This window comes from Triticum urartu, chromosome 4A, assembly GCF_056163025.1.
Source record: "Triticum urartu cultivar PI428250 chromosome 4A, HENAU_Tu73, whole genome shotgun sequence".
In the NCBI taxonomy this organism is placed as follows: domain Eukaryota; kingdom Viridiplantae; phylum Streptophyta; class Magnoliopsida; order Poales; family Poaceae; genus Triticum; species Triticum urartu.
Genome location: NC_141876.1, coordinates 534,030,430 through 534,102,518, shown reverse-complemented (window position 1 = coordinate 534,102,518; position 72,089 = coordinate 534,030,430). Strand labels below are relative to the sequence as shown.

At 50.9% G+C, this 72,089-nt stretch overlaps 1 pseudogene; it reads right to left on the bottom strand.

Annotated features, from left to right (window-relative positions):
- Positions 1-29,376: 29,376 nt before the first annotated feature.
- Positions 29,377-69,132, bottom strand: LOC147976456 (uncharacterized; annotated as a pseudogene).
- Positions 69,133-72,089: the final 2,957 nt, after the last annotated feature.

The following is a 72,089-nucleotide window of genomic DNA, read 5'->3' as shown; positions in this document are numbered from 1 at the left end:
GTGGTAGAGAAGGTTTAGTCCGCTAAAAGCGGACTGACTAAAGCCTGTGCCAGCCTCCTAACAAGATTTGAGGTAAGAAATCAATTTATAAGAAAATGTTATAGCATAGACAGTAGCCCCTGATGCTCTGTTTGGCGTTCACGAAGAAAGGCTGAACAGAGGATCAAATAATAATCACAGGAGTCTAATCAGAATATGTCTTATGTGAATAAGCAGGCTTCGCTGTTGGCCGCTGCCGCTCGCACTGCGGAGGTCTCTGCACTGAAGCGGGACCTTGAGCGGTCCGAAGAAGAGCTCGGCCTTACCAAGAGGCAGCTCAAAGAGAACAAAGGTAAGTAATACCCGTCCGTAAATTTATAAGGAATAAAAAGAATGTTGTTAAGTCACAGGATCATCATGAATTTTGCTAGGGGCCACGACCGAAGTAGCGGCCCTGAAGGAGGCGCTATCCAAGGCCGAAGACAAAGTGGCCAAGGAGCGCATCGAGCGTGAGAAGCAAGAGGCTCGAGTCGGCGAGGTGCAGCAAGAGCTCCAGGATTTCGTCAAAAAATACGAGTCCTTGGAGCTCGACTCTAAGACGCAAGGGTTTGATCTTGCGAAGGCCTTTGAGAATGCAAAAAATGCCAAGGCCAAAGCCCACAAGGCCCTCCAGGAGCTTCAGGCGGTCCAGAAGATAGCATTGGGTAAGGAATTCGTTATGCAAAGCAAACATGTGAAGGAAACATTCCTTTTACTTACCCGAGTTCGGAGCTCTCCAGGAGCGTTCGTAGATCTTCCCCGCAGTGTGTCCGATGCCGCGGAATTTTATCGGGTCGAGGAAGGGAGCTCAACGGAGAAGTTGTTCTGGTCTCAGTATACTGGGACTGAACATCCGATGCCCTTGAGAGACCAGTTGAAGCAACTGGTCGAACTTCACAAGGCGGCCGAACAGGCCATGAAGGGCCTCATAGTCCGGATGTGGCCTAGCGAGCCCCTGCCTGGCAGCTACTTCGGCCTGGTGAGGCGGCTTGTGAATGCCTGCCCACGGCTTGAAGTCGTAAAGCGGTCCGTCTACATTGAGGGTGCGCACAAGGCTTTTGCCCGAGCTAAAGTGCATTGGGCGAAGATGGACGCCAAGAAGCTGGTGAAGGAGGGGCCGTCGGAGGGCAAGGAGCATCGCCGCCCCGAAAAGTATTATGACAGCGTCCTGAAGGGTGCCCGCCTTGTGGCGGAGGAATGTTCTAAGGATGTAATATTTGAATGAATGTACTCATGTGATCCTGTAATATGGAAACGAGTTCATGTGCGCTATATAATGCTTGTCGATTTAAAATATTACCTTCTGTGCGGCCGTTTATAAAATCTGAGAGTTGGCTAGTCGTCGGCTTCTGCCCCCATGTAGCTAGTACTGAGGTGTTCGGGATAAATCTGATCACTCTTTATCATAGTTTTGGGTCCTTTGAAGGAGGTGTTCAGCACAACGAACCAGGCAATCGGACTATAAAACTTTATCGCTCTCACTTAGCCATAGAAGTCTATAATTTTAAATTTTTGCGAAGCCCCTAGTATTCGGAAGGCCGAACTTGGGGCGCTATGAACGCCTAAATCGGACAAGGCCGACTCCTCGCTTGAAGCGGAAAAAATATTTAGGGATTTGGGGCCTCTCGAACAGCGACCAGCTCTTGCTGCATCATGACAGTCAGTTTTCGGCTTTCTCTACTGAGGTGCTCGTCCGGAAGAATCGGGACACAATCGCAGTAGTTCTCCCAGTGCTACCTTAGCCGATATAGCGGAACGTAAGGCACCAAAACAAGAGCCGGGCAAACCCATCTATTGACCCAAGACAAGATTCGGAGCTGATGCATATAATGCTATAAGTTCGGGGTGCCGCACTGTCGAAAGTGTTTGGACTTTGATTGTCGTGTTATGGGGTACACTGAAGCCCCTGGCATACTGAGCGTACCAGAATGTACGGGAGCAACTTGTCGTGAATAAACAAACAAGGAAAAAAAAGGAAGATGAAGAAATGCAATAATAAGTTGACGCTGTGCATTGTTATTTAGAGGATACGTCAAAGCGTATGTGTATAAGTAGTACAATAAGCAAAAATAGGACTATCTGACATGTCCGAGCCAAGGGCGAGCTACTTGCGGGTATGTAAAACATGTATAACGATCGTTATGAGAGACCACCTGGGGATTCCCTTGTACGCCAAAGCTTCTTGCTCCCTTGGTGCTTCCCTCCCGTGATGGGTCTAATGATCTAGCTATCGGAGAGGGCCTCCAGAGAATAGGGTCCTGAAAGGAAGAAAATGATAAAGATATACTGGTCCTGAGGCAGTTGAACCGTATAGTGGGACATTCCATAGCCGTGCCTCCGCCTATACCCAGGGTATCTTTAGTGCGTAGTTATGTACGCGCGACGCAAATTTCATCGCTTGACTGGGACTAGGACGGAGGCCGAATTGCTAGGCGAGCTCTGAATGCGCCTGGTGATCCTGTTGTAGGTTATTCCGTACTCGCTTGAATTTGTCGGTGGACCTTGTCGCCGAATTGGCGGTTTGCCTCAAAAGGCTGCTTCGCACTTCTGCTGCAAGGGCCGCAGTGTGCTCCTCCGTGCGGAGCGAGCGTTCTGTGTTTCCATTAACTGTTATAACCCTGCAAGGTCCTAGCATTTTGAGCTTGAGGTATGCATAATGTGGTACCGCATTGAATCTAGTGAATGTGGTTCATCCGAGTAGTGCGTGATAGCCACTGCAGAAGGGGACGATATCAAAGATTAACTCTTTGCTTCGGAAGTTATCCGGAGAGCCGAAGACCACTTCCAGTGTGATTGAGCCCGCGCAACAGGCCTCTACACCTGGTATGACACCTTTAAAGGTGGTTTTTGTGGGTTTGATCCTCAAGGGGTCTATACCCATTTTGCGCACCGTATCCTGATAAAGCAGGTTCAGGCTACTGCCACTGTCCATAAGGACTCGAGTGAGGTGGAATCCGTCAATGATAGGATCAAGGACCAATGCGGCAGAACCGCCATGACGGATACTAGTGGGGTGGTCCCTGCGATCAAAAGTGATCGGACAAGAAGACCATGGGTTGAACTTTGGGGCGACTTGCTCCATCACGTAGACGTCCCTGAGTGCACGCTTCCGTTCCCGCTTGGGGATATGGGTTGCGTATGTCATGTTCACCGTTTTCACTTGGGGAGTGAGGGAGTCCTAGATTAGGGGGTCTCCGAACAGCCGGACTATATCCTTTGGCCGGACTGTTGGACTATGAAGATACAAGATTGAAGACTTCGTCTCGTGTCCAGATGGGACTCTACTTGGCGTGGAAGGGAAGCTAGATCATACGGATATGTATATCTCCCCCTTTGTAACCGACCTTGTGTAACCCTAGCCCCCTTCGATGTCTATATAAACCGGAGGGTTATAGTCCGTAGGACACAACAATAATATACAATCATACCATAGGCTAGCTTCTAGGGTTTAGCCTCTCTGATCTTGTGGTAGATCTACTGTACATCACTATTGGGTCAGATTCCTCCTTGCGATGAACAAGGTTAAGGACTGTCGCGAGGAAGATGCAATCCTATTTTTCTGCAATAATTGCACGGATAAGGGAATCCTTAACGCCATAAATCGCCGTGAGATAACACGCTTCGCTGACTTGGCGTCCATAGTACGAAATTACTGTGCGATGGAAAGTGCCTAGAAAACCGAAATAAACTTTTTAATCCGGCCCTGAATACAAAGCCAGTACGAAACAAAAGGGTGCATTATCACAATACACCCGGGTCAACTACCAAAAAGCAAAAACCCTCTATAGGGTATGGAACCGTACTGGAAGGATGGCTCAACGGACCCTGCAAAATTCATAGTACAGCGGATACAATACCAACGCACAGCCTTAGAGCATGTTGGATACTCCGGCAGGTGGCCAAAAGTGGTGAGGATCTACTTCTCCCAAATACCACAGAGCACCATCCCGTGGATAACAATACGGTGTTAACGGTCTTTGAGACCTTCGCGTCAAATAATAGACTCAAGCGAACACTCCGCAGCATGGCCAAAATCTGCCATGTAGCAGCAATAAACCCATGGAGTGACACGGCTATTACCTTCAATGCCAGTGACGAACCTAAATTCTGGATAGCCCGAGCACCAGCCGCACTGGTCCTCAGTCCAATCGTGGACGGCTTTCGACTCACCAAAGTACACATGCACGGCGGCGGCGGATTAAACCTCATCTATGAAGAAACTCTTCAAAAGATGGAAATAGACTGGAACCGCATTGAGCAAAGTATCACAACCTTCAGAGGAATCATCCCCAGTCGGGAAGCACGCTGTGCTGGGAAAATCACACTAGATGTGGTATTCGGCACGCCGGATAATTACAGGTCCGAAGAAATTACATTCCAAGTGGCCCCGTTCAGCAGTGGTTATCAGGCTCTTTTAGGACGGGAGGCATTCACAATCTTCCAAGTTGTACCCCATTACGGGTACATGAAGCTCAAAATCCCGGGCCCAACGGAATCATCACTCTCGCCAGCGATCCGGACACAGCACTTCGCGCCGAAAACAAAACAACCGCATTGGCCCTCGAGGCATTATCCGAAGCCCTCTCAGCCGAGGAATTAACCACGCTACGCTCCACAGTGGACAAGGGCGATGTGATACTCAACAAGAGATCCAAGTCCACCTCTTTTAAACCAGCGGATGAAATAGTCAAATTCCAAGTCCACCCAACGGACCCTACAAAAACAGCCTCCACCGGGGCACAGCTAAGCCCCGCTGTGGACGCCGCACTACGAGAGTTCCTGCGCGAGAACTAGGACATATTCGCCTGGCATCCCTCAGACATGCCAGGAATCCCACGCAGGCTGGCCGAGCATAGCCTCAATATCCTAAAGGGATTCAAGCCGGTCAAGCAAGCTCTTCGGCGTTTCTCCGAACCTAAGAGACAGGCTGAGGGAGTCCTGGATTAGGGGGTCTCTGGACAGCCGGATTATCTCCATTGGGCGGACTGTTAGACTATGAAGATACAAAATTGAAGACTTCATCTCGTGTCCGGATGGGATTCTACTTGGCGTGGAAGGCAAGCTAGGCAATATGTACATGGATATCTCCTCCTTTGTAACCGACCTTGTGTAACCCTAACCCTCTCTGGTGTCTAAATAAACCGAAGGGTTTTAGTCCGTACGACAACAATCACAACATACAATCATACCATAGGCTAGCTTCTAGGGTTTACCCTCTCTGATCTCGTGGTAGATCTACTCTTGTACTACCCATATCATCAATATTAATCAAGCGGGACGTAGGGTTTTACCTCCAACAAGAGGGCCCGAACCTGGGTAAAACATCGTGTCCCCTGCCTCCTGTTACCATCCGGCCTAGACGCACAGTTCGGGACCCCCTACCCGAGATCCGCCGGTTTTGACACCGACATTGGTGCTTTCATTGAGAGTTCCTCTGTGTCATCGCCGTTAGGCTTGATGGATCCTATTATCATCGATAGCGATGCGGTCCAGGGTGAGACTTCTCTCCCCAGACAGATCTTCGTATTCGGTGGCTTTGCACTGTGGGCTAATTCGCTTGGCCATCTGGAGTAGATTGAAAGCTACGCCCCTGACCATTAGATCAGATTTGGAAGTTCGAACTACACGGCCAACATCTGCGGAGACTTGATCTTCGACAGATTCAAGCCATAGCCAGGCGCGCCCCACTGTCACAATGGGTATGACCTAGCTCTGCCGCCGAACAGTGCCCCAGAGGCCGCGCCCACATCTGCTCCGACCCTTAGCTCGGAGAAAACTGCGCCAATTGAGGACGGGTGGCTAGACACCACCTCAAGGGCTGCAGTCTCGACGGTGATCGAGCCAAACACCAACATAAACCTCTGCGCAGCCTGTGACTCCAAGGTGCCGGACTCTTTGCCGGACTCCGAACCGTCCGCGCCCCTGCCAATCGAATCCGATTGGGCACCGATCATCAAATTCACCGCCGCGGATATCTTTCAGCACTCGCCACTCGGCGACATTTTGAATTCACCAAGGTCTCTCTCTTTGTCAGGAGAGCCCTGGCCGGATTATGGCCAACAGGATTGGGATGCGGAAGGCGAAGAAATTCGACGCCCACCCACCACCCACTTCGTAGCCACTATCGATGATTTAAACCGACATGCTCGACTTCGACTTCGAAGACATCGACGGTATGGACGATGATGTAGGAGACGAACACGAACCAGCGCCTATAGGGCACTGGAAAGCCACCTTGTCATATGACATATACATGGTGGATACACCCAACGAGGGCAATGGCGACGAGATAGCGGAGGATGACCCCTCCAAGAAGCAACCCAAGCGCCGACGTCAGCGGCGCCGCTCTAAGTCCCGCCAAAGCAAAAGTGGTGATACTGGCACAGGAGATAATAACACTCCGGAAGCGCCAAAGACAACAACAATCCCCTCCAGCAAGATTTAGAGCAGGAGGATGACGGAGCCAGCTCTCCTGAGAGAGCGGCTGGAGGAGAGGAGGAGGATGACAATTACATGCCCCCCTCCAAAGACGAGGCAAGCCTCAGCGACGATGAATTCGCCATCCCAGAGGATCCCGTCGAACAAGAGCGCTTCAAGCGCCGGCTTATGGCCACGGCAAATAGTCTGAAGAAAAAGCAGCAGCAGCTTCAAGCTGATCAAGATCTGCTAGCCGACAAATGGACTGAAGTCCTCACAGCCGAGAACTGTAAACTCGAGCGCCCCTCCAAGAGTTACCCAAGGCGCAGGTTGCTACCCCGACTGGAGGAAGAAGCGTATGATATGGCTGATCGGCCACCTCGTGGCCGTGATAGAGAGACATTGCAGCCAAAAGCTCAGCCTCCACCCCAACGCTATTCAAATAAAAAGGCATGGGGAGATACGCCAGACCTACGAGACATATTGGAGGACAAAGCAAAGTGTTCAAGATCGATCTACGGATCACGAGGGTGCACCACTCAGCGAGACGGTAAATGTCACTCCAGATACAGTAAAAGCAAATCTGGCCGGGCCGAACACAGCGGACAAGACCCATTCGAGCTGCGTCGCGATATATCCCAATACAGAGGCGCCACACACCCCTTATGGTTCACAGACGAAGTAATGGAACATCAATTCCCAGAAGGTTTCAAACCTGTAAACATTGAATCATATGACGGCACAACAGATCCCGCAGTATGGATCGAGGACTTCCTCCTCCACATCCACATGGCCCGCGGTGATGACTTACATGCCATCAAATACCTCCCACTAAAGCTCAAAGGACCAGCGCGGCATTGGCTTAATAGCTTGCCAGCGGACTCCATTAGCTGTTGGGAAGATCTGGAAGCCGCATACAGGGCACTTATGTGCGACCACCAGACGCCGATGATCTAAGCCACATTATTCAGCAGCCAGAAGAGTCGGCCAGGCAATTCTGGACTCGATTCCTCACAAAGAAAAATCAAATCGTCGACTGTCCGGATGCGGAGGCCTTAGCAGCTTTCAAGCACAACATCCGAGACGAGTGGCTAGCTCGGCACCTTGGTCAGGAAAAGCCGAAATCTATGGCAGCCCTCACGACGCTCATGACCCGCTTTTGTGCAGGAGAAGACAGCTGGTTGGCTCGCAGTAATAACATATTAAAGAACCATGGTACCTCAGATACCAAGGACGGCAATAGCAGGTCACGTCGCAACAAGCATAAGCGCCGCATTAACAGCGAAAATACTGAGGATACGGCAGTCAACGCTGGATTCAAAGGCTCTAAACCCGGTCAACGGAAAAAGCCATTTAAACAAAGTACGCCGGGTCCGTCCAGCTTGGACCGTATACTCGATCGCTTGTGTCAAATACACGGCACCCCAGACAAGCCAGCCAATCACACCAACAGGGATTGTTGGGTGTTCAAGCAGGCCAGCAAGTTAATTGCCGAAAACAAGGGCAAGGGGCCACATAGCGATGATGAGGAAGAACCCCGGCAGCCGCACACTAGAGGACAAAAGAGGTTTCCCCCGCAAGTGCGGATGGTGAACATGATATACGCAACCCACATCCGCAAGAGGGAGCGGAAGCGTGCGCTCAGGGACGTATATGCGTTGGAGCCAGTCGCCCCAAAGTTCAACCCTTGGTCCTCCGGTCTGATCACCTTTGATCGCAGGGACCACCCCACTAGTATCTGTCGTGGTGGATTCGCCGCACTGGTCCTAGACCCAATCATCGACGGATTTCACCTCACTCGAGTCCTTATGGACGGCGACAGCAGCCTGAACCTGCTTTATCAGGACACAGTGCGCAAAATGGGTATAGACCCCTCAAGGATCAAACCCACAAAAATGACCTTTAAGGGCGTCATTCCAGGCATAGAGGCCCATTGCATAGGCTCAATTACACTGGAAGTGGTCTTCGGATCCCCGGATAACTTCCAAAGCAAAGAGTTAATCCTTGATATAGTCCCGTTCCATAGTGGTTATCACGCGCTGCTCGGACGAACCGCATTTGCTAGATTCAATGCGGTACCGCATTATGCATACCTCAAGCTCAAGATGCCAGGACCTCGCGGAGTTATTACAGTCAATGGAAACACAGAGCGCTCTCTCTGAACATAGGAGCACACCGCGGCCCTCGCAGCAGAAGCGCAAAGTAGCCTCTCAAGGCAATCTACCAGTTCGGCGTTTCAAAGCCCGGACACCTTCAAGCGCGCTTGGGGCAATCGGAAAATAGACCGCCTGGCGCGATCTGAGCTCGCGTAGCAATACGGCGGCCACCCCAATCCCAGCCCAACGGCGATATTCGTGTCACGCGTACATAATTACGCATTAAAAATACCATGGGCACAGGTGGGGAGGGGGGGCACAACTGTAGCACGCCCCAAAACGCGGCCTAAACCGCACTAGGGGCTTCCCGTTTGGTTATTTTTCTTTTTCTTTCAGAACTATAATCTCTGGAAACACTGTCCGGCAGCTCTATTGCCGAACACATGATACAGCAACCAAGGAGGTAGACAGCTACGTCATACAACGGAATTCCCAGGTTGATTACGGATTTTATATCATTCCTCAGCTCGCCCTTGGAAGGGACATAGTCCTACTCTTTTGCTTATCGCACTATCTGTAGCACTCTGCTTTAACGCAATTTTTCAATAAACAATGCATGACATTACAGCAATTATGTGTGTGTGTGTGTGTTCATTAATGACGCCTTGCAACCGTACACTCTGGTACGGCCAACACACTAGGGGCTCACATACCCCACAATGCGGTGTGAAAAGTCCTAACACTTTCACAAGTGCGGCACCCCGAACTTATAGCATTATATGCATCAGCTCCGAATCATGTCTTTGGTCAAATGTTGGGTTTGCCCGGCTCCTATGTTTTGGTACCTTATGTTCCGCTCTATCGGCTAAGGTAGCGCCAGGAGAACTACTGCGATAGTGCCCCGGTTCTGCCGAGCTGAGCACCTCAGTAGAGAAAGCTAAAACTGACTGTCATGATAAGGCGAGAGACTGGTCGCTGTTCGGCGAGGTTTTTCAAGTCCCTAAAGACTTATGCCGCTTAGGGCGAGGGGCCGGCTCTGTCCGGCTTACAAGCGTGTATCGCGCCCAGAATTCGGCCTTCTGAATACCAGGGGCTTCACCGAAATTTAAAATTATAGAATTATATGGCTAAGTGAGAGTGATAAAGCATTATTAGTCCGGTTGCCTTGTTCGTTGTGCTGAGCACCTCCCTCGAAGGACCCAAACATGGGAACAAGAGTGCTCAGGTTTATCCCGAACACCCCAGCACTCGTGGCATGGGGGCAGAAGCCGAGGACTAGCCATCTCTCAGATTGGATAAACAGCCAAATAGAAGGTAATATTTTAAATTCTAACAAGCGTTGCATGGCGAATATGACACAAGTTTTCATACATGCAGGACAAAACGAGCAAGTATCATTCAAATATTACATTTTGTGAACACTCATGCGCGATAAGACGGGCACCCGGCAGAACACCCTCGTAGTACATCTCGGGGTGGAGGTGCTCCTTGCCCTCCGGCGGCCCCTCCTTGATCAGCTTCACGGCGTCTAGCTTGACCCACTGCATTTTTACACGGGTGAAAGCCCGGCGTGCACATTCAATGCAGACGGATCGCTTGATGACCTCCGGCCGTGGGCAGGCATCCACAAACCGCCTCACCAGGCCAAAGAAGCTGTTTGGAAGGGCGTCGCCAGGCCACAACCGGACTATGAAGCCCTTCATGGCCTGATCGGCCGCCTTATGTAGCTCGACCATCTGCTTCAGCTGGTCGCTCATTGGCACCGGATGTTCGGCCTCAGCATACTGAGACCAGAACAGCTTCTTCGTCGAGCTTCTGTCCTTGGCATGGTAAAATTGTGCGGCATCGGACACGCTGCGGGGCAAATCTGCGAATGCTCCTGAAGAGCTCCGGATTCGGGTAAGTAATCGGTAATTCACTTTTACATGCTTGCTTTGCATATAGAAAGCCTTACCCGCCTCTATCTTCTTCATCGCGTCGATCTCCTGAAGGGCCTTTTGGGCCTCGGCCTTGGCACTCTTCGCGCTCTCACGGGCCGCGGCAAACTTAGACTCTCACGTCTTCAAGTCAAGCTCCAACGCCTCGTGCTTCGTCACGAGAGCCTGGAGCTATTGCTGCACCTCGCCCACCCAAGCCTCGTGCCTCTCTCACTCGGTACGCTCCTCGGCCGCTGTATCTTCGGCCTTGGTTAGCGCTTGCTTCAGGGTCGCCACCTCGGTCGTGGCCCCTGGCAAAACATACAATGATCCTGTCATTTTGCAATCACGTCCTTTTTATATATACATATATCTATAGACGGGGTATTACTTACCCTCGTTCTCCTCGAGCTGCCTCTTGACAAGGCCGAGATCTTTCTTGGACCCATCAAGGTCCTGCTTCAGTACGGTGACCTCCGCAGTTAGTGCGGAGGACGCCAGCAGAGAAGCCTGCATATGCATATTGACATACTTATATTAGACTCCTGCGATATTATTTGATCCTCTGTTCGGCTTTTCTTTGTGAACACCGAACAAAGCATCAGGGGCTACTGTCTATGCGGTAATACTTCTACTACATTTTAACACACTTACCTCGAAGCCTGTTAGAAGGCTGGCACAGGCTTCAGTCAATCCGCTCTTGGCGGACTGAACCTTCTGGATCACCGCACTCATGATGGTGCGGTGCTCCTCGTTGATGGAAGTGTTGCGAAGCGCTTCCAGCAGGTTGTCCGGTGCCTCTGGATGGGCAGAGGTCACCGGCATAGGCATTTTGCCCCTCTTAGAAGGGGACCGCCTGCCCGAGCTCGGAACCGTTGGAGGGTCCGGCGCGGTGTTCGGCTGAGGGCCGAACTCGGAGCTCTCGGGGACCACGTCCCCTCGGCTCCCGGAGTCCGGAAGGTCGCCTTGAGGCGCCTCCGGGACTGTCCCCCTCGATCTGGTGCCTCTTGAGACAACACCTCAGCGTCGTCGGCTGGATGAGGGGAGGTGGCGATCGGGACTGGATTGCTATCTATGTCCGACGAGCCCGGGGAACCGTCCGATGATACCTCGATATTGGCTCGGGGCGGCCTGCACAATTGAGTTCGGCGTTAGGAAAAGTAGTGCGACAAAGGAATCCTATGGGTAACTTTGGTATCCGAATACTTATGATCTCCCCGGGGGCTTGGCCTTGGGCAACCACTCGTCTTCACTTTCATCGGCAGCGGTGGAGCTGTCCGTAAGGAGAGTCCTTCCCTTCTTGGACCATCCGGCCTCCCTAGTTGGGACGGCCTTCCTTTTCTTATCTCCCCCAGTCGGTGGGGGAGCCTCTTCTTCCTCTTCCTCGTCTTCGGGGGAAGTGTGCGCCGTAGAGTCATCAGACGGTGAGTCCGACGACGCCTGGTGTTGAGAACCCTTTCGAGCTCCCTTGGCCTTCTTGGTCTTCTCCGGCACCTTATAAGGGGCCGGAGTCAACATCTTCGCCAGAAGGGCGTCTGCGGGGCCTTCGGGCAAAGGAGCCGGACAGTCGATCTGTCCGGCCAGCTTCTGCCAGTCCTGTCAAAGGCACAGGAGTTTAGATCCCGCATAGATTCAATCTATATAAAAAACAAGTATCTTGTGAAAGGTAAAACAGCTTACCGCACTGGCTTGGCGCTTCACGCTGAATCCGCGGTCCTCAGTAATGGGGGGAGGGACCTCGGCGCTCTTGAACAGCACCCTCCAGGCATCTTCATGAGTCGTGTTGAAGAGCCTGTTCAGAGTTCGGTGCTGCGCCGGGTTGAACTCCCACAAGGTGAACTCCCGTTGTTGGCACGGGAGTATCCGGCAGACGAGCATAACCTGGGCTATGTTGACGAGCTTGAGCTTCTTGTCCACCATGTTTTGAATACATGTCTGGAGTCCGGTCAGCTCTTTTGAATTACCCAGGACATGCCCTTCTCTTTCCAGGAGGTGAGCCGCATGGGGATGCCAGATCGGAACTCGGGGGCCACTACCCATGCGGGGTCGCGCGGCTCGGTGATATAGAACCACCCCGATTGCCACCCCTTTATGGTTTCCACAAAGGAGCCCTCAAGCCAGGTTATGTTGGGCATCTTGCCCACCATGGCGCCTCCGCACTCCGCCTGGCGGCCGCCCACCACCTTCGGCTTGACATTGAAGGTCTTCAGCCATAAGCCGAAGTGGGGCTTGATGCGGAGGAAGGCCTCGCACACGATGATAAACGCCGAGATGGTGAGGCTGAAGTTCGGGGCCAGATCATGAAAATCCAGGCCGTAATAAAACATGAGCCCCCGGACGAAGGGATGGAGAGGGAATCCCAGTCCGTGGAGGAAATGGGTGAGGAATACCACCCTCTCATGGGGCCTGGGGGTGGGGATGAGTTGCCCCTCATCTGGGAGCCGGTGCGCGATGTCGTCGGGCAGGTATCCGGCTCTCCTCAGGTTCTTGACGGCTCCCTCCGTGACGGAGGAGACCATCCACTTGCCTCCTGCTCCGGACATGGTTGGAGAAGGTTGAGATGGAAGTGAGGACTTGGGCACTAGAGCTCGAGTGTGCGGGAGCGGATGAGCAGAGGAGGAAGAAGGCGTGGATAGAAAGGTGAATCCTTATCCCTTTTATATGGACGGACAAAACTAAGCGTCCCCACTTGCCCGGTAAAACTCGCTTATCCCCCAAGCGCCGCAATTGATGGCGCGGTTGGGTTACCCATGCCCGTACTGATGAGAATCCCGTAATAAGGGGACACGATCTCTGCTTTCACAAGACGTGTCGAAAAACTGCCTCGCGTTATGTGCGGGCTGGTTAAAAGGAACGGTTCGAATAATCACCGGGCCATGACGTAACGTCGTCTTGCCAAAACAAGCCAGCAAATTAGATCTGCGAAAATATTATTCTTTCTACGGTGGAATGTGGAACTTATCTTGCAAGGTCGGGCACTATCCTCGTATTCAAATTCTTCTGTGATGTAATCGGAGAAGGAACCCGCCATGCAATGCGGAAGACAACTGCGCGCCGGACTCATCATCATTGAAGCCTGGTTCAGGGGCTACTGAGGAAGTCCTGGATTAGGGGGTCTCCAGACAGCCGGACTATCTCCATTGGCCAGACTGTTAGACTATGAAGATACAAGATTGAAGACTTCGTCTTGTGTCCGGATGGGATTCTACTTGGCGTGGAAGGCAAGCTAGGCAATACATATATGGATATCTCCTCCTTTGTAACCGACCTTGTGTAACCCTAACCCTCTCCGGTGTCTATATAAACTGAAGGGTTTTAGTCCGTAGGACAACAATCACAACATACAATCATACCATAGGCTAGCTTCTAGTGTTTAGCCTCTCTGATCTCGTGGTAGATCTACTCTTGTACTACCCATATCATCAATATTAATCAAGCAGCACGTAGGGTTTTACCTCCACCAAGAGGGCCCGAACCTGGGTAAAACATCGTGTCCCCTGCCTCCTGTTACCATCCGGCCTAGACGCATAGTTCAGGACCACCTACCGAAGATTCACCGGTTTTGACACCGACACAGGCCATGGGAGAGGAACTAGCCAAGTTATTGGAGGCCGGATTCATCAAAGAAATAAAACACCCGGACTGGCTAGCAATCCTGGTGATGGTACCAAAGAAGGACAAATCCTGGCGCCTTTGCGTCGATTTCAAAGACCTCAATAAAGCTTGCCCAAAGGATCCCTTCCCCCTCCCACGCATTGATCAAATCATTGATGCTACCGTAGGACACGAGTCATTGTGTTTCCTCGACGCATACTCTGGTTACCACCAAATCAAGACGGCGGAGTTTGACCAAGCCGCAACAGCATTCAACACACCATACGGTCCCTTCTGTTTTAACACAATGCCTTTTGGGCTCAAGAACGCCGGCGCAACATATCAGCGCATGATTCAGACATGTCTGGAGAAACAAATCGGCAAAATAGTAGAGGCATACGTAGATGATGTGGTTTTTAAAACCAAACGTGTCGACTCTTTGATAGACGACTTGAGGCTCACATTCGACAACCTCTGAACATACGACATCAAGCTCAATCCGGAAAAAATACGTTTTCGGCGTACCAGCCGGAAAGCTCATGGGTTTCATTGTCTCCAGTAGAGGTATCGAAGCTAATCCGGCCAAAATCCGAGCATTGTCACAGTTGGCTACACCAACAGACCTCAAACAAATCCAGAAGTTAACTAGATGCGTGGTGGCTCTAAGCCGCTTTATCTCCCGCTTAGGAGAAAAAGCTTTACGCCTTTATCGCCTTCTTCGACGCACCGAACACTTCGAGTGGACGGACGCTGCCATAGCCGGATTGGAAGAAATAAAGGCCATTTTGGCAACCAACCCAATCCTGGCCGCGCCAAACATTGGCGAACCAATGCTATTGTACATTGCGGCAACTCATCAAGTTGTAAGCGCAGTGCTCGTCGTCGAACGAGAAGCTGCCGGACATAAATTCCCTCTTCAAAAGCCGGTATACTATGTATCCACTGTCCTCACTCCATGCAAATCACGGTACCCACATTATCAAAAGATAGCCTATGCGGTATTCATGGCATCGCGGAAGCTACGACACTACTTTCAAGAGTGTTCGATTACGGTAGCCTCGGAAGTGCCACTAAATGATATTATAAACAACCGCGACGCTACGGGCCGGATTGCCAAATGGGCCATTGAGCTCCTCCCGTTCGACATAACATACAAACCCCGACGAGCCATTAAATCGCAAGTATTGGCCGACTTCGTCGCCGAATGGACGGAGGCCGAACTCCCTAAAGAGTACGGAGCATACTCCAACTGGATCATGCACTTCGACGGTTCTAAAATGCTGGCCAGTCTAGGGGATGGCGTTGTCCTGACATCCCCAACCGGGGATACCGTTCAGTACGTACTGCAAATATTGTATACCGACTCCAACAATGCAGCCGAATAAGAAGCTCTGTTGCATGGTCTTCGGATGGCAGTCTCCATGGGCATTCAACGCCTGGAGGTGCGTGGGGATTCAAACCTCGCAATATCCCAAATAAATGGAGACTTTGACGCCAAGGATCCGAAAATGGCGGCCTATCAAAATGTCGTCCTAAAAATGTCAGCTCGGTTCGAGGGGCTCGAATTTCACCATGTGGCTCGAGAAAACAATCAGGCGGCGGATGTCCTTGCCCGCATCGGCGCAAAACGCGATACGGTCCCCCCCAACATATTTCTGGAGAGGCTATTCAAGCCATCCTTAGTATGGGAAGGAGACACCGGTAACAATAGTCCGGACCCGGCCAAAATGCCCGATACCGAATACTCTGACACAATCGGAGGCTCTGCCACCGAAATAACACCTTCAGCCCACGTAATAATGGCCATTATTGCCCCGTGGACAGAACCATTCCTGGCCTAACTAACTAGACAGGAACTTCCAGAGGACCAAAATGAGGCACGCTGCATAGTGCGGCGATCCAAGGCCTACAGGGTCCATGAGGGAGAATTGTACAAAAAAAGCACTACCGGAGTCCTTCAAAGGTGCATCTCCGAACAGGAAGGGCGGAATCTTTTGGCAGAAATTCACGTCGGACTCGGCGGTCATCACGTTGTAGCCTGGGGCCTTGTAAGAAAGGCCTTCCGCACATGATTCTATTGGCCAATAGCCCGGGCAGACGCACAGGACTTGGTCCAACGTTGCGCCGGTTGCCAGCTCTTTGCAAATCAAAGCCACATGCCACCCCACCGCCCTCCAAACAATCCCCATTACATGGCCCTTTGCGGTCTGGGGGCTTGAAATTGTTGGACCCCTTAAAGGGGGAACCCACAAGAAAAAATACTTACTGGTCATGGTGGATAAATTCACAAAATGGATAGAGGCCAAACCTGTTAAAACAGCCGAATCCGGACCGGTGATAGACTTCATATCCGGGGTTGTCCACCATTATGGCATCCCCCATAGCATCATCACTAAAAATGGCACGAACTTCACGGCTGACGAGGTAAAACTCTGGTGCAGCAAAATGGGCATCAAGCTTGATTATGCTTCAGTCTATCACCCACAAACCAACGGTCAAGTCGAGCAAGAAAACGGTCTTATAATGAGCGGCATTAAACCCAGATTAGTGCGTTCCTTAATGGAGTCTGACACGCACTGGGTAGAGGAGCTCGACTTCGTACTCTGGGGGCTGCGGACCACGCCGAATCATAGTACCGGATATACATCGTTCTTTATGGTGTACGGCGCAGAGGCAGTCTTGCCCTGCGACATAATTCATGACTCACCTCGAGTGCGCATGTACGAAGAAAGAGAAGCCGAGCTCGATGGGCAGGACAGTCTAGACACCTTGGAGGAGGAGCGCGACATAGCCAAAGCCCGTTCCACATTTTATCAGCAACAGGCTCGCAGATACCAAAGCAGAGAAGTACGGGCCAAAACTTATAACGTTGGTGAACTAGTTCGACGCCTGCCGGATAAGAAAAAGAACAAGCTCGAGCCCAAATGGTAAGGTCCCTTCATTATTGACCAAGTTTTGACCGATGGAGCGTACCGACTGTGGGATGCATCGACTAGCCGACTCGAGTCAAACCCATGGAACGCGGCCAGGCTCCGAAGATTCTACGCCTAGCATCGGACTCTATGTTAGTCCCCTCTCTTTGTCCATTTTCTGCATATACATCATCTGTCTTGTTTCCCTTTCTTTCTTTCTCTTATTATTTCTCTAGGACTTCAAGGGTCACCTTGTGCCTCCCTTGTACATTACAGATGAGCTAGCCGCACTCTTCATACCTGGGGGCTTCTTTCACAGAATCTTAAATTATTTATCTGGGCCTCACGCCCAACACATGTGTTATACTTCCGCATGTACCTTTTTTCACCATTATATGCATCGATATGACTTAAGTTTTGGCCAAGCTGGGTTGCCTGGCTCTTGTATTTATGCCCTACGTTCCCATTAATTCGGCTAGGGCATAAGGGGAGCACCTCTGCGATTGTTACTGCCGGGTCAGCCGGATGTGTACCTCAGACTGGGTGAAGCCGAAAGCTAGCGTTCTTAAGGGAATATTCGGTCGGTGAACAAAAGATCATTTTTATTTATTGTCCATATATGCCCCTAGTTGCTTTTTCTGCATTTCTTATCACAGTCCGGACATGCACTTTAGGGCATGCTTACCCAGGGAAAGGAACCCTTAACGGAGCTATTCTCCCTGGAAGATGTTTCTTACTACCCATGTAATATAACATAACTAGTTGGGAACTTGTCTGATAAAGCACTAATGACCCCTACGCCTAGTCTCCACGCATACCCCGGTTTTATATAACTGAGCAGGTATTCGGATTCACTCCGGACTATCGGGCTCGGAGGTTGAAGCGAAAAGGTCCACAACGACAAATGATCTACAATCCGGCTAGAAGGCATTATAGATGTCACTTTAATTACATAGTCATGCGGACTGACTAAATTCCTCCTCCAAGCCATCCAACAGGCGGTCTAGCTTACAATCCTGTTGAGAATAGTTTGCGGCTAGTTCTACTTGCCCATAAACTAAGCTAACGCGGATCTCTTTTCCGTCAGGCCCCACAGGTCCGACCTCGGCCATGTGATTTGGGTCTGCCTTGGTATACCGCATCTTCACCATGGCCCAGGCTTCTCTGGCACCCTGTCGGCAGGCTGATATCTTCCATAAACGGAAGCGCCGCCGTGCTCCCTTCAGCTTCTCCGCAAGCTCTGCAACGCCTTCTGGCAGGGAGACGGACATCCACAAGGCCTGGGCAACGCCCTGCATCACCTGCCGAACTTGTTCGTGCAGATGTGACAGCTCGGACAGAAGATCACCCACAGACCCGGGCATTTCCTCCGCGGGACGACCCATCAGCATACCTACAGACATAATGCTGTTAGACAAATTCTTCTCCGAACTCCTTTAAAAAGGATTCGTTCAAACACTTACTGAAAATGTCGCGCCGAAGCCGCTTATTCTCCTTCTCGGAGTCCGCAAGCTGGCCCTGAACGTCTTTTAGTTCCACGTTCAGCTTGATGTTGGCGTCTTGGAGATTGTTTCTCTCCAGCATAATCTTAGTCAGCACGCATTTGCCAGCCTCTAGCTGTAGCATAACATGCTGGTCCCCTGGACTTTCTTAGGACTCATCTGCAAAATCAATTGTTAGATCTACAGACACGCCACACACTATATGGTAATCACCATTCACTAAAGTAAATGTTACCAGTGGGAGGCTTTTTCTGTTCCTGCAATGCGGCAAGAGCAGCCCCCGGTTGGGTCTTGCATTCCTCCAGCTCCTGGGACAGCCTAGTATTCTTCTCTATAAGAACCTGCACATTAAAGATGATCCTTAAATCAGTTATGCTAACTGTTTCAAGTCTCAGGGGCTACTGATACATATAAATCGTCAGATTTACTCACCCGTACATCCTTTACATACTGATCCGTGGCTCTGGCTAGACCATCTTGAGCAGCACGGAGGTACGCCTCTCCAGAATTGAAGGCGTCGAATGCCTCTGGTGAGAAACAAGCGTCGCGGAGTATGGCCCGGTGGCACCTATGATTCATGGTGCTTTCCACTTCTGAGTTTGTAGCGGATAATCTATCCGCATCCTCTGTAGGGGGATTATCCAGCGCCTGCCCCATATCGCCTTCCACCTCCATGTCCGGTCCTGGTGCCCGGCTGGTGGAAGCATGATTAGTAACATCGCCAGACATATTCCAGTGAGCGTTTTTTCTGTTAAAGAAGCATGGGCGTCATTATATTTCAAGAAAGACGAGAACCATGGAGCGGGGTTTGTTATACCTTTGCGCCGGCATCTCCGTCCTGACCGCCTTCCTTTTCGGCCTACCCGGCCTCGGTGCCTCCTCTTGGCGCGTTGCCGTGGGTTCGGCAGGGCGTCCCAAATGCCTTCCCTGTAAAATGCCATGTGTATATGGTGGGTGAAGTGTCTAAAAGGGGATCCTAGTTTTGGAGTTGGGATTTTTGGTTTTTCTTACGTGCGATGCAGGGAGCAGTCCGGGATAGTTGGCCGTAATGGCCACCATGGCATCATCACAGCTTAACTGATAGAACTGCCGGTCTATCAGCTCCACGGATATAACCGAATCTTCTTCGAGTTCGGAGTCGAGGGCCCGATCAGGGTCCTCCGATTGTGGAGAAGGGCTGCTGACCTCCCTTATGGCTTTTCGCAGTTCCTGCCGCAAAGTGGCAAGGTCAATACTTACGACGAAGAATGCGGGAAAAATGGGAGCAGGGAGATATAACTTACCCAGCTTGGAGGATTGTACATGGAGAATCCATCCCGTGGCTTGATGCGGGTGAACTCCTCCTCCTCACCCTTGAACAGTTCGGACAGAATCTTCGCTAGAGTGGCAGCATCGTCCGGACCCTTACGCCTATAGCGGGTGGCGTCATCTGCCCCGTTATAACACCACAAGGGGTGCCCACGATATTGAAGTGGCTGCACTCCCCGCATTATGCAAATCGACATAACTTCGATTATTGTCAATCCTGATCGAGCTAGTGCTTTGATCCGGTTCAACAGATAAAGGACTTCTCCGTTGTCTTCCGCCTGGGGGCTCCGTGGGCTCCCACTTCGGCGCTTCTTCAGAGGAGCATTGTTGAACTCAGGAAGACCCCCCCCCCCCCGAATAGGGTCCGGAAGGGGGACGTCCTCCATGTAGAACCATTCTGAAGGCCAGTCTTCGGACGGCTTCTTCGGGGTACCGGACAGGTATCCGGTATCGGCGATGCGCCATATTTCGGCTCCGCCCACTTGATAAAGTGATTCCCTCTGTGTGTGAGGGACAAGGCAGAATAGCCTTTTCCACAGCTCAAAGTGAGCCTCGCAGCCCAAGAACAACTCGCAGAGAGCAACATAGCCGGCGATATGTAGAATGGAGGCAGGGGTGCGATTTTTTAATTGGAGGCCGTAGAACTCCAGGAGCCCGCAGAGGAACGGATGAATTGGAAATTCGTGTCCCCTTAGTAAATAAGGAACAAGGCAGACCCGTTCTCCCATGGAAGGACAAGGAAGGCTCTCCGCTTGCGCCCCGCCATTGTAGGTGGCGAGCCCGGCTCGAACGGGCACCATATACGCCGGAGGGAGAAATCCCTTAGTTTGCAGCTTGACTAATCGAGTGTGCGGGACTGAACACCTCTCCCAATCACTGGGCTTAGGGCTACGAGGGCGGGAGGAGGAGCTGCGGAGGTCGGCCATGCTGGAATGGATCTTTCCGAAGCATGCTCTGATGAATTCTCACTGGGGGAGGATGATATGGATCGGATCTAAGAATCCCCATCCCTTTAATAGAAAATTTATTTATTTGGCTAGAGGGGCGAGTGTAAAAATGCCCTGGCGCCTCGTATTCATTCGACGCATGGGAGATAGCCCTTATTGGGCACAGAAGCCGAGAGGTTCAACATTTATGGAGCCCGACTCTGCTTACGAACACTTGAAAGTTGGGGAAGAACCCGCATTGCAATGTCGAAGACAACACTGTGCGCCGGACTCATCGTAATTGATGCCTGGTTCGGAGGCTACTGAGGGAGTCCTGGATTAGGGGGTCTCCGGACAGCCGGACTATATCCTTTGGCCGGACTGTTGGACTATGAAGATACAAGATTGAAGACTTCATCTCGTGTCCGGATGGGACTCTACTTGGCGTGGAAGGCAAGCTAGGTCATACGGATATGTATATCTCCTCCTTTGTAACCGACCTTGTGTAACCCTAGCCCCCTTCGGTGTCTATATAAACCGGAGGGTTTTAGTCCGTAGGACACAACAATAACATACAATCATACCATAGGCTAGCTTCTAGGGTTTAGCCTCTCCGATCTCGTGGTAGTTCTACTCTTGTACTACCCATATCATCAATATTAATCAAGCGGGATCTAGGGTTTTACCTCCATCAAGAGGGCCCGAACCTGGGTAAAACTTCGTGTCCCCTGCCTCCTGTTACCATCCGCCTAGATGCATAGTTCGGGACCCCCTACCCGAGATCCATCGGTTTTGACACCGATAGGGAGGAAATTTCTTCTGTCCTCCTGTGTTCGGCGGCCGGGGCTCCTCCTCGTCGTCGCTATGCAGCCCCTTTTCCTTGCTTTCTGCATTCAACTTGTCGGCCTGTTTGAACACCCAGCATTCTCTATTGGTGTGGTTGGCTGGCTTATCAGGGGTGCGTGAATTTGACACGAGCGGTCGAGTATGTGGTCCAAACTGGATGGGCCCGGATTGTTTCTTTTGAACGGCTTTTTCTATTGACCGGATTTAGAGCCACTAAATCGGGCATTGACTCCCGTGTCTTCGACATTATCGCCATTGTTGCGGTGCTTGTATCTATTGCGACGTGGCTTGCCGTTGCTGTCTCTGGCCTCCGATGTGCCAAGATTGCTTGCTGTGTTGTTGCTACGGGCCAACCAGCTATCCTCGCCCGCGCAGAAGCGGGTCTTGAGTGTTGTGAGGGCTGCCATGCACTTTGGCTTCTCTTGGCCGAGATGTCGGGAGAGCCACTCGTCACAGATGTTATGTTTGAAGGCCGCTAGGGCTTCGGCATCCGGACAGTCCACAATTTGGTTCTTTTTGGTTAGGAACTGAGTCCAAAATTTCCTGGTTGACTCTCCGGGCTGTTGTGTTATGTGAATTAAATCATCAGCATCCAGTGGTCGCACATAAGTGCCCTGGAAGTTGTCCAGGAATGCGTTTGCCAGGTTCTTCCAACTTCCGATGGAGTTTGCTGGCTAGCTATTTAGCCAATGCCGAGCTGGTCCTTTGAGTTTTAACGGGAGGTACTTGATGGCATGTAGATCATCCCCGCGGGCCATGTGAATGTGGAGGAACAAATCCTCTATCCATACCACGGGGTCAGTAGTACCATCATATGATTCAATCTTCACAGGTTTAAACCCTTCTAGGAATTCATGATCCATTACTTCATCAGTGAAGCATAGGGGGTGTGCGGCACCTCTGTGCCGGGCTATGTCACGACGCAGTTCCTATGAGTCTTGTCTGCTGTGTTCGGCCTGGCCGGATTTGCTTTTGGTATATCCGGCATGACGGTCATCGTCATGTGCTGGGGCGTGCCCTCGTGATCCGAAGATTGATCTTTTGTGTCCTGCTTTGTTTTCCCATATGTCTCGCAGGTCCTGCGTGTTACCCCGGGCCTTGCTGTTTTTGTTTGACTGGCGACGGGGTGCGGGCTGGACTTCGGGCTTATATGCCACTTTGTCCCAGCCACGAGGTGGCCGGTCTACCACATCATACGCTGGAAGCGCAGGCTTTAATGCTTCCTCTTCAAGTTGGGGTAGCAACCTGCACTTTGGGAAACTATTGATTGGTTGCTCGAGTTTGTGTTCCTCGGCTACCAGGACCTCAGTCCATCTATCCGCTAGCAGATCTTGCTCAGCTTGAAGCTGTTGTTGCTTTTTCTTCAGGCTTTTTGCTGTGGCAATAAGCCGGCGCTTGAAGCGCTCCTGTTCGACGGGATCCTCAGGCACGATAAATTCTTCGTCGCCGAGGCTCACCTCGTCTTCGGAGAGAGGCATGTAATTGTCATCCTCTGATTCTCCATCTGCCGCCTGTTCCTTAGGGCTGGCTTGCCCATCCTCCTGCTCAAAGCCTGGCTGGAGGGGATTGTCTTCGTCTTTGGCACTATTTGCAGCGTTATTGTCTCATGTGCCTGTATCGCTGTTGTTTTTGCTATGACGGGACTTAGAGCGGTGCCGATGACGCTGGTTCTTGGATTGCTTCTCGGGGGGATTATCCTCCGTTGCCTTATTGCCATCGCTTTCTTTGGCGGTGTCCACCATTGGTATATCATACGATGAGGTGGCAGTCCAGCGCCCTGTGGGCGGTGGTTCCTGTTCGTCTCCCGCATCATCGTCCATACCGTCGATGTCTTCGGAGTCAAAGTCGAGCATGTCGGCTAGGTCGTCGACAGTGGCTATTAAGTGGGTGGTGGGTGGGGAATGAATTTCTTCGCTGTCCGCTTCCCACTCGAGCCGGACATAGTTCGACCAAGGGTCTCCTGACAAGGAGAGAGATCGTAATGAGTTTAGCACGTCGCCTAGGGGTGAGTGCTGAAAGATATCCGCGGAGGTGAACTCCATGATCGGTGCCCAATCAGATTGGATGGGCACGGACGCGAGCGGTTTGGAGTCTGTGGCCGGGGACGAATCCGGGTGTCCGGCAACACAGGTCTCATAGGAGGTGAAGTCAGCGTTCGGCTCTATCGCCGCTGAGTGTGCGGCCTCCATGGCGGGGTCCATCCACCCGTCCTCAGACGGCGCGATCTGTTCCGGATTGAGGACTGGAGTAGTTACAGGTGTGATCTCCCGAACACTGTCCGATGGCAGAGCTAAATCATGCTCATCGTGACTGTGCGGCGCACCTAACATGGGTTCGAATCTGTCAAAGATCAAGTCTCCGTGGATGTCGGCGGTATAGTTCAAGCTTCCAAACCTGACCTGATGGCCAGGAGCGTAGCTCCCGATCTGCTCCAGATGGCCGAGCGAGTTGCCCCGCAGTACGAAGCCGCCGAATACGAAGATCTATCCGGGGAGGAAAACCTCACCCTGGATCGCATCGTTGCCGATGATCGAAGGAGCCATCAAGCCTTATGGTGACGACACAGTGGAACTCTCAATGAAAGCACCAATGTCAGTGTCAAAATCGGCGGATCTCGGGTAGGGGGTCCAGAACTGTGCGTCTAAGGCAGATGGTAATAGGAGGCGGGGGACACAATGTTTACCCAGGTTCGGGCCCTCTCGATGGAGGTAATACCCTACTTCCTGCTTGATTGATCTTGATGATATGAGTATTACAAGAGTTGATCTACCACGAGATCGGAGAGGCTAAACCTTAGAAGCTATCCTATGATATGATTGATGTTGTCCTACGGACTAAAACCCTCCAGTTTATATAGACACCGGAGGAGCTACTGTTACACAGAGTCGGTTACAAGGGAGGAGATCTACATATCCGAATCACCAAGCTTACCTTCCACGCAAAGGAGAGAACCACCCGGACACGGGATGAAGTCTTCAATCTTGTATCTTCATAGTCCAACAGTCCGGCCAAGGGATATAGTCAGGCTGTCCGAGGACCCCCTAATCCAGGACTCCCTCGCTCACCATTGGCAATTGTCATTGATTCAGACCGTCGGGTTATCTGTCTAGCCAAGGTTTCATCCTCAGTCAACTCGCCTCGGATCATATAAGCCAAATATGGCACTGTCCAATCTAGGATGACATGAAGAGCCGCCAACAATTGTGCTTCCGGTTCTGGAACAGCCAAGTCTTCCTCCGTAGGCAACTTGACAGAAGGGTTATGCAGAATATCTAAGAAAGTGTTAGGTGGCACCGGCTTACGCTGAGACCCCAGCCGGCTTAAAGCATCAGTCGCTTCATTCTTTCTGCGATCAATGTGCTCCACTTGGTAACCCTTGAAGTGTCCAGCAATGGCATCAACTTCACGACGATAAGCCGCCATGAGAGGATCTTTGGAATCCCACTTACCTGATACTTGTTGAGCCACCAAATCTGAGTTGCCAAAGCACCTTACCCGGATCAAGCTCATCTCCTTAGCCATCCAAATACCATGGAGCAAGGCCTCATACTCAGCTGCATTGTTAGTACAGGGAAACATCAACCGTAGCACATAACAAAATTTGTCACCTCGAAGGGAAGCTAAAACAACTCCGGCTTCTCTTCAGGCATCTGCAGCTCTGTCCAATCATTGATGAAGTCCACCAGTGCTTGAGACTTGATAGCAGTACGTGGCTCATACTTTAAACCATGAGGCCCAAGTTCAATGGCCCACTTGCTGACTCATCCTGTGGCTTCTCTATTTTGAATGATATCTCCTAAAGGAGCAGAACTAACCACGGTGATGGGATGACCCTGAAAATATTGCTTAAGCTTCCAGCTTGCCATGAACACCCCATAAACGAGTTTCTGCCAATGTGGATATCTCTGTTTGGACTCAATAAGACCCTCACTGACGTAGTAAACCGGCCGTTGAACCGGATATTCCTTGCCAGCCTCTTTGCGCTCTACTACAATGGCCACACTGACAGCACGTGTGTTAGCAGCCACATATAACAATAATGGCTCCTTATCAATAGGAGCAACAAGGACCGGCGGCTCAGTGAGCTGTCTCTTCAGATCTTCAAAGGCAGCGTTAGCAACATCACTCCAGACAAAGTCGTCTATGTTCATCATCATTTGATACAGCAGTATGGCCTTCTCACCTAACCGGCTTATGAACCGACTTAAAGCAGCAATACGACCCGCCAAACGCTGAACATCATTGATACACGCCGGCTTAGCCAAAGAAGTTATTGCTTTGATCTTCTCCGGGTTAGCCTCGATGCCTCTGTTAGAAACCAGAATACCCAAAAGCTTGCCCGCTGGCACTCCAAAAACACACTTGGCCGGGTTAAGCATCATCATGTAGACCCGGAGGTTATCAAAAGTTTCCTTAAGATCATCTATCAAGGTCTCCTTCTCTCTGGACTTCACCACAATGTCGTCCACATAAGCATGAACATTGCGCCCAATCTGATTGTGAAGATAGTTCTGCACACATCGTTGATACGTCGCCTGGGCACTCTTAAGCCCAAAAGGCATAAACACATAGCAGAAGGCTCCAAATGGAGTAATAAAAGCCGTCTTCTCCTGGTCCTTAACTGCCATCTTGATCTGATGATAACCAGAATAAGCATCCAAAAATCTCAAACACTCACAACCCGTCGTAGCATCAATGATTTGATCAATACGAGGGAGAGCGAAAGGATCAGTTGAAATTTGAACCACCGCCCGGGCCATGAAAACCGCCGCCACCTAAGCCGCCGCCCGACCCATGATTGTCGTCGAACATTTTAGAGTTCTTGAAAGCCTTCATGATCGTACAGTCCTTCCATAGGTGAGTGGCTGGTTTCTGCTGAGTACTGTGCCTTGGACAGGGCTCATTTAACAGCTGCTCAAGAGTGGGACCTGACCCGCCAGACCGAGGAGGTGGTCTCCCCTTACGTCGTTGATTGTTGCCCTGCGAGTTGGTGTTAACCACAAACTCCGAGCTACCGTCAGCCTTACGTTTATTATTGCCTCCTTGATTCGCCGGGTTATGCTGATGACCCTTGGCATTGCCGTTCTTCTTTCCCTTCCCTGTCTTCTCATCATAAGACTCGGGATACTTGGTACTATCAAAGTCGCCGTACTTGACTAGAGCCGCCATTAGCTGGCCCATGTCATTACAATCGCGCTTGAGCCGCCCCAGCTTCTGTTTTAGAGGTGTAAAATGGCAATTTTCTCCAACATTAAGACTGCAGAGCCGGCATCCATCTTATCAGATGAATGTATTATGGCTTTGACCCGGCGCACCCAATGGGTCATGGACTCACCTTCCTCTTGCTTACAATTAGTCCAATCCACAATTGACATGGACTGCTTGCATGTGTCTTTGAAATTCTGAATAAATCGGGCTTTTAACTCTGCCCATGAACCAATGGAATTAGGTGGCAGCCCCTTCAACCAAATACGGGCCGTTCCATCCAACATCATCATGAAGTACTTAGCCATTGCCGCATCACTGACCTCCAGTAGTTCCATGGCCATCTCATAGCTTTCAATCCATGCCCCTAGCTATAAGTCGGCCGTGTAATTAGGCACCTTTCGAGGCCCCTTGAAATCCTTGGGAAAACGCTCATTACGTAGAGCCGGTACCAAGCAAGGGACACCTCCAGTCCTCGTGGTCACTCTTGCCTCAATAGAAGTCGTCGGATAAACCAGAAAAGATTGGTAAGCCGCCCGCTGAGCCGCCTGCTCAGCCTCTTGGCGTATCCTATCCTGGTGAACCAAGTTAGGAGCTCCATCACGCGTCGGGTCATGCCTGCATGGCTGGTCACTGCACCAGGCGTTGCTTGAAACGGCTGCTGAATCTATGTGCCTGCTATAACTCGGGCTCCGGCTTGGGCGAGGGGTCGAATGAACCCTGTCTCGACTATAAGAATATGCCTCCTGCTGCGCTAGAGCCGTCTGAAGATGTTCGCTGACCCTTCGGGTTTCAATCACCGTCGGAGAATCGCCCTCCACCGGGAGAGCTGCCAATCATGCCGATGCAGCGATCATGTTGTCCAAAGGGTTAGAATAATGACCTGGTGGTGTTGGTACATAATGGGGTGGAGTAGTATCCATACGAGGAGGTTCCATCACCCGTGGCTGAACCAGCGTCCGAGCCCCGGGTGTTGCAACCCGGTTTACCTTCGGCGGGTTACTGGGGCCTGCACCAGGTGTGCGGAAGAGGTTTCTAGGATCATAAGTCAGAGGCAGGCGGGATTGAGCCTTCTGGTGCCTTCTCCTCATGACCTCATTTGATGCGTTCAGATCCATCATAAGCTGGAAAGCCTCCGATTGAATCTGCTGAGCTCGAGCATCCAAAGCCGCCCGTTCTGTGGCCATCCTGACGTCCTCCGCCGCTAGGTTTTCCTTGGCTTGTGCTACCTCCTCTCGTAACCGTGCCACTTCTGCATCATGTTGAGCCTGATCCGCCGGATTAACCACGGCGGTTAACAAGGCTGTCATCCTATCCATGAGTTACATCAGCACCTGAGCCGGCGGGCACACAGGGCCTCCTGCCCCAGCTGCCGCTAACCCGGAGGTTATTGCTGCCGCAGCCGTAGAGTTTTGAATAGGTTGCGTGCCAGCCATGAAGATCCCCGCTCTGCTCGGCGGCTCAAAGGGGTCCGAAATACTGCTGCCATCGGAACAGCCCCCAAGCCAGCCATCCTGCTGTTGATACAACGAGTCTGTCTCACCTGTGGATGACTCACCATCAGAGTAGATGGCCGTCTCACCGCCAGGCACAGATCCTTCAGAAAATTCCCCTCCATGGATGCACCCCATGAAGGCACGCTTCATGGCGGGCTGAGCCCGGGCGGGTTTCACACGCTGAGCCGTCTCGACGATGTCGGTGTAGATGTCTGACTCAGGGCCCGGCTCGCCGATCTGACCGGTGAAGAGGTGGATTCCACCGAAGGGGACCCGGTACCCGTACTCAATTGAGCTGGCGTCGGGGCCCCAGCCTGCGTGATTGATGTAGAGCTTGCCGCGGCCACTCTTGATCATCCGACCCACAGCGTATCCCTTGAGCCCATCAAAGCTGCCCTTCAAGAACTCAAATCCACCGTGTGCAGGCCCCACGTACGGTGGGTGCCAACTGTCATGGAATTGTCACGGTAGATGTCCTAGCGAAAGAACTTAATCGTGAAGCCATCGCAACTAGGAAGCTTAAAGGGGTTAAAACGGGACAAAGGACACGAGGGTTTATACTGGTTCGGCCCCTTGCGGTGAAGGTAAAGGCCTAATCCAGTTTGGGGTGGTATTGCTTATGTTTCGATTACTAGGGAGCGAATCCGCTTGACCTAGCTTTCGATCTGATCTTACTTGCCCTGAACCGCCGCCGGGTCGTCCCTTTATATACAGAGGTCGACGCCCAGTGGCTCAGAGAGTACCGGCCGGCTCATAAACAGTGTTCGGCTCAGTCTCTAATTATCCCTGCCTTATAATACAAGTTAAGTACGTATGGAGGTTTATCTCTATGGTCCTTGAGTCGCCTTTGGGCCTTGGGCCCTTAACTGAACCGCCATCTTCCAGAGCTGTCTGGGGATTCATGAATCGCCATAGGTATAACCCGGCCCCTCTTGGGCGGGTCATTCCTAATAGTTATATCCCCAACACTCTTGGAAGAGCTCATTCCCACCATTATGCCTTATCTCTTGCATTTTGTCCATTGTGGTTTTAATCAATCCCACGGCACGAACAATATGTTGTTTTTTCTGTTGCAACCACTGTGATAGATCATTAGTCCTGCCCAATAATCTAATCATAAGATGCAATATGAGAACAAATTCAAATGTTTCCATGTGCTTTATCAACCCACCAGCAGAGGTTCTTTGTGCAACATTATCAGCATCATTGTACCAATTTTCTAATACCTTTAGAACTGGTATCCACATAGAAATAAGTCGACACAAGGTCCTATGATGTGACCCCCACCGTGTATCACTGGGTCTTACAAGGTTAGTTAATTGGTTTTTTCCTTTCCCCCCAGGAAGTTCCCAGGCTTCCACTTGGCGCACATCATGTTGCTCTTGGGCTAATTGATTATGTCTTTTACATGAAGCATTGACAATGTTGACAACCATGCTAGTGTATTCAAAAAAATCTCTTACTGATGAACAACACTTTACAACAGCAACAACTACTATTTGTAATTGATGGGCAAAGCAGTCTATATAATGAGCATATGGATTTTCCTCCAAGATCAATCTTTGCAAACCACGAAATTCCCCTCTCATATTTGAAGCCCCATCATAACCTTGCCCTCTCAAATTAGACATAGACAAGCCCTGAGTAGCAAATATACCATCCAAAACTACCTTGAGTGAAGTTGCCTATGTGTCAGGAACATGCTTGATTGCAATAAACCTCTCAATCACCTCCCCTTGGCTGTTGAGATGCCTACATAAGACACAATTGCATGATTAATATATAATAACTTTCAGAAAATATATGCACAACAATACACACATACAATACACACGACGGCACTGACCTCAAACACATAGCCACTCACTCATCAACAAGTAAGGAAAATTTTCTATCTCCAATTTCATCAACAATGGTTTTGGTGGTCTCTTCTGCACAAGCCTTGCACAAGTCCAATTGTATCTCGGGTGAAATTAGCTTATGGTTCGCTCCTACATCCCCAAATAATTATCATGCATCTCGGTCTTTCTCTATGAGCCAGCCCAACAACTCTTTAAAGTTACCCTTATTCTTTGAGCTAGTAGACTCATCAGTCCACGAAAAGCAAGACCTTGTAGCAGCAAAAATTTGATAACACCCAATATAATCAAGAGACGATCTTTGTATTCTTCTTCGTCCTTCTGAGTACCTCGATCAAACACATGTGGCACATTTAGCCTCTGATTTTTGAAAGCCTCATAGTGTTGTTTAGACATATTATGAGCACTATCATGTTTACCAACATGTTCATAAAGAATTTTAGGTCCATCCTTCCAATTCTTAAACCCATTCTTAGTGAATGCTTGAACACCATAGTTGTCAGCTCTTGGTTGCTTAAATAGAAAGCAATAAAAGCAAAAGGTTGCATTTTTATCAACGCTATATTCCAACCAGCCATGATGATTTTTGTACCAAGAATCATGAAAGCTTCTAAACCCTTTTCCTACCCATTTCCGTTCATATTTATGATCATTTGGTTGGCAAGGGCCCATACTAATGTACTCCCTTCTAGCAAGATCTCTAATGTTGGGATCCAAATTCTTAATAGGTATTCTCTTACCAGGGTCTAGCTCAATATCACCAGGCTTAAGTTGAGCTGCGACACAAGGAACATCATCACTTGCTCAAGTTGAAGGGCATGTTTCAGTTACTATGGAATAAATGCTTTGTGGTTGAAAAAAAATGTCATTGTCCTGGCTCTTTTGTTCATCTTATTTTCGGTCTTTGTGTTAATTGGAACAAATATTAGGAATCAGTGCTTTATAGTAATTTGAAGCATCAAGTTCTAAAAGCACAAGTGCTCCCTAGGTGGTTTTGCTAATTAATGTCAACATATCTCTTGTTGGACTAATACTTTTATCTAGTATATTTCAGATGAGTTCAACAATGGAGTGGCATGGACAAAAGGATGTGGAATCCCGTCAAAATGCTAAGGACACATATTGGCTCAAGCTCAAGGCTCTAAATTTTCATTTTAGTGATCCAAGATCACATTGAGTCCATAGGAAAGCCAATACTATTAAAAGGGGATGAGGTGTTGCTTAATGGCTTGCTTGCTCAAAGTGCTTAGTGATATGCTCGAAAGCCCTCAACCACTTTCTCATATCCACATATGTCCCAAACCAAAAGTCAAACTTGGCCCTACTGATTTGATCTATCTGGCGCCACCGAGTTCATTTGACATAGCCAGTGCCAGAAACCTAATCAATTCGGTCTCACCAATGGGATCCCGGTCTCACCGAGATGGGCTTGCAAACTCTCTGTTGCTTGTTGCATTATTTTAGTCCCACTAAGATAAGCAATCGGTCCCACCAAGTTTGTCTGACCAACTCTTTGTTTTTCTTATTACCAAAATCGGTCCCAACGAGTCTGTGTAATCGGTCAAACTGAGATGAGGTTTTACCCTAACCCTAGCACATCGGTCCCACCGAAAATCCTAACGCTCACATTTTGAACTGAATCGGTCTGACCGAGTTTTCTGATTCGGTCCCATCGAGTTTGGTAAATTGTGTGTAACGGTTAGATTTTGTGTGGAGGCTATATACCCCTTCACCCTTCCTTCATTAGTAAGGAGAGCCATCAGAACGTGCCTACACTTCCAGTATTCATTTTCGGAGAGAGAACCACCTACTCATGTGTTGAGACCAAGATATTCCATTCCAACCATATGAATCTTGATCTCTAGGCTTCCCCAAGTTGCTACCAATCAAATCATCTTTCCACCAAATCCAAATCTGTGAGAAAGAGTTGAGTGTTGGGGAGACTATCATTTTAAGCACAAGAGCAAGGAGTTCATCATCAACACACCATCTATTACCTTTTGGAGAGTGGTATCTCCTAGATTGGTTAGGTGTCACTTGGGAGCCTCCGATGAGATTGTGGAGTTGAACCAAGGAGTTTGTACGGGCAAGGAGATCGCCTACTTCGTGAAGATCTACCCCAGTGAGGCAAGTCCTTCGTGGGCAATGGCCATGGTGGGATAGACAAGGTTGCTTCTTCGTGGACCCTTCGTGGGTGGAGCCCTCTGTGGACTCGCGTAACCGTTACCCTTCGTGGGTTGAAGTCTCCATCAATGTGGATGTACGATAGCACCACCTATCGGAACCACGCCAAAAATCTTCGTGTCTCCAATTGCGTTTGCACACTCCAATCCCATCCCTTTACTTTATTGCAACTTGCATGCTTTACTTTCCGCTGCTCATATACTCTTGTCATGCTTGCTTGAAATGTATTCCGAATGTTTAAACTTGTGCTAAAACTCTATCTCAACTTAAAGAAATTAAAAACTGCTACTTTTCTTTGTTAAGAGTCTATTCACCCCCCTCTAGACACCTCTTCTCGATCCTTTCAAGTTCAGAGAGCAAAAACATTTGATTTGATGCTTTAAGTTCAGATACCATACTATCTATTGCCTGACTGCCTCCTTTCTCAAACTTAAGTAATTCGGACTTGGGAGTGCCCGCACTGGGCAGAGGGGAAATACCTGGCCGGCTGGCCGGACGGTGGCGGCCTGGCGGGAGGCCGGAGGCAGGACAAGGTTGCTAGACGAGCGGTAGGTGCGGCGTCGCTGGACCTGGACGGTGGAATGGCTGGACAATAGGCCGGGCTAGGTCGCGGGATGAGCGGTAGGGTGCGGCAGGGCAGATGAGATCGCCGCCGGCAGGTGGCCTTTGCTCGGCTTCTCTCTTGCTTGAACGACGGCGAGATGCATAGCGTAGGGTTCCTCCTAGTTCGATTTGGTCACGAGGGGGGCAAGTGATGGGCTGGGCCGCGCCTACGCCCCAGGCCACTTCTGAAATTTTCTAAAATATAGGCTTAATTTTTTCCCCACGCCCCGGGCCATGGCCCTGGTAGCCTGAGGCCCAGCTATGCCTTTGAATGGGGTTGGCAGAGAGGTAGACAGTGGAGACGTTCTCACAGTACACGAGAGTGGCGTGTGACATTTCATCATCCATCTCCTGAAGAAGTTGTCATAGCCAGGAGCAGTCAGCAACGGTGTTGGCCGCCGGTCGGTACTCTGCTTTGCCGCTAGAGCGGGACACTGTAGGTTGTCATTTAGACGACCAAGAGATGAGCGACGGTCCAAGGTAGATACAGTAGCCAGAGGTAAAGCGTCGAGTGTCCGGGAAGCTGGCCCAATCCGCATTGGAGTAGGCGACTGTCGGTGTCAAAACCGGCGGATCTCGGGTAGGGGGTCCCGAACTATGCGTCTAAGGCGGATGGTAATAGGAGGCAGGGGACACGATGTTTTACCCAGGTTCGGGCCCTCTTGATGGAGGTAAAACCCTATGTCTTGCTTAATTTATTCTTGATAATATGAGTAGTACAAGAGTTGATCTACCACAAGATCGGAGGGGCTAAACCCTAGAAGCTAGCCTATGGTATGATTGTATGTTGTCCTACGGACTAAAACCCTCCGGTTTATATAGACACCGGAAGGGGCTAGGGTTACACAAGGTCGGTTACAAAGGAGGAGATATACATATCCGTATTGCCTAGCTTGCCTTCCACGCCAAGTAGAGTCCCATCCGGACACAGGACGATGTCTTCAATCTCGTATCTTCATAGTCCAACAGTCCGGCCAAAGGATATAGTCCGGTTGTCCGGAGACCCCCTAATCCAGGACTCCCTCAGTAGCCCTTGAACTAGGCTTCAATGACGATGTGTCCGGCGCGCAGTGTTGTGTTCGGCATTGCAAGGCGGGTTCCTCCTCCGAATGCACCACGGAAGAATTTGAATACAAGGATAGTGTCCGACCCTGCAAAATAAGTTTCACATAGCACCGTAGAGAGAATAATATTACCACAAATGTAATCATCTGACATGTTTTGGCATCATGACATCACGCCACGGCCCGGTAATTATTTGAACCGTTTTTCTTTAACCAGACCTGCACATAACGCGAGGCGGTTTCTTGACACGTCTTGTCAAAGCAGAGATCGTGCTCCCCTTATTACGGGATTCTCATCAATACGGACATGGGTAACCCAACCGTGCCATCAATTACGGCGCTTGGGGGATAAGCGAGTTTTACCAGGCTAGTGGAGGTGCATAGTTTAGTCCGCCCTTATAAAGGGATAAGATCTCACCTTTTTCTACCTACTCCTTCTTCCTCCTTTCTCATCCATTCTCGCGCACTCGAGCTCCAGCGCCCAAGTCCGGATCCTCCTCCTCAACTCTCTCCAAACATGCCCGGAGCGGGAGGCAAGTGGATGGCCTCCTCCGTCACAGAGGGGCACATCAAAAAGTTACGTGGAGCCAGATACTTAGCCGCGGATATCGCGCACCGGCTACCTGCCGCGGGGCAGGTCGTCCCTACCCTAGAACCTCACGAAAGGGTGGTTTTCCTCCCCCACTTCATCCGCGGAATGGGGTTTCCCCTCCATCCATTCGTCCGCAGCCTCATGTTCTATTATGGGCTGGACTTTCATGATCTGGCCCCGAATTTAATCCTCAACATCTCGGCGTTCATCGTCGTGTGCGAGGCTTTCCTTCGCATCCAGTCCCACTTCGGCCTATGGCTGAAGACCTTCAATATCAAGCCGAAGGTGGTGGGCAGCCAACAAGCGGAATGCAGCAGAGCCATGGTGGGCAAAATGCCCAACGTTATATGGCTCGAGGGCTCCTTCATGGAGTCCATAAAGGGGTGGCAATCGGGGTGGTTCTACATCACCGAGCCGCGCGACACTAACTGGGTGGCGGCCCCCGAGTTTCAATCCGGAATCCCCATGCGGCTCACTTCCTGGAAGGAGAAGGGCCTGTCCTGGGATTCATTGGTGGAGCTGGACGGACTCCAAAAGTGTATCCGGAACATGACAAGCAAGAAACTTAAGCTTGTCAACATAGTCCAGGTCATGCTCTTCCGCCAGATCCTCCCGTGTCAACAACGGGACTTCAACGTATGGGAGTTTGACCCAGCCCAGCACCAGACTCTCAGCGAGCTCTTCGACATGACGCATAAAGACGTTTGGAGGGTGCTGTTCAAGGGCGCCGAGGTCCCTCCTTCTCTTACCGAGGAACGCGGGCTAAGCGCGAAGCGCCATGCGAATCCGGTAAGTTCTGTACATCTGGCAGGGTATTTATTTCCCATAGCTTAACCATGTGCGGGGTCTGAGCTCCCATTCCTTTGACAGGACTGGGTGAAGACATCGGAGCAGATCAACTATCCGGCCCCTCTGCCCGAAGACCCTGCGGACGCTGTCCTGACGGAGATGCAGACTTCGGCTCCTTATGAGGTGCCGGATAAGACCAAGAAGAAGGCCAAGGGAACCCGAAAGAGTTCCCGGTGCCAGGTGGTATCGGACTCATCGTCCGATAACTCCGAGACGCACTCCTCCCACGAAAACGAGGAGAAGGAAGACGAAGACTCTCCCCCTCCAGCCGGGGGAGACAAGAAGAGGAAGGCCGCCCCAACCGGGGAGGTCGAAGGGTCCAAGAAGGGAAGGACTCTCCTTCCGGACTGTTCCACCACCGCCGCCGACAGCGGAGACGAGTGGGTGCTTAGGGCCAAGCCCCTGGCGAAGTCGTAAGTATTCAGATACCAGAGTAACTCATAGCATACCTTTGCCGCACTGCTTCTCCTAACGTCGAATATGATTATGCAGTCTGCCCCAAGCCCGTACCGATGTATCATCGTCAGACGGTTCCTTGGACCCGTCGGACATGAATAGTGATACACTTCCAACCGCCACCTCTCCTTGCCCTACGGACAATGCCGAGGTACTGTCTCAGGTGGCACCGAGCCGCGGGGAGACAGTCCCGGAGGCGCCTCAAGGCGACCTTCCGGACTCTAGGAGCAAAGGGAGCAAGGCTCCCGGGGGCTCCAAGTTCGGCTCTCAGCCTAACACCGCGCTGGAACCTCCAGTGGTTCCGAACTCGGGAGGCGGCCCCCTTCCAAAAGGGGCAAGACGCCCGTGCCGGTGACCTCTGTCCATCCAGAGGCTCCGGACAACCTGCTGGGAGCGCTTCGCGGGGCTTCCATCAACGAAGAGCACTACACTATTATGAGTGCGGTGATCAAGAAGGTTCAGTCCACCAAGAGCGGACTGACTGAAGCCTGTGCCAGCCTTCTAAAAGGCTTTGAGGTAAGTATTTAAAATATAGAAAAATATTACCGCATACACAGTAGCCCCTGATGCTCTGTTTGGTGTTCACAAAGAAAAGCCGAATAGAGGATCAAATAATATATGCAGGAGTCAAATATAAGAATGACTGTATGCGTATGCAGGCTTCGCTACTGACCTCTGACGCACTGACTGCGGAGGTCGCCGCACTGAAGCAGGACCTCGAGGGGTTCGAGAAAGAGCTCGGCCTTGCCAAGAGGCAGCTCGAGGAGAACAAAGGTAAGTAATACCTTGTCTATATATATATAAAAGAAAATGTGGTTGCGAAATGACAAGATCATCATGAATGTGCCAGGGGCCACGACCGAAGTGGCAACCCTAAAGCAAGCGTTGTCCGAGGACGAAGACAAAGTGGCCATGGAGCGCACCGAGCGGGAAAAGCAAGAGGCACAGGTGGGCGAGGTGCAGCAAGAGCTCCAAGCTCTCATGACGAAGCACGAGGTGTTCGAGCTTGACTCGAAGACGCGATAGTCTGAGCTTGCTGCGGACCTCGAAAGCGCAAAGAATGCCAAGGCTGAAGCCCAAAAGGCCATCCAGGAGATTTAGGCGATGAGGAAGATAGCGGCGGGTAAGGCATTCAATATGCAAAGCAAGCACGTGAAAGTAAATTACTTGTTACTTACCCGAGTCCGGAGCTCTCCAGGAGCATTCGCAGATTTGCCCCGCAGCGTGTCGGATGCCATGAAGTTTTACCAGGCCGAGGAGGGAAGCTCGATGGAGAAGCTGTTCTGGTCTCAGTATACTAGGACCGAACACCCGATGCCTATGAGCGACCAGCTGAAGCAACTGGTCGAGCTACACAAGGCGGCTGAATAGGCCATGAGGGGCCATCTAGTCCGGATGTGGCCTGGCGACTCCCTTCCCACCAGCTACTTTGGCCTGGTGAGGCGGCTTATGGATGCCTGCCCACGGCTGGAGGCCATAAAGTGGTCCGTCTGCATTGAGGGTGCACGCCGGGCCTTTGCCCGTGCGAAGGTGCACTGGGCCAAGATGGACGCTGAGAAGCTGGTGAAGGAGGGGCCGCCGCAGGGCAAGGAGCATCGCCACCCCGAAATGTATTATGAGGGTGTCCTGAAGGGTGCCCGTCTTGTGGCGGACGAGTGTGCAAAAGATGTAATTTTTTAATGAACTTGCTCGTGTGATCCTGTATTATGAAAACTTGTTCATATGCGCTATGCAACGCTTGTTTGAATTTAAAATAATACCTTCTGTGCGGCTGTTTATCAAATCTAAGAGATGGCCAGTCGTCGGCTTCTGCCCCCATGCCCCGAGTGCTGGGGTGTTCAGGATAAACCTGAGCACTCTTTTTCCCATTGTGGGGTCCTTCGAGGGAGGTGCTCAGCACAACGAACAAGTCAACCGGACTATAATGCTTTATCACTCTCACTTAGCCGCAGAATTCTACAATTTTAAATTTTGGCGAAGCCCCTAGTATTCAGAGGGCCGAATTCGGGGCGCTATACACGTCTTAAGCCGGACAAAACCAACTCCTCGCTCTAAGCGGCATAAGTCTTTAGGGACTCGAAACCTCTCGAACAGCGAACAGCTCTCGCCTTATCATGACAGTCAGTTTTAGCTTTCTCTACTAAGGTGCTTAGCCCAGCTGAACCGGGGCACAATCGTAGTAGTTCTCCCAGTGCTACCTTAGCCGATATAGCGGAACGTAAGGTACGAAAAAATGGGAGCCAGGAAAACCCAACTATTGACCCAAGATATGATTCGGAGCTGATGCATATAATGCTATAAGTTCGGGGTGTCGCACTGTCGAAAGTGTTTGGACTTCTCATGCCATATCATGGGGTATGCTTAAGCCCCTAGCGTATTGGCCGTACCAGAGTGTATGGGTGCTCGATGTCATGAATGAACATATATATAAGAAGAATAGAGAATGCGATAATAGTCTAGCGCTATGCATTGTTTATTCAAAAAGGTGCATTAAAGCAGAATGATACAAGTAGTGCGATAATTAAAAAGTAGGACTATTTGACATGCCCCCTCCAAGGGAAAGCTAAGGAATGGTATGTAAAGCAGGTATTTCACTCGTTGTCAGAGACCACCTGGGAGTTCCGTGGTGCGATGTAGCTTTCTGCCTCCCTGGTTGTTGCATCGTGTGTCCGGAAACCGTACTGCCGGACGGGGTTTCCAGAGATTAAAGTCCTAAAAAAGAGAAAAATAACAAAGCAGGAAGCCCCTAGTGCGGTTGAGCCGCATCTTGGGGCATGCCGTAGTCGTGCCCCCCTCCCCACCTATGCCCATGGTATTTTTAATGCGTAATTGTGTACGTGTGGCACGGATTTCGCCGTTTGGCTGGGACTGGGGTGGGGGCCGCATTGCTATGCGAGCTCGGAACATGCCAGGCAGTCTTGTTGCCGATTATTTCGGGCGCGCTTGAATGTGTCCGGGTCTTTAATCGCCGAACTGGTGGATTGCCCTAAGAGGCTGCTTTGCGCTTCTGCTACGAGGGCCGCAGTGTGCTCCTCCGTACGGAGAGAGCGCTCTGTGTTTCCATTGACTGTGATGACCCCCCGAGGTCCTGGCATCTTGAGGTTGAGGTGTGCATAATGCGGTACCTCATTGAATCTCGCAAATGTGGCTTGCCCGAGCAGTGCATGATACCGCTGCGGAACGGGACTATATCGAAGATTAACTCCTCGCTTCAAAAGTTATCTAGGGATCCGAAGACCACTTCCAGTGTGACTGAGCCTGTGCAATGGGCCTCTACACCTGGTATGACGCCTTTGAAGGTCGTTTTTGTGGGTTTGATCCTTGAGGGGTCTTGAGGGAGTCCTGGATTAGGGGGTGTTCGGATAGCCGGACTATACCTTCAGCACTCCTGGACTATGAAGATACAAGATTGAAGACTCCGTCCCGTGTCCGGAAGGGACTTTCCTTGGCATGGAAGGCAAGCTTGGCGATACAGATATGAAGATCTCCTACCATTGTAACCGACTTGGTGTAACCCTAACCCTCTCCGGTGTCTATATAAACCGGAGGGTTTTAGTCCGTAGGACAACATACACATCAACAATCATACCATAGGCTAGCTTCTAGGGTTTAGCCTCCTCGATCTCATGTTAGATCTACTCTTGTATTACCCATATCATCAATATTAATCAAGCAGGACATAGGGTTTACCTCCATCGAGAGGGCCCGAACCTGGGTAAAACTTCGTGTCCCTTGCCTCCTGTTACCATCCGGCCTAGACGCACAGTTCGGGACCCCCTACCCATGATCCGCCGGTTTTGACACCGACATTGGTGCTTTCATTGAGAGTTCCTCTGTGTCGTCGCCATTAGGAAGGATGCCTCGCCCCGTCTTTAAAGACGACACCGTTGCTAAGGGAGCTTTGGCTGTCGGCCAAACCCTCCGGCTAGGTGGTTTTCTTATGACCGCCTTTTCGGCTTCTGCGCCGACGATGACCTCTCGAGCCATCGAAAACAATCTTCATGTCAGCTCGGAACTCGCCGAGCAGTTAGATCCAATGGAGCTTTCCTCCATAAACGAGCTCTTGGATCGCTTCGCCGCCCTGGGAGTCGCTACGGATTACGACCAAATTGGGCCTAAAACCGATCTGAGAGTAATTAACTCTCCCCAAGTCACCCATCACGTTGCCGTGGTAGAGGGACAGTGCGGCGACCCTTCATCTATTTTAAGGACTCTCTACGTCCGGATTCCCGATCCCTCCAAGCCGGATACCCGCAGAGGGGAGGATGTCACTCAAGACCTGAACTTAGAGTCAGGTGACGGGCTGGATTCATTAGACAACATCCAGGAATCCAAATTTTCGAGTTTGGAAATCCCTCGGCCTTTGAGCCTTAGATGGGGTGAGGCTTCGTATTTAATTCCACCCACCCACCCCAACATAAGCGATCTATCCTAAATCAGGCAAGAACCCGATGAAACAGTACATCATTACTGGGCCAGATTCCTCCTGGTTAAGAACAGGCTAAGGGACTGCCGCGAGGAAGACGCAATCTTAATCTTCTGCAATAATTGCAGGGACAAGGGAATACTCAACGCCATAAGTCGCCGCGATATTACACGCTTCACTAACTTGGCATCCACTGTACGAAAGTACTGTGCGATGGAAAGCGCTGGAAAACCGAAATAAAATTTTGGGACAATCCGGCCCTGAATACAAACCCAGTCCGAAATAAAAGGGTGCATCATCACCAGTCACCCGGATCAAGCACTAAAAAGCAAAAACCCTCTACAGGGCATGGAACCGTACTGGAAGGATGGCTTAATGGACCCTGTAAAATTCACAGTACAGAGGACGCCACACCAACTCACAGCCTCAGAGCATGTTGGATACTCCGGCAGGTGGCCAAAATTAGCGAAAATCTCCTAATTCCGGAGACCACAAAAAGCCACCCCAGATACACCAATACGGTATTAACAGTCTTCGAGACTTTCGCATCAAATAATATGCGAAAAAGGACACTCCGCAGCCATACCGAAGTCTACCAAGTAGCAACAATAAACCCATGGAGTGACACGGCTATTACCTTTAACGCCAGTGATGAACCTAAATTCCGAACAGCCCGAGCACCAGCCGCATTGGTCCTCAGCCCAATAGTGGATGGCTTTCGTCTTACCAAGGTACTCATGGACGGCGGTAGCGGATTAAACCTCATTTATGAGGAGACCCTTCAAAAAATGGAAATAGACCGGAACCACATCGAGCGAAGCAGCACAACCTTTAGAGGAATAATCCCCAGTCGGGAAGCGCGCTGTACAGGAAAAATCACACTAGATGTGGTGTTCGGCACGCCGGATAATTATAGGTCCGAAGAGGTCACATTCCAGGTGGCTCCGTTCAGCAGCGGTTATCACGCTCTGCTAGGGCGGGAAGCATTTACAATCTTCCAGGCAATCCCCCATTACGGGTACATGAAGCCTAAGATGCCCGGGCCTAACGAGATCATCACTCTCGCTAGTGATCCGGACATAGCACTCTGCGCCAAAAACAAGACAACCGCACTGGCCCTCGAGGCACTATCCGAAGCCCTAGGGGCTGAGGAGCTGACTGCACTGCGCTCTACGGTGAATAGGGATGATATGGTACTCGACAAAAGATCCAAGTCCACCTCCTTTAAACCGGCAGACAAAATAGTGAAATTCCAAGTCCATCCAACGGACCCCAATAAAACAGCTTCCATCGGGGCACAGTTAAACCCTGATGTCGACGCCGCATTGCGCGAGTTCCTATGAGAGAACTGGGACATTTTCGCCTGGCACCCTTCAGACATGCCGGGAATCCCACGCAGGCTGGCCGAGCACAGCTTAAATATCCAAACAGGATTTAAACCTGTCAAACAGGCTCTTCGACATTTTTCCGAACCTAAGAGACAGGCCATGGGAGAGGAGCTAGCAAAGCTATTGGAGGCTGGATTCATCAGAGATATAAAACATCCGGACTGGCTAGCAAACCTGGTGATGGTACCAAAGAAGGACAAATCCTGGCACCTGTGTGTTGATTTTAAAGACCTTAACAAGGCTTGCCCAAAGGATCCCTTCCCCCTCCCCCGCATCGATCAAATTATCGACGCTACCGCAGGACACGATTCGTTGTGTTTCCTCGACGCATATTCTGGCTACCATCAAATCAAGATGGCAGAACCAGACCAAGCCGCAACGGCATTTATCACACCATACGGGCCATTCTGCTTCAACACGATGCCCTTCGGGCTCAAAAATGCCGGCGCAACATATCAGCGCATGATTCAGACATGTCTGGCAAGCCAGATCGGCAAAACAGTGGAGGCATATGTAGATGATGTGTTCGTCAAAACAATACATGTTGAATCTCTAGTAGACGACTTGAGGCTCACATTTGATAACCTTCGAACATACGACATCAAGCTCATCCCGGAAAAATGTGTTTTCGGCGTTCCAGCCGGAAAGCTCTTGGGCTTCATTGTATCCGGTAGAGGAATTGAAGCAAATCCAGCCAAGATCCAAGCTCTGTCGCAACTGGATATCCCAAAGGACCTCAAACAAATACAAAAGTTAACCGGATGCGTGGCGGCTCTAAGCCGCTTTATCTCCCGCTTGGGAGAAAAGGCCTTACCCCTTTACCGCCTCCTTCGGCGCACCGAACACTTCAAATGGACGGATGCAGCCATGGTCGGACTCGACGAAATAAAAGCCATACTAGCAACAAACCCAGTCCTGGCTGCGCCAAACATTGGCGAACCAATGCTATTATACATTGCAGCAACACATCAGGTTGTAAGCGCAGTGCTCGTCGTCGAAGAAGAAGCGGACGGACACAAATTCCCCCTTCAAAAGCCGGTCTATTATGTGTCCACTGTCCTCACTCCCTGCAAATCACGGTACCCGCATTATCAAAAGATTGCGTACACGGTATTCATGGCATCCCGGAAGCTACGACACTACTTTCAAGAGTGTTCAATAACAGTAGCCTCGGAAGTACCACTTAACGATATTATAAACAACCGTGACGCAACGAGCCGGATTGCAAAATGGGCCATTGAGCTCCTCCCGTTTGACATAACTTATAAGCCACGATGAGCCATCAAGTCACAAGTCTTGGCCGACTTCGTCGCAGAATGGACGGAGGCCGAACTCCCTAAAGAGTACGACACATATTCAAATTGGATCATGCATTTCGACGGCTCCAAGATGTTGGCTGGACTGGGGGCTGGCATCGTTTTGACGTCCCCCACAGGAGACACAGTTCAATATGTACTACAGATTATGTACACGGACTCCAACAATGCAGCCGAATATGAGGCCCTTTTACATGGTCTCCGGATGGCAGTATCCATTGGCATCCAACGCCTAGAGGTGCGCGGGGACTCGAACCTCGCAATATCCCAAATAAATGGAGACTTCGATGCCAAGGATCCAAAAATGGCAGCTTACCGCAACGCCGTCCTAAAAATGTCAGCTCGGTTCGAGGGGCTTGAATTTCACCATATAGCCCGGGAAAATAATTAGGTGGCAGATGTCCTGGCACGCATCGGCACAAAACGCGACGTAGTCCCCCCAACATCTTCTTGGAAAGGTTGTTCAAGCCATCCGTACCATGGGAAGGGGAGCCGAACAATAATAGCCGGGACCCAACCGCACTGCCCGACACCGAACATTCTGACACAATCGGAGGCTCTGCCAATGAGATAACACCTTCATCCCACGTAATAATGGCCATCATCACCCCGTGGACAGAACCATTCCTTGCCTACCTTACTAGGCAGGAACTCCCCGAGGACCAAAATGAGGCACGCTGCATAGTGCGGCGATCCAAAGCCTACAGAGTCCACGAGGGAGAGCTTTATAAGAAAAGCACTACCGGAGTCCTTCAAAGGTGCATCTCCGAAGAGGAGGGGCAGAACCTCCTGGCTGAAATTCATGCCGGACTCGGTGGTCATCACGCTACAGCCCGGTCCCTTGTAAGCAAGGCCTTCCGTATAGGCTTTTATTGGCCGACGGCCCGGGCAGACGCTCAGGACTTAGTCCAACGATGCACCAGTTGCCAGCTCTTTGCAAACCAAAGCCATATGCCACCCACCGCCCTCCATACTATCCCCATTACTTGGCCCTTCGCGGTCTGGGGGCTTGACATGGTTGGACCCCTTAAAGGAGGAACCCACAAGCAAAAATACTTACTGGTCATGGTGGATAAGTTCACCAAATGGATAGAAGCCAAGCCTGTTAAGACGGCCGAATCCGGACCAGTGATAGACTTTATATCCGGGGTTGTACACCGTTACGGCGTTCCCCACAGCATCATCACTGATAATGGCACGAACTTCATGGCCGACGAGGTAAAACTCTGGTGCAAAAACATGGGCATCAAGCTCGATTATGCTTCCATCTATCACCCATAAACTAACGGCCAGGTCGAATGTGCAAATGGTCTTATCATGAGCGGCATCAAACATAGATTAGTGCGATCCCTCAAGGAATCTAACACGCACTGGGTAGAGGAGCTCGACTCCGTACTCTAGGGGCTGCAGACCACGCCGAATCGCACCACCGGATACACACCATTCTTTATGGTGTACGGCACAGAGGCAGTTTTCCCTTGCGACATAATTCATGACTCACCTCGAGTGCGCATGTACGAAGAAAGAGAAGCCAAGCTCGATCGGCAGGACAGCTTGGACGCATTGGAGGAGGAGCGTGACGTGGCAAAAGCCCGTTCCGCATTCTATCAATAGCAGGCTCGAAGATACCAAAGCAGAGAAGTACGGGCCAAAAATTACAACGTTGGCGAATTTGTTCTACGACTACCGGACAAGAAAAAGGACAAACTCAAGCCCAAGTGGGAAGGTCCCTTCATAATTGACCAAGTCCTGACTGGTGGAGCGTACCGCCTGCGGGATGCATCGGATAACCGACTCGAGCCAAACCCATGGTGTCGTGGTTCTAACTCTAACAATGATGTAGGGGGTATGTATGGAGAGGCTAGATCTTAGCTATGGAGGAGTTGTAAGCACACGAGGATTATGAGTTCAGACCCTTCTCGGAGGAATTAAAAGCCCTATGTCTCGGTGCCCAGAGGCGGTCGACTGAATTATGTGTGTATGAATAACAGGGGTGCGAACCCTCGATACTGAGGAGGGGGTGGCTTATAAAGAGTTCTCCAGGCCCCTCCAGCCCTCAGTAATGCAGGGTTTAAAGTACATTAAGACTGGGGGTTACTGGTAACGCCCCTAATAAAGTGCTATGATGACCATAAAAGCTACTTAATGACCGACCGTTTGCGTGCAGGGTGACTTTAGATCTCCTGGCAGTTGAGTGGTTGGATCTTGGTTGAGTGATTGCTTCGTGGTCGAGTGTCTTGAATCCATCGAGTGGGATACCTCCAAGTCGATTGAAAGGTGACTTCTTCTAGGAATGTCCTTGGGTAGGGTACCTAGGACAGGTCCATGCCCCTACCCTAGGTACATAGCTTCATCATTAGCCCCCGAATGGATCGAGGTTTGAGTGGGGAAGGAGTTGGGGATCTTTCCGACCGGTTCTTCATGTTATATGAACGTCTTGTTTTGGATCAATTGTCATGGATGACATCGTCAACTTCTTTCAGTCGCCTTGATCCATTCTTGTCCTCTTGTCAAGTGAATTTCTTTACTTGTGAAGTTCCGAGTGACAGTGTGAAAGGGATCTTCTGTTTGACGAGTTGTTCTGCGGCCCGCGGATTTTGCAGGATTTGAATTTCGGGAAGCGCGCGAGACGGGGGCGGCCGTAGTAATCGGATGGGATAGGACGGAAGCTCCTCGATCCCCGTGCCACCTTTTTCACCATGTACCGCGCGAGCGCCTGTTGCGGTATTTGACGGGATTGCCTGGGCCTACCAGTCAGCCACTCGGAAGCGACCTCTTATAAGTTGCCGGCTCGGGACCCCCGAACAGTGCGCCTTCACTTTTCCCCCTTCCTTCATAAGATCCTCCACCACCTCCGCTCTCACCTTGGTGCCGTAGGTCTGTTCGAGCTTTGCTGGCGACGATGATGAAGGAGAAGACGTCGGCTCTGGAGCACGCGAAGAAGGCAGCGGTGCAGGGGAAGGGGAGAAGTCCGCTCGGGGCGGATCTTCCTCGAGGACTGCTCTGCCCAAGGATTGGATCCAGAGCGACTGGATGCTGTCGGCGATTCGGCAGGATGATCTCGATGATCTGGTCGAGGGGGCATTCATTCCCCACGAATCTGCGTGTCTCCCGGGGAAAGAAGTCGAACCCCAGCCTCTTGATGGTGAGTGCGTCCTCCTCACCACCCATATCGATCGCGGATTCTCTCTGCCTCCTCATCCTTTTTTCCGGAGCTTCTTGATCTTCTTCGGAGCGCAGCTCCATCACTTTACTCCCAATTCTATTGTGTATCTTGCTGCTTTCGTTTCCTTGTGTGAAAACTTCTTGGGTTGCCGCCCCCACTGGGGACTCTTCAAGCACATCTTCACTTGCCGCTCTCAGTCGGTCAAGAAGGCCAAGTCGAGTGACGAACGGACGCAGGTGATCCAGCTGTGCGGGTGCCTGGTGATCCAGATGAGGGGAAAAAGTTCCTTTCCGTCTATCACTTTTACCGAGTCAGTCCGCGGGTGGCAGTCGACTTGGTTTACTGTAAAGACCAGGTGACCCTAGGACAGTCGACTGGGCTTCCCCCTTTTTCTCTGAATCGAGCGCAAAAACCTGCCTCTCTGAAAGTGACACCAGAGGAAAAGGCGCAAGTCAAGGTGCTGGTCGGTCGAGTGGTTCAGCTTGTCCGCGAGGGTGTGACTGGCATGGACTTGTTGGAAGTCTTCCTTCAGAGGCGCATCCAACCGCTTCAGGCTCGTGACCACCCGATGTGGCTGTACTCGGGTCTCGAAGACACCACTCGGATTGACCCAGAGGAGGTCACTGACGAGATGTTGGAAGGGTGGTTGTCGAGTATCACAGGGAACAAGGACAAGCCCCGAGGAGCCAGGAGGATTCCTCCACTCGACCAAACATACGAAGTGGACAAGGTCTGACCTTGCGTTTCCGACTGTGATCTTGCTTTCTTTATTTGTTCTCTTTGGATCAGTCGATTGACTTTTGTCTTGTTTGCTATCCCTCTAGGCCATTACTGAGATGTACTCGACACCCAATGGAGCAGGAGCAGGCCGAGGAAGGAGAGGCGAGCGGAGGCGAAAGTGGAGACGAGAGAGAAGAGTGGGAATCTGATGGCGAAGGAGAGGGGGATGACGATGACGACTCCAGTGAAGAGGAGGAGGAAGAAGTCAAACCTCCCCGCTCGGAACGGTGATCCAAGCTTACACACGACCCTGCGCGGGAACGTGGTAAGGCGACTGTCCCTGTTGGGCAGTCGTCGAAGCGCCCTCGGACCTCATCTCTAGTGCCGACAGAAAAAGCTCCCAAGCACCCGCGTGCGACGCCGTCCAAGGCACCCAAGGCTCTGCCCAAGATGAAGATGACTGTCCCCACCATTTCTGGGTAATAGTAGAATTTGTTTTCCTTTGTTGAACGTGACGGACTCTTGGTCGACTCATTGAATAAGCTGACTGACTTTCGAAATTCGCAGTGCTGCCACCTCGGAGATCTCCGCCAAGGACGATGATCAAGAGATGGAAGACGCTGTTACCTCCAACCCCGGTACGATTACTGATGCTCTACTTTTAGTCGACTGACGATTTCTTATAATTCTGGTCGATTGGATTTTTCTTGTGGCTCCTCCTCATGTCATTGACCTCCCTGATGATGACGACAAAGTGCCGCTGAGGGCGCGAAGGAACAGGAGGGTGCCGGCTGGCAAGACCCCACAAACTACTCCGGCGCCTGAGGCCGTAGTCCGGGAGGGTGGTGATACCACTCGGGCTTCTGTGACCTTCGCTGTACCTCTGACAAGTGTCTGGCCTTCGACGTCGACTGCAAATCTGCCTTCGCTTTTTTCCACACACCACGTCCCTGAGGACCAAGTGGGTGCCGCTAAAGAAGCTATACGCCAGGCGGGGATCATGATGGAGCAAGTGAAGGTGGTTCAGGAAGCCAGCCAAGCAGCTTATGACGCGAGTTCAGCTCTTTAGAGCAATGTCTAGGTCAGTCGATTCACCGCTTGTTCTGTTAGGGTATGCTATCTGAAGAATCTCTTTTCCGAAGATCTTTATATCTATACACCCACTGGGTGTGTCTATTAATCTTTTGGATGAGTGGGGGCATGCTAAGTGCACCCACTAGGTGTAGTCCCAGAGACTACGGTGGACTGCTGGCAGTCGACTGTAGTCTTTATATTGTGTTGCTTTAGTTGAACTTCTTCACTCGGTCTGGTTAGGCCATGTCGAATGGAACTGTACATGGTCGACTGCGGGCAGTCGATTTTTTTGGTTGAACCAGTGGGGGCACGCTGAGTGCACCCACTGGGTGTAGTCCCCGATAATACTGTCGAATGTTTTTCATTCGGCTGTAGTCTTAGAAACGCCATCATTGTCTCTTGGTTACTCGGAAGCAACTTATCTTGGATGTCTGTCGACTGATTTTTTGCAGAAATCTTGCGAACTTGTGGCTCGCTACACTGAGTTGGAGAACAAACAGATCCAGCTGAACCTTGACTTGAAGCTTGCTCAGGAGAACTTGCAGAAGGCGAGGGACGAAGCAAAAGGTATGGCTGGTGAGCTTTTGTCGACTGTCCTTTCTTTCTGGCCGTCCTCGATGTTGATCTCACTTTCTGTTTCGCAGACAAAATGGAGGAGGCTCTGAATAAGAAGGATCAAGACCTTGCCGAAGCGCAGAAGGAGGCCCTGAACAAAACGAAGCTTGCTGAAGAAAAACTGGCTTAAGTCGGTACTCTTGAAAAGGAAAACTCCAGGCTGAAAACTACTCTCGACGCGGCTAATCAAGAGGTCAGCCGTCTGAAGAATGGCAATATAGCTCTGAATGACAAGGCAAGTGAACTGGCGGGGAAGAGGAACAATCTGGAGGCTTATCTCGGTGGACTCGCCAAGAAGCTGTTCGTCATGCTCGAGGGTAATTACTCCGGCCCGATTGACTTGCAGTTACCAAACCTGTGTAGAGCCACTGACTTATCCTTGAATCGTGTTTACAGAATTCTTCCAGAACTTCGAAGAGGAGACCAGTCGAGTGGAGACAGACTTGGACCCCATCAATTCTCTAGTGAAGGATGAGGCTGCTATGAACGTGCTCCGACTGGAATCTCGTGTTGCCGGCGTTGTTGACTATCTTGCTCGGTTGAAGGTTGCGATGTCGCGGATCGACACGTCGCTCTGGCCTAGGACGACGCTTCAGAATGACCTCGAGTCCCTGATGAATCGACTGAATGAAGTCCCAGGTCGAGTGGCGGAAGGGAAGAAATCTTCTGCTAGATGTGGCGCTGACGTCGCTCTGTCTCTGGTTCGCGTCCACTGCAAGGAGGCGCGAGAAGAAAAGTTGGCCGCCATCCAAGTTGCCAATACCAGGAAGCACAACTTTCAAGACTTCATGGAGACTTTCATCGCTGCGGCCACTCGCATTGCAGACGGGATCGATTTGGACGAGTTCGTCGCCCCTTCCAGTCCTCTGCCTGAGGAATAAAAACTTTTATGCTTCATTTTAAATTTGCCTCGGAATGCCGAGTGGATTTTGTAACCGTTAAACTCTGTCGAGCTGGAGGCTCGAGTACTTTGATCTGCGGTCTAGGACCTTTGGATCTTATCTGAACTTGATTTATCGTTGAATATCTTCATGAATTATCTGTCGAGTGGAACTTGTTCTTCACTCGAAATAACTTTGTATTTGTGGTGCAGCTCCGAAGGAGAAGGTAGCAGTCGATTTGCACCTCGTCGTCCTTGCAGATTGGGATGTGTTCCGTACTTAGGCGAGTACTGGGCTGCAGCTAAGCCCCTGAGTGGAAGGTCTGCTCTCCACTCGGTAGGATTTTAAAAACTTAGGCGAGTACTGGACTGCAGCTAAGCCCCCGAGTGGGAGGTCTGCTCTCCACTCGGTAGGATTTTTTCAAACTTAGGCGAGTACTGGACTGCAGCTAAGCCCCCGAGTGAGAGGTCTGCTCTCCACTCGGTAGGATTTTTTCAAACTTAGGCGAGTACTGGACTGCAGCTAAGCTCCCAAGTGGGAGATCTACTCTCCACTCGGTAGGATTTTTTCTAACTTAGGCGAGTACTGGACTGCAGCTAAGCCTCCGAGTGGGAGGTCTGCTCTCCACTCGGTAGGATTTTTTCAAACTTAGGCGAGTACTGGACTACAGCTAAGCCTCCGAGTGGGAGGTTTGCTCTCCACTCGGTAGGATTTTTAAACACTTAAGCGAGCACTGGGCTGCAGCTAAGCCTCCGAGTGGGAGTCTGGCTCGCCACTTGGTAGGATTTTTAAATACTTAGGCGAGTACTGGGCTGTAGCTAAGCCTCCGAGTTGGAGGTTTGCTCTCTACTCGGTAGGATTTTTAAACACTTAGGCAAGCACTGGGCTGCAGCTAAGCCTCCGAGTGGGAGTCTGGCTCACCACTCGGTAGGATTTTTAAATACTTAGGCGAGCACTGGGCTGCAGCTAAGCCTCCGAGTGGGAGGTTTGCTCTCCACTCGGTAGGATTTTTAAACACTTAGGCGAGCACTGGGCTGCAGCTAAGCCTCCGAGTGGGAGTCTGGCTCACCACTCGGTAGGATTTTTAAATACTTAGGCGAGCACTGGGCTGCAGCTAAGCCTCCGAGTGGGAGTCTGGCTCACCACTCGGTAGGATTTTCAAACACTTAGGCGAGCACTGGGCTGCGGCTAAGCCTCCGAGTGGGAGTCTGGCTCACCACTCGGTAGGATTTGTTTTACAAACTTAGGCGAAATGGATTCGCAGCTAAGCCTCCAAGTGGGAGTCTGGCTCACTACTTGGTAGGATTTTTTTACAAACTAGGCGAAACGGATTCGCAGCTAAGCCACCCACTGGGGGATTTCACACGCAAACAAAGGCGACAACAATTATAGGAAAAAATTGTAACACTCTTGTCTTTGATAAATAGACAACAAAAGTTTTTCTTATAACATCTCATTCGAGTGAGAATTCAAGTGTAAAGGGGGTAGAGGAGTTCCGCATTCCAAGCTCGTGGCTCATCGATCTGGCGATCGACATTGTAAAGGTGATACGCTGTCACGACCGGGTTTTCCAGACATAAATTTCCAGAAAAGACCGTCGTGCTCATCAGCCCCAGGATTACTGTTAGCTGATGAGGCTCCAAACTTGATACAGAAATCTCAAGCAAAAATACAAAATATGTAGTACAAGACCCTTCTGGCCTGTGAGTACAACAATTGGGTTTCTAGTGGTTGATGGCGGAAGCAGTTTGTGAGACATCAGTGTCTATGGGACTCCATTTCCCACGGGAACAGCTGACCAGGTTAACTCCTATCTTCGCGAGGCTGCTATCACCGTTGCTTAGTTTCCGGGGCTGTCACCGCAATGCTCCTCTCCTTGCAGAAATCTGGCCAAGACAATAGCCAGGGACAAGCCAGTGAGTACTTTGAATGTACTCGCAAACATTAAGAACACAGGTATAATATAATTGATAATCATGCACGGAAAAATTTTATGATCACATCGTCAGTCATAAATAAAATATCTTTTATGCATGCAAGCAGGTTATTATCATGCAACCTGAATAAACAGTAATGGAGTGGGAAATAAAATGCCGCAGTCGGGCGTTTGAGCAACACCACATAAAGGGCTTTAAAAGAAATGCCACAGTCGGGCGTCTAAGCGACACCACATAAAGGGCTTTAAAAGAAATGCCACAGTCGGGCGTCTGAGCGACACCACATAAAGGGCTTTAAAAGAAATGATCACAATGAATATCCAGGAGGTAGAACCATCCCAGGGATACTCGATAATACAATTAATGCAACGGGTTAATCCATCATAAAATAATAATAATCATGGTTCTCACAAGTCACCAGTCGATATCCAAGTTTGGTTTAACAATATCTCCTCCGAAGACCGACACTAAGACCAACACTTGACCCATCCCAGACTGTAATCCTTAACCATGGACACGGCTATTCGAATAGGTTTTAATTCTCTGCAGAGGGTGTACTCTTTACCCACGAGTAACGGACTCCTTTAGTCCATCGGGACTAATTCCGTCTACGGCCTTTTAGTTGAAAACACGCCTAACTTGCACACACCAGCTTAACTCATCGGTGTCTGGAATCACCCACGACACTTGTTAAGCAAAACTCTAAGTGGGGAGGCTACAACCTCGCGTAGCATGGGATCAAATTTATATCGCGCGCTCTAAGGGGTGGCCTCCCCTCTCGGTCCCAACCGGAAACACCCATGCCCCCGGACCAGGTGGCATGCCTACCGGCTACAACCGATATCTTCCACCATGGCCTCTCTGTACGGTGTGTGCTTGAAAGGGGTTGACGACTTACTGAACCATACCCTACCTGTGGCAGGGACAAGTAGTAGTACATAGCAAGTATGGGGGTTACTGGAAACAAGACTCGGTCTACGGTCGACTCAGGAGGTTTATAAATTCCTTGCATGACCTGTAACAAATATATTTCAATCAATAAAATCACCACTCAATATACCTTACCATGCCATACCGGACATAACCGTCCCGACGGGGACCGGCGACAAGCTCACGCCTACCCAAGGCCGAGGCTTTCCCGGATTCCTTTCCGGCATGCATGCAAGGCACATGAGGATGATTACCATCACAATAATATTCATTCCCAACAGCAAGGAAATTACTAACATGCTTCCATGCAAATGATCGTGTCACATGAAATAACAAGTCCTTCGAAATAAGGTGGTGTTATAAACATGTCAAATAACACACCAAAAACATTATGCCAGGATTCAGAATGCTTGCCTTTAAGTTGTGGAGGGGTGAGGTGATCTCCAAAACTTTTGAAAGTTTCTTCTCTCTCTCCAAAACCCTATTTTAAAAATATATTTGAATTAACACACATTTCAAAAACAGTACAAAAAAGTTGTTTGGAAAATTTTCAAATAAATCTTAAAATAAACTAGACATTATTTGAGAGATGCAGGAAAAAGAATCAATTCATTTGGAGTTATATTTAAAAAGTTATAGCCAGTCAAAGTTCTGGTCAAATCTGTTATTTAAATTAAAACAGAAAAGAAAACGTTTCGGAGGGGAATACGCTTTCGGAGCGGGGAAAACATACTGGGCGGATTACGCCTTCACTTAACCCAAGGGGATAGGCGCAGGGTCACTGACAGTGGGTCCAAGGGGCCCACTAGTCAGGTTTGACTAGTCTTTCTCCCCCTCCTTCCCCTGTCCCGAGCGGAGGCGGAGCTCAGGCGATCGTCGCCGGCGACTGGCAGCTCTTCGCGGGGCCCCGAGGGCGGGGATGGATCCGCCACTCCAGTGCGGTCCTCCCGGTGGTTGCCAGGCCGGTGGGGACGGAGGGAGCAGCCGGCGGCGAGCTTCGCGGCGGACGGAGAGCTTCGGGAGCGGAGTGGTTTTGGGGCAACGGTGGATTCCGATCAAAATCGAGTAGGGGAATGTGTTCACGGAAGGATGTGGAGGTTCCTGACGAAGAGAACGGAGAGTGGAAGGCCCTGGTGGTGCCGAATTGACTGGGGCGGTGGCGGCGGCAGCAGTTGCCGGAGACGAGGAAGGAGACCTCCCCGGGTCGAAAGTGAGCTAGGGGAGTGCCAATGGGGTGGCCTGAGGTTGCCTGCGTGCTCGGGGAATCTCGGGGGCCTCCCTTTATAGCTCGTCGAGGTCGGTTCCGCGGCGGCCGTGGATAAGCCCTCCGGCGAACCGCCTCTCTGTGGCTAGGGCGACGTGGCGTGGCTGGGGATGACGGCAAGAGCTAGTGGACGAGTGGGCACTGCTCTAGGGACTAGGTGGCGAGCGGGAGTGGCTTTGGCGGCGCCGACATGGGCAGAGGCTGTCGGGCGGTGGCGGCGGCTAGCCCTTGGCCTGTCGGGCGCGGCGGGGGCTGCTTGGCGTGTTGCGGTGAGAAGGGGAGCGCGTGGCGAGGTGCTGCAGAGCGGGCCAAAGCCGTGGGGCCAGCGTGTCGGCTCGGGCGCGGGTCGTGCAATACGCGCGCTCTGCTCGCGCTCCGGGCGTGCACGGGACGTGTTCGACATTATGCCAGAGCACGCTAGAGGTCGCGGTCGAGGCTGGAAATTAACAGACCCAGGTTAGGAGCAACTGGGACCCTAGTGGACATGCTTGTTTGATCAGAGGTGCAAGCTCACAGTGCAATGCCAAAACTCATGTCAAAACTGGTCATGCCTACAGGGTGCTCGATAGAATGCCACATGCACCTAGGCATCTCTTGGGGTAGCCAAAACTTCCAGGTTGGGGTCTCTTTAGATGTACAGGAGGGTGGTGAGGTTAGTTTTCCAAAAGTAGAAACTTGTTAGTGCAAGTTTTGAAAAACTGCAATTCTGGACAGGAATTAAATGACATTATTTCATGAACCAAAAATATGCCAATGGGTGCATGCTCCTGGACTTAGGGGTTTGGTAGGGCTGTCTACAAGTAGGAAAAAGAATCAACAGCTAAAGAGCAAGCAAGAATATGGTTGCTGTACAAACCATCATGTTGGACCAGAATGAAGATGAGGTTGATTCACTCAAATTTTTCAAATAACATCACTGGGTTTTTGCATAAAGTTGAATCATATGCTATTACCAATATCCCATAATTTTGGTGGAGGCTAGAAAGAAATATTTAAATGGGCTGTAGTGCAAATTGCACTATGGACCAGAGAAGGAAAATTGAGTGTAGAGCTCAAAATATTTCATGAATAAAAGATATTTTTGTATAAAAGTGATTTAAAAACATCACATGACATCTCCAAATTTTTGTGGGAATTTTAAGTGAATTTATCAAATGGTTGTAGTTCAAATAAGGCCATTTAACCTTGAAAATCCATTTTCAAGAAAGTAAAGATCAAGCAATTAAATTAGTTAATTAGTTATACTGATAAAAGAAAAGTTCTTATTGAGAGGTTATACAAGTCCAATAACATATTTGAAAAGTTTTCTCTTTGGGAAAAACTCATCACAACAGGGAAAAAAAATCAAAAATGGAGCCCAGAAGTTCAAAGTTTTAATTCCTGGCAAAATTTTTAATTCATTAAAACAAGGCCAAATTTTTGGGGTGTCACATACGCTCCATTGTGGAGGACTCTGGTGACGATGAAGGGACCTTCCCAAGTAGGAGCGAGCTTGTGTGGTTTCTGTTGATCCATTCGGAGGACCAAATCTCCTTCTTGGAAGGCTCGACTCTTCACATTTCTGGCATGGAATCGACGCAAGTCTTGCTGATAAATGGTCGATCGGACCATAGCCATTTCTCTTTCTTCTTCCAGGAGGTCGACTGCGTCTTGCCGGGCTTGTTCTGTTTCATCTTCGGTGTAAAGCTCGACTTGGGGTGCACTGTGAAGTAGATCACTCGGCAGGACTGCTTCCGCTCCGTAAACCAGAAAGAACGGAGTTCTTCCAGTCGACCGATTCGGGGTGGTCCTCAATCCCCACAGAACTGACGGAAGCTCGTCGACCCAAGCGCCTGCTGCGTGCTTGAGATCACGCATCAGCCGAGGCTTTAGTCCTTTGAGAATCAGACCATTTGCCCTTTCTGCTTGTCCATTCGACTCGGGGTGGGCGACCGATGCGTAGTCGACTCGTGTGCCTTGAGAGGCGCAAAAAGCTCTGAACTTGTCTGAATCAAAGTTTGACCCATTGTCGGTGATGATGCTATGCAGGACTCCATATCTGAATGTTAACTCCCTGATGAAACTGATAGCAGTGCAAGCATCAAGATTCTTGATAGGCTTAGCTTCAATCCATTTGGTAAACTTGTCGACTGCCACAAGCACATGTGTGAAACCGCTCCTGCCTGTTCTCAATGGGCCAACCATGTCCAGTCCCCAAACAGCGAAGGGCCAGACGAGTGGAATGGTATTCAGGGCTGATGCAGGCTTGTGCGACATGTTGGAGTAGAACTGGCACCCTTCACACTTGTTGACTATCTCTTTTGCCATTTCATTCGCTCTTGGATAGTAAAATCCCGCTCGGTATGCTTTAGCCACAATGGTCCGAGAGGACGCATGATGACCACAGGTCCCCGAGTGGATATCATCAAGGATTATCTGACCTTCTTCTGGTGTTATACACTTCTGACCGACTCCGGTCGCGCTTTATCTATACAACTGTTCCTTTATGACTGTAAAGGCCTTGGATCGACAGGCGATCTGTCGAGCCTCTTCTTCGTCCTCCGGGAGTTCCTTTCTCAGGATATACGCGATGTATGGTATCGTCCAGTCGGGGGTGATTGCCAAAACTTCCATGATTAGGTCGACCACTGCCGGAATTTCAACTTCAGTCGGATCTGTGGCACTCTTTGGCTGCGGGGCTTCATCTGTAAAAGGATCTTCTTGGACTGATGGCGAGTGGATGTGTTCCAAAAACACATTGCTGTGGATGGCTTCTCTCTTGGAGCCTATCTTTGCCAAAGCATCAGCCGCTTGATTTTTCAGTCGGGGGATGTGATGAAGCTCTAACCCCTCGAATTTCTTCTCTAACTTTCTCACTGCATTGCAATAACCAGTCATAGCTGGACTTCTGACGTCCCACTCCTTCATCACCTGATTAACCACCAAATCTGAGTCGCCATAGACCATGAGGCGACGGACGCCGAGTGAAATGGCCATGCGCAACCCATACAAAAGTGCTTCATATTCTGCTTCATTATTGGAGGAATCGAAGTGAATTTGGAGAACATATCTGAGCTTATCTCCTCGGGGGGAAACCAATACTACCCCAGCACCGGAACCATTCAGCATCTTAGATCCATCGAAGAACATGGTCCGGTGCTCCGAGTGAACTTGAGTCGGAAGTTGCTGTTCGATCCACTCGGCGATGAAATCTGCAATTGCTTGGGACTTGATAGATTTCTTTGCCTCAAACTTGATATCTAGGGGAAGAAGTTCACTCGCCCATTTGGCCACTCGACTAGTTGCATCTCTGTTGTGCAAAATCTCTGATAGTGGAGCGTTGCTGATGACTGTAATGGAATGATCAGAGAAGTAATGTGCAACCTTCTTTGTGGTCATATAAATCCCATATACAAGCTTCTGGTAATGAGGATATCTTTGCTTTGAAGGAGTCAAAACTTCAGAAACATAATATACTGGGCGCTGAACTTTGAAGGCCTTTCCTTCTTCTTCCCGCTCGACCGTAAGTACTGTACTGACAAATTTTCCTGTGGCTGCCATGTAAAGCAGCAAAGGCTCCTTGCTAATTGGGGCAGCAAGCACCGGCTGGGTGGAGAGCAGAGCTTTGAGCTCTGTAAACGTTGCATCAGCTTCTGGAGTCCACTCGAACTTGTCGGACTTCTTCATCAGTCGGTAAAGAGGCAATGCCTTTTCACCGAGGCGAGAGATGAATCGACTTAAAGTGGCCAAGCATCCTGTAAGCTTCTGGACGTCATGCACACACACAGGACGTTTCATCCGGAGTATAGTACCAATTTTTTCAGGATTGGCGTCGATTCCCCGTTCGGAAACAAGAAAACCGACTAACTTCCCACCTGGAACTCCGAATGTGCACTTTGACGGATTGAGCTTGATATCATACCTCCTGAGGTTGGCAAAGGTTTCAGCAAGGTCAGTCAGCAGGTCGGAACCCTTCCGTGACTTAACCACAATATCATCCACGTATGCCTCCACATTCCGACTGATTTGAGTGAGCAAACACTTCTGAATCATCCTCATGAACGTGGCTCCGGAATTCTTGAGGCCGAATGGCATGGTGACATAACAGAAGCACCCGAATGGAGTGATGAAAGCTGTTTTGATCTTGTCGGGCCCGTACAGACGGATCTGATGGTACCCGAAATAGGCGTCTAGAAAAGACAAACGCTCACATCCCGCAGTCGAGTCGACTATCTGGTCGATGCGGGGGAGAGGAAAATGATCTTTCGAGCAGGCCCGATTGATATGCTTGAAATCAATGCACATGCGAAGTGAGTTGTCCTTCTTGGGGACCATGACAACATTGGCGAGCCACTCGGAGTGGTAAATTTCTCGGATGAACTCCGCTGCTAAGAGCCGAGCCACCTCCTCGCCAATGGCCTTCCTCTTCTGGACGGCGGACCGTCGAAGATGTTCTTTCACAGGTTTAAATTTTGGGTCGACTCGTAGACGGTGCTCAGCCAGCCCCCTGGGAACTCCAGGCGTGTCAGCAGGCTTCCATGCGAAGATGTCCCAGTTCTCACGGAGGAACTGGACGAGCGCTTCTTCCTATTTGGAGTCGAGCGTCGTTGAGATGTGAGTCAGAGCATCATTTGGCTTATGTACGTCCGGTGAATGTGAACTGCCTTCGTTTCACCAGACGACTGAAAAGCTGATTCTGAAGCAGGCTTCTTAGCTCGTAGCAACTCACTCGGATCTGCAGTCTTCTGATACTTTTGCAGCTCGACCACTGCCATTCGAGCGTCAGCAATCTTTGAGCCTTTCTGAAAACACTCTTTTGCTTTCTTCCGATTGCCTGTAACAGTGATCACACCTTTGGGACCAGGCATCTTCAATTTGAGATACACATAACATGGTCGAGCCATGAAGCGTGCATAAGCTGGCCTGCCCAAAATAGCGTGATAAGCACTTTGGAAATCCACAACTTCGAATGTCAACTTTTCCTTGCGGCAATTCTTGGAATCACCGAAAACCACATCAAGAGCAATTTGGCCGAGTGACTCGGCTTTCTTCCCAGGAATGACTCCATGGAAACTCATGTTACTGGTACTGAGCCTGGACACCGGAATGCCCATCCCTTTCAATGTTTCTCCATACAGTATGTTCAAACCGCTGCCTCCATCCATCAGGACTTTGGTCAGTCGAGTGCCTTCGACAACTGGGTCGACCACCAGAGCTTGCCTCCTAGGGGTGGCAATGTGCGTAGGGTGATCAGACTGGTCGAATGTGATGGCAGTCTGGGACCACTTTAGATAATTGGGTGTTGCCGGAGCAACCATATTTACCTCACGGTTAATAACCTTCAGTCGACTTTTGCTCTCAACATCAGCAAAAATCATCAGGGTGGAATTGACCTGGGGGTACCCATCGTCACTATCTTCCTTGTCCTCAACTTTGTCTGACTCCTTTTCCTTATCTTTGGACTGCTTGCCCTCAAACTGCTGGATCAGAAGCCGACACTGTCGAGTGGTATGCTTTGAGTAAATGAGTTTACCCTCTTCATCTTTCTTGGTGTGGATGTGACATGGTAGATCCAAAACATCATTTCCATCTTGGTCTTTAACTTTCTTGGGGTTCCAAGGTCCTTTGGGTTTTCCCTTAAATTTTCCCTGGGTTACGGCCAGGGCCTCCCCAGGAGTGGCTGGCTCGGCTTTCCGCTTCTGTTTCCGACTGGAATTTCCTCCGGTTTCCTGGGTGACTGCTTTATGCTTCCCACTCCGGAGTCGATCCTCATCTTCACCATTAGCGTATTTGGTGGCAATCTCCATCATCCAATTCAGAGACATCTCTCTGGTTTGACCGAACTTCAGATTCAATTCTCTGTACTTAACGCCTTCTTTAAAGGCACAAACTGCTTGATGATCTGGTACATTTTCAACTATGTGATGCAATGTGATCCACCTCTGGATGTAATCCCTCAGAGTTTCATTCATTTTCTGCACGCAAGACCGCAATTCTGTAAGGCCTGCAGGTCGCTTGCATGTTCCTTCAAATGTCGTGACAAACACTCGGGAGAGATCCTCCCAAGTGTAAATGCTGCTGGGTGCTAACTGATTCAGCCACGCTCTAGCCGAGCCTTCTAACATGAGAGGCAAGTGCTTCATGGCTACCTCATCATTCCCACCGCCAATATGGACAGCCACGCGGTAATCTTCGAGCCAAGTATCGGTCTTGGACTCACCGGTGTACTTACTAACTCCAGTCGCCAACCTGAAGTTGGGAGGAATTACAGCGGCTCTGATGGCTCGACTGAAACACTCCGGCCCTGAAACATATACTCTGCTACTGGTAGGCGCAGCTCTATCGTGGCCTTCTCGGTGAGCTCTATTCCTGTCAACCAAACCTTGAATGAGAATGGATCTCGCATCAAAGCCTGGTTCCCTGGGGTCGACTGGAATTCTCCGCCCAACACTATGAGGGCGTCTGTCATCCTGCTGTCGAGGCACATATGATCCACTCCTCGGGGGAGGGGTTGGCACTCGACGTCGATCATCACAATCGAATCGGTGATCATACTGCTCATTCCTTTTGTACTGATCATGCCGGTCTCCACGTCCCTCACGTCTCGGAGGCGATCTTGGGCTGTGAGCTGACTGGACTGTATCCGCTACAACGGATCGACTGTGGATCCTGTTCTGCGACTGAGAAACAGCGGAATTCTGGTCTCCCGCTGCCCGGAGCAATGCTCTGATTTGCAACAAGCCTCTGCCAACCTCTGACTGGGAGGGCTGAATCGACTCTTCTATACGGGCCGCAGCCGCCAAATTCTGAATCGGAGTACGATATACCTGCGGGGGCGGAAAGAGTTGACGTCGACTGGATTCTGGAGCCCGTTGACACGCTCGCTCGTCGAGTATTCGCTGGAGATTCTCCAGTCGAGTGCGCTCGGCCAAGTTAGCCAAGCGCGCGTCCTCCAAGGCTCGGGCCTCGGGGGTTTCTCCAACGATAGGAGTGTGGAGTGCATCCATGTTCCGGTGGCGAAGCTCCTCCCGCTGCAATGACGTGAGAGGCTCGGGGAGATACTCCTTGTGAGGACGCGATGGGTCGCCCCCATCCGTGCCTCCGTCAGCGCGGGGGAAACCGGGAGGACTGCGTGGCCCATCGATCACCAGAACCTCTGCAGCTGGGTCACTGCTGTCGCATTCGGATGTGGTCTCTGCGGAGCCAGTCGAACAGGCCGTAGAGGGATTCGTCGGGCTCGATTGCCGCGACTTGTGGGGTGGCCGACTGGCGGGCCACCGCATGTCTCACCCACCTCTGAAGCCTCGACCGACCGGAGCGCTTGCGCCGGCGAGAAACAGGGCGGGGAGACGCCACAGGAGCCGACCGATATTGGGTTGACGGCTTCCGCAGGAGGACACCACAGACGCATGCGCGAAAGTGCGTCGCCCCGCGGACGGGGAGCGCGTCGACGTCGAGTGGAGCCTCCTGAAGCCAAGCGGAGTCGTCGGCGATGAACGTGAGTGCGCTGAGACGGATCTCGCGGCCCTCCACCAAAGCTCCTCCCGAAACCATGATCAAATAGATCGGAAAAAATCGGAACTTCTCAAACTAGGCGCTAAGACTCCTAGCCCCACGATGGGCGCCAACTGTCGTGGTTCTAACTCTGACAGTGATGTAGGGGGGTATGTATGGAGAGGCTAGATCTTAGCTATGGAGGAGTTGTAAGCACACGAGGATTACAAGTTTAGGCCCTTCTCGGAGGAAGTAACAGCCCTACGTCTTGGTGCCCGGAGGTGGTCGACTGAATTATGTGTGTATGAATAGCAGGGGTGCGAACCCTCGATACTGAGGAGGGGGGTGGCTTATATAGAGTTCGCCAGGCCCCTCCAGCCCTCAGTAATGCAGGTTTTAAAGTACATTAAGACTGGGGGTTACTGGTAACGCCCCTAATAAAGTGCTATGATGACCATAAAAGCTACTTAATGACCGACCGTTTGCGTGCAGGGTGACTTTAGATCTCCTGGCAATCGAGTGGTTGGATCTTGGTCGAGTGATTGCTTCGTGGTCGAGTGTCTTGAATCCGTCGAGTGGGATACCTCCAAGTCGATTGAAAGGTGACTTCTTCTAGGGATGTCCTTGGGTAGGGTACCTAGGACAGGTCCATGCCCCTACCCTAGGTACATAGCTTCATCACATGGAACACAGCCCGTCTCCGAAGATTCTATGCCTAGCGCTGGACTCTGTGTTCGCCTCCTTCCTCTGTCCATTTTTTATATATTTTATGTCTTACATTTCTCTTCTTCTCACTCTCTCTCTTATAACCTTTAAAGGCTCATAAAGTGACGCGCTATCCGCGCTCATTAAACCTGGGGGCTTCTTTAAACAGAAGCTTATTCATACGGGCTTCATGCCCAACACATGTGTCACACTTCCGCATGTACCTTTTATTCACCATTATATGCATCGATATGACTTAAGTTTTGGCCAAGCTGGGTTGCCTGGCTCCTGTGCTTACCCCTACGTTCCTGATTGTTCGGCTAGGTGGTAAAGGGAGCACCTCTTCGATTGTTACTGCCGGGTCAGCCGGACGTGTACCTCAGACTGGGTGAAGCCGAAAGCTAGCATTCTTAAGGGAATATTCGGTCGGTGAACTAAAGATGATCTTTTTTATTTTTATCTATACGCCCCCAGATGTTTTTCCTGCGTTTCTTTTCGCAGCATGGACATGCACCTTAGGGCATGCCTCCCAGGGAAAGGAACCCCTAACAGAACTATTCTCCCTGGAAGATGTTTCTTACTAACCATGTAATATAACATAACTAGTCGGGCAGTTGTCTGTTCAAGCCCTAATGACCCCTACGCCTGGTCTCCATGCATTCCCCGGTTCCTATATAACCGCACGGGAATTCGGACACAGTCCGGACCGTCAGGTCCCGAGGCTGAAGCGAAAAGGTCGGCCATGACAAATGATATACAATCCGGCTAGAAGGCATTATAAATGTCAATTAAAATTACATAGTCATTTTGACTGATTGTATTCCTCTTCAATACCATCTAACAGGCTGTCTAATTTACAATCCTGCTGGGAATACTTTGCGGCCAACTCTACCTGGCCGTATACTAAGTTTACAGGGATCTCCTTCCGATCGGGCCCTATAGGACCGACCTCGGCCATGTGGTTGGGGTCAGCCTTTGCGTACTGCGTCTTCACCATGGCCCAGGCCTCCCTAGCGCCTTGACGGCAGGCTGATATCTTCCACAATCCGAAGCGCCGCCGTGCTCCCTTTAGCTTCTCCACAAGCTCTCCAAGACCTTCGGGCATGGAGACGGATGGCCACAGGGCCTGGGCGACGCCTTGCATCGCCTGCCGAACTCGATCGAGCAGTTGCGAGAGCTCGGGAAGAAGGTCACCTGTAGAACCAGGCATCTCCTCTGCAGGACGACCTATTAGCACACCTACAAACATTGCTCTGTTAGTCGACTTCCCCGCCAAACTTTCTTTCAAAAGGTTCGTTCAAGCACTTCCTAAATATGTCGCGCCGAAGCCGCTGATTCTCCTTCACGGAGTCTGACAGCTGGGCACGAACATCTTTCAGCTCGATGCCCAGCTTGGTGTTGCTCTTGGAGATCGTTCTTCTCCCGCCTCACCTTTGTCAGCACCTTCTCACCGGCCTTTAGCTGGCGTAGGAGGTGTTGCCTTTTCGGATTCAATCCGGTGCCATCTGCAATTTCATTTGTCAGATTCGCACCCATGCTGTGCTTCGCAAAATACTTATCTTTCGAAGTGTATATTACTAGAGGGGGTCTCCTTGGGCTCCCCTGCCGCGGCTAGTGCGGCCTCAAGTTGGGCTTTGCACTCTTCCAGCTCCTTGGACAGTAGGGAGTTCTTTTCTGTAAGAACCTGCATAACAAATGATCCTTAAATCAGTTATTCTAACTGTTTCAAGTCTCGGGGGCTACTGGTATATATATATAATTACCAAAATTTTCTTACCCGTATGTCTTTTACATACTGCTCCATGGCTCTGGCTAGACCATTTTGAGCGGCACGGAGGTACGCATCTCCCGAGTTGAAGGCATCTAACGCCCCTTGGGAGAAACAAGCGTCGCGAAGAATTTTCCGGCGACGCCTATGGTTCATGGCACTCTCCACCTCAGAGTTAGTGGCAGACAACCCGTCCACATCCTCCGTCGGAGGAGCGTCTGGCGCGCGCCTTGCGTTCGCCTCCGCCTCCGGACCAGGCTTTGGAGCCTGGCTGGTGGAGGCGCGATTGGCAGCCTCTCCGGAATAGTCCGGAGAGGTCTCTTTGTCCTGAAAAGAGCGCAAGTGTCAATATGCCTCAAAAGTATAACACCTGGGATAAGGGGGCGCGCCATACCTTTGCGCTGATGCCTCGGTCCGGACTGCACTTCTTTTTTGCCCGCGGGGCCCTACGGCCCCTCGTTGGCTTGTCACCACAGGTTCGGCCTTCCGCCATAAAAACCTCCCCTGCAAAGGTCGGTTGCAATCAGGAAACTGAACACGAGTGGGCGGACACCTATTCGGGGTACTGGGACTTCGATCTCAGGCACCTGAGGCGTCAGGATTAGCCCTGGGTAATCAGCCGTAATGGTCACCAAGGCGTTATCCTTGCTCAATTGATGGAACACTCCATCAATCAGCTCCACAGATATGTCCGGATCCTCTTGAGAGGCCGGGTCGAGGGACCGTCTTGGGTCCTCGGGTTGTGGAGGAGGGCTGCTTATTTCCTTAACAGCCCGGCGCAGTTCCTGCGTTAAAGTCGTCAGACTGATGGGAATACAAAACGGATGGACAAGTAAATACGGCCGCTTACCCAGCTCGGGGGATTGTGCATGGAGAATCCACCCTGAGGGTTGACGCGGAGAAATTCCTCCTCTTCTCCCTTATACAAAGTGGACAAGATCTTTAGTAGAGCGGCAGCTGAATCCGGCCCCTTACGACCGTAGCGGGTGGCGTCGTCCTCCCCGTTGAAGTCCCACATGGGGTGGCTTCTATACTGAAGCGGCTGCACCCCCCACATAATGCATTCGGCCATAACCCCGATCATGGATAGTCCGGAATGGGCTAACAATCTTATTCGGCCCATCAGGTAAATGATGTCCCTGTCACTTTCCCTCTGAGGGCTCCGTGGGCGCCAGCTTAGGCGCTTCTTTAAGGGAGCACTGTTGAATTCAGGGAGGCCGATCCGGACAGGATCCGGCAGCGAGACGTCTTCTATATAAAACCACTCCGAGGGACAGTCTTCGGACGCCTTCTTCAAGGTTCCGGACAGATATCCGGTCCCGGCGATGTGCCACACTTCGGCTCCGCCCACTTGATACATTGACCCCTTCTTGGAATGGGGCACGAGGCAAAATAGCTCCTTCCACAGTTCGAAATGAGTTCAACACCCAAGAACAGCTCGCAGAGGGCTACAAAGCCCGCGATGTGCAATACTGAGGCAGGCGTGAGATGATGTAGCTGGAGGCCATAGAACTCCAGCAGCCCCCGGAGAAATGGGTGGATTGGAAATAAGAGTCCCCTTATTAAGTAAGGGACGAGGCACACCCGCTCTCCTTTGGAGGGATTAGGGGCATTCTCTGCTTGCTCTCCACCATTGTAGACTGCAAGACCGGCTCAAACCGTGACCATATAGGCCGGGGGGAGAAATCCCTTGGTCTAGAGCGTCACTAGCTCGCTATGCGGGATGGAACATCTCTCCCAATATCCAGGCTTAGGGCTGGAAGGGCGAGGGGAGGAGTTGCGACGGCTCGCCATGGTGGGATGGACCTTTGTCGGATGCGCTCTGATGAACACTCGCGGAGGGGAGAAGGTGTGGATTGGATCTAAATCCTCGTCCCCTTAAATAGGGCAGCTCATTTATGCGGCTAGGGTGTGAATGTAAAAACACTCAGACTTCTCATATTTGTTTGACACGTGGGAAGTAGCCATTATTGGGCGCAGAAGCGAAGGAGCGCAAACATCTACAAGAAACCATACTTTATTCAACAGGTACACAGAATTTGGAGGAGAACCCGCCTTGCAATGCCGAAGACAATCTGCGCGCCGGACTCATCGTCATTGAAGCCTGGTTCGAGGGCTACTAAGGGAGTCCTGGATTAGGGGGTGTTCGGATAGCCGGACTATACCTTCAGCTGGACTCCTGGACTATGAAGATACAAGATTAAAGACTCTGCCCGTGTCCGGAAGGGACTTTCCTTGTCGTGGAAGGCAAGGTTGGCGATACGGATATGAAGATCTCCTACCATTGTAACCGACTTGGTGTAACCCTAACCCTCTCCGGTGTCTATATAAACCGGAGGGTTTTAGTCCGTAGGACAACATACACATCAACAATCATACCATAGGCTAGCTTCTAGGGTTTAGCCTCCTCGATCTCATGGTAGATCTACTCTTGTACTACCCATATCATCAATATTAATCAAGCAGGACGTAGGGTTTACCTCCATCGAGAGGGCCCGAACCTGGGTAAAACTTCGTGTCCCTTGCCTCCTGTTACCATCCGGCCTAGACGCATAGTTCGGGACCCCCTACCCGAGATCTGCCGGTTTTGACACCGACAAGTCTATACCCATTTTGCGCACTGTGTCCTGATAAAGCAGGTTCAGGCTACTGCCGCCATCCATAAGGACTCGAGTGTGGTGAAATCCGTCAATGATTGGGTCTAGGACCAGTGCGGCAAATCTGCCATGACGGATACTAGTGGGGTGGTCCCTGCGATCGAAGGTGATCGGACAAGAGGACCATGGGTTGAACTTTGGGGCGACTGGCTCCAATGCATATACATCCCTTAGTGCACGCTTCCGCTCCCTCTTGGGAATATGGGTTGCGTATATCATGTTCACCGTCCGCACTTGTGCGGGGAACCTCTTCTGTCCTCCGGGGTTCGGATGGTTTTTGTGTTGCATTGCATGCTGGAGCGCACTTGCGTGGCCTGTATATGGATCTGTCTGCGCCGTCCTTTTGATACGAGCCCTCTCGTGGATCGCGTACTGGCTTATGTGCGGCCTCATTTGCCGCTCTATGTTGGTCACGAGGTCATCCAGCCGACCGGTAGCTCTTGATCGTTTTGTTTTTTGATTGCGGGGGATCTAAGGCCTCCTCATCGAATTCAGGTAGCAGCTTTCGCTTCAGGTAGCTCTTGGTGTGGCGATTACCGCCGTACTTCACTGCAGTGTTGAGTACTTTACTCCATCTGATTCTGAGTGTGTCTTGTGCAGCCCTGAGCCTTTGCTTCTGCTTTTTTAGACTCCTCGCAGTGGCAACCAGCCTTTGATGGGCATTCTGTTGCTCCGGGTGCCTGTCTGGTGTGATGTCGTCCGGACTGTTATCTTCGACGGGGTCGGGTTGTTCGGTTTGATTCTCCGTGTTGCCCTGGTCGGGCGATGGTTCACCCTGCTCTATCGCTGGGTCTATATGACCGCTGTTTCTGCCGAGGCGGGATTTGGAGAGGCACTTACACCGCCGCTTTGACTGCTTCTCGAGGGAACAACCCTTCGCTGCGTCCTTCCGTTCCTCGTCGTCGTTTTCTTTGGGTGTGTCCACCATGTATACATCATATGATGGAGTGGCCGTCCAGTGCCCTATGGGCAGTGGTTCCTGTTCGTCTCCTGCATCGTCGTCCATACCGTCGATGTCTTCGGAGTCGAAGTCGAACATGTCGGTCAAATCGTCGACAGTGGTCACTAAGTGGGTGGTGGCTGGGTGGCGAATTTCTTCATCATCCGCATCCCAATCCTGTCGGACATAGTTCGTCCAGGACTCTCTTGACAAGGAGAGAGACCTTAATGAGTTCAGTATGTCGCCGAAGGGCGAGCGCTGAAAAATATCCGCGGAGGTAAACTCCATGATCGGCGCCCAATCAGATTCGATAGGCATGGGCGCAGGTGGTTCGGGGTCCGTGGCCGGGGAAGGATCCGACAGCTTGGCATCACGGCTCTCGTGAAGGGTAAGGTCGATATTCGGCTCAATCGCCGCTGAGGATACGGCCTCCGTGTCGGGGTCTATCCACCCGTCCATGGATGGCGCAACTGGTTCCGAATTGAGGGTCGGAGCGGTTGCTGGCGCGATCTCCTGAACACTGTCCGATGGTAGAGCTAAATCATGTTCATCGTGATCGTGTGGCGCACAAGGCAGGGGCTCGAATCCGTCGAAGATCAAGTCTCCGCGGATATCGGCCGTGTAGTTTAAGCTTCCAAACCTGACCAGGTGGCCAGGGGCGTAACTCGCGATCTGCTCCAGATGGCCAAGCGAGTTGGCCCGTAGTGCGAAGCCACCGAATACAAAGATCTGTCCGGGGAGAAAAGTCTCACCCTGGACTGCATCGCTATCGATGATTGAAGGAGCCATCAAGCCTAATGATGACGACACAGAGGAACCCTCAATGAAAGCACCAATGTCGGTGTCAAAACCGGCGGATCTCGGGTAGGGGGTCCCGAACTGTGCGTCTAAGGCGGATGGTAACAGGAGGCAGGGGACATGATGCTTTACCCAGGTTCGGGCCCTCTTCATGGAGGTAAAACCCTACGTCCTGCTTGATTTATTCTTGATAATATGAGTAGTACAAGAGTTGATCTACCACGAGATCGGAGAGGCTAAACCCTAGAAGCTAGCCTATGGTATGATTGTATGTTGTCCTATGGACTAAAACCCTCCGGTTTATATAGACACCGAAAGGGGCTAGGGTTACACAAGGTCGGTCACAAAGGAGGAGATATACATATCCGTATTGCCTAGCTGGCCTTCCACGCCAAGTAGAGTCCCATCCGGACACGGGACGAAGTCTTCAATCTCTTATCTTCATAGTCCAACAGTCCGGCCAAAGGATATAGTCCGGCTGTCCGGAGACCCCCTAATCCAGGACTCCCTCAGCGACCATGTCGGTGGAGGATGATGCCGTCAATGTGAGACCAAGAGCCATAGTGTCGCAGATGTACCGAAGAATTTGCTTTAGTAGATTCCAGTGACTGTCCCGTGGAGCATGCATATGTAAGCACACCTGTTGCACTGCATACTGCAAATCCGGCCGGGTGAGGGTCGGGTACTGCAGAGCGCTCACAATAGAGCGATAGAACGGACCTTCCAGAGTGGGGGAGCCCTCAAGGGTGGAAAGCTTCGCCTTCGTATCAACAAGAGTGGCGACAGTCTTGCAATTCAGCATGCCGACGCGCTCAAGAAGCTCATGTGCGTACTTTTGTTGATGAAGGAAGAAGCCATCAGGCTGCCGAATGACCTCGATGCCGAGGAAGTAGTGAAGGGGACCCCAAGTCCTTCAAGGCGAACTTGGCACTAAGACAAGCAATGAGCTACCCGAGAAGCTCAGTCGAGGAGGCCGTGAGGATGATGTCATCGACGTAGAGATGCAGGTATGCAGTCGCATGGCTGTGATGATACACAAATAGGGAAGCATCAGAGCGAGTAGCTCGGAAGCCCATCTATTGTAGAAAGGCGGTGATGCGCTGGTACCACGCCCTCAGCGACTGCTTCAACCCATATAGTGAACGGGAGAGCAGGCACACATGAGCAGGATGGGCGGCGTCAATGAATCCAGTGGGTTGCTAGCAGTAGACCTGCTCGCCCAGATGGCCATGGAGGAACACGTTGGAGACATCCAACTGATGCACCATCCACTCACGGGACACTGCAAGGTGGTGGATGGTGCAAATCATCCCTGGTTTGACAATTGGGGCAAAGGTGTTAGTGAAGTCCACTCTGGCATGCTACCGGAAACCGCGTACCACCCAACGGGCTTTGTACTGCTCAAGGGTACCATCGGAGTGCGTCTTGTGATGAAAGACCCATTTCCCGCTAATGATGTTAGCGTGGCTGGGGCGCGGAACGAGCTGGCAAGTGTCGTTGCATTGCAACGCGTTGAACTCCTCCAGCATGCCGGCAGGCCAGTTGGGGTCGCGAAGTGCGGCCCGAGCCAAGGTGGGAAACGGCAATGGCGAGGAAGTCGATGCCGCGCACAGGTACTGCTCGGTCGGGTAGCGAGTGCTCGAACGAAGGGTGTTAGTGCGCAACTGAGTAGTGATGCTGAGTTGCGAGGCCGGCGTCGCAGCGGTCGGGGCGGATGATCCCGAGTCCAGCTGGGCAGCCGAGGTCAGAGACGAGGCGGCCAAACTCGAAGCTGCAAGTGTCAGGGTCGAGGCGGCCGCACCGGAGGGCGTAGAGGACACGCCAGAGCCGGACAAGGCGGAGCCATTCGGAGGCAGCTGCGGGCCCAAAGATGCGCCAGCACGGCGGCATCGGCGAGTGGCAGTCACGGGCACCCTCCACGGGAGTGCGGCGGCGGCAGCGAGAAGGACCCACCGAGAGGTAATGATGACGATATCGGTGTGTCAGCTGGTGGTACCTGCTGAAAAGGAAACACTTTTTGGTCAAAGTAACGTGTCTTGAGGTGATCAACTGATGGGAAACGGGATCGTAGCACCAATAGCCCTTGGTATTAGGAGGGTAACCGGCAAAGATGCAAATGAGGGAGCGTGGGGCAAGCTTATTCGGGGCGGTGAAAGCGATGCTAGGATAACAGAGACACCCGAAAACACGGAGTTCATCATAGGATGGTGGAGTGCCATAAAGCAACTGATGCGGTGCATAGTTCCAACGACCGCGGCAAGGCCGGATGTTGGTCAAAAGAGATGTCGTGGCAAGGGCATCAGGCCGAAAATGGGGCGAGAGGTTGGCGTGGAAGAGTAGGGTACGAACACAATCGTTAAGAGTGTGAAGTATCCGTTCTGCCCGCCTGTTTTGCTGCGAAGTGTAAGGACATGTTAGACGAAATATAGTTCCATGTGTGGCGAGTAAATTCCTAGCGGCAAGATTCTCGACTCTTTCCCATTGTTAGTTTGAAGTGCAAGAATGGGGAGGCCAAAGTGTGTGGTGATATATGAGTAAAAATCTCGAAGGGTAGCTAGCGCGTAGGATTTCTGTCGGAGGAAAAGCCCATACATAGTGAGTAAAATCGTCCAATATGACAAGATAATAAAGATAGCTAGAATTGCTCACAATAGGTGAAGCCCAAACATCACTATGAATCAACTGAAAAGGATATGAAGCAACGGCGGTAGAGTCACTAAAGGGAAGACGCACGTGTTTGCCGACACTGCAAGCATGACAAGTGTGTTCGGCAACCTTATTACAAGTGAAAGAAAAGCTCCTAAGAATATGACCAAGGGTACCTGGGTTTGGGTGTCCCAAGCGAGCGTGCCAAAGGTCCACATGGGCTGAGAGGGTGACGGGGACACTGGAGGCGGTGGATGGTGGGTGTATCGGGTAGAGCTTGTATGGGCTATCAAATCGGTGAAGAACCATCCGGGTACGGGAGTCCTTCATAGAAAAATCACATTCGTTGAATTCAATAGTAATAGGATTATCACAAGTAAAGCAGCAAACAGAGACAAGATTTTTGATTAGTTCTAGAGAAACAAGAACGTTAGACATATTGATAGGAAGAGAATTAGATGGAGAAGATGTATGACCAATATGTGTAATAGGCAGAGAAGAGCTATCCCCAATAGTGATGTGGGTAGAAGTGTTCGTGGGAAAATAAGTGGCGAGGTTACCAGGATAGGATGACATGTGGGTAGTCTCCCCAGTGTCCATGTACCAATCACCTCCACCGGTGTACAAGTTTGGGATGGGAGAGGAGTGCTGCGCCAGGTCCCAAGGCATGGGTGGGAGTGGTGGCGGTGCCGTGCCGTAGAAGGGGGTGTCGGCCTTCTGGTAGAAGGTTGCCAGCGGTGCCATGTGGTCCAGCTAGTAGGAGGGGGCCGGCAATGCCTGGTGCTGGCCGGGCTATGGTCCGGCGATGTAGGCCTGGTGTTGGGTCGGACGAGCGCCGAGTATGCTGGGGGCCGGTGATACATCTCCAACGTATCTATATTTTTAATCATTCCATGCTATTATATTATCTGTTTTGGATGTTTAATGGGCTTTAATATGCTCTTTTATATTATTTTTGGGACTTAACCGGAGGCCCAGTACTGTTGCTGTTTTTTTGCCTATTTCAGTGTTACGCAGAAAAGGAGTATCAAACGGAATCCGAATGGAACAAAACCTTCATGAGGATCTTTCTTGGAACGAACGCCATCCAGGAGACTTGGACTGGAAGTCAGAGACGCAACGAGGCAGCCACGAGGCAAGAGGGCACACCCAGGGGGTTGGCGCGCCCCCACCCTCGTGGGCCCCTCATAGCTCCACCGACCTACTTCTTTCGCCTATATATACTCTTATACCCTAAAACATCCAGGGGAGCCACGATACCACTTTTCCACCGCCGCAATCTTCTGTACCCATGAGATCCCATCTTGGGGCCTTTTTCGGCGATCTTCCGGAGGGGGATTCGATCACGGAGGGCTTCTACATCAACACAATAGCCTCTCCGATGAAGCGCGAGTAGTTTACCATAGACCTTCGGGTCCGTAGTTATTAGCAAGATGGCTTCTTCTCTCTCTTTGGTTCTCAATACAAAGTTCTCCTCGATGTCCTTGGAGATCTATTCGATGTAACACTTTTTGTGTTGTGTTTGCCGAGATCCGATGAATT